Source organism: Heterodontus francisci, chromosome 10 (assembly GCF_036365525.1).
Source record: "Heterodontus francisci isolate sHetFra1 chromosome 10, sHetFra1.hap1, whole genome shotgun sequence".
NCBI classification, from domain to species: Eukaryota; Metazoa; Chordata; class Chondrichthyes; order Heterodontiformes; family Heterodontidae; genus Heterodontus; species Heterodontus francisci.
In genome coordinates, this window is record NC_090380.1 from 56721403 (window position 1) to 56793491 (window position 72089).

Here is a 72089-nt window from a genome sequence, read left to right on the forward strand (position 1 = left end):
ATACTCATGGATTTGTATAAAACTTATGAATGCACTATTTTCACAGAAACCATTCCTCTAATAAAGTAGAGGATAAAAAATTTTATAAAGATGTGCTTAGCATTCGCGCATTAATAACAGGGTTGAAAGCTTATACATTTTTTGCCCAGTATGGTTTGAGTCGATCGTCTCTGTCGTGAAATGACTTTTTTGACATGTTATATTGACAGCCAGATGTTTACCGCTGGCCACATTCCCTCAGCAAGAGAGAATTGATGTGATCACTCTGCAGGGCTATTCACACAAAATAGTGCCTGATATTTTAGAAAAAAACAAAAGGAAAATATTGCGGATTCTGCAAGTCTGAAATAAGAAACAGAAAATGTTGGGTATGCTCAGCAGGTCAGGCACTATCTGTGCAGAGAGAAATAGAGTTAACATTTCAGGTCAATGACTTGGAAGAAGTTAGAGATGTGACAGTTTATAAGCAAGTACAGAGCAAGGACAGAAGGAGGGGATGAAGAGTAGTGGAGGAAAGAGGAAAAGGAAGGCCTGAGATGGGGTGGAAAGCGGGAGTGATTAAGTGGCAAGGAGATGATGCTGCAAGACAACAGGATGTGGTCATGGATCAGGTAAAGAAACAAATGATGGATTTGGAGGAGCTGTAACTGGCAACAGTAGAACCATTACCAGCATCTGCTCTGCAAAAAAATAGGGGCAGTGGTTATCATCTGAAGTTAGTGAAATTAGCGCTGAATCTGGAAGGTTATAAAATGCCTAATCAGAAGATGAAGAGCTGTTCCTTGAACTTATGTTGAGCTTTGTTGGTACAATGTAGTAGACCAAGAACAGACAGGTCAAAGTGCGACAGAGAGTTAAAATGGCAAGCGACCGGAAGCTTGCAGACCGAATGGAGAAAATGTGGCATCACCAAATGCGTCTTCCCCTCCTCTCCCCTGCCAGCATTCCGAAGGGATTGCTCCCTCCGTGACACCCTGGTCCACTCCTCCATTACCCCCAACACCTCGTCCCCTTCCCATGGCATCTTCCCATGCAATCGCAGGAGGTGTAATAACTGCCCATTTACCTCCTCTCTCCTTACTAGCCAAGGCCCCAGACGCTCCTTTCAGGTGAAGCAGCAATTTACTTGTACTTCTTTTAATGTACTTCACAATGTGGTCTTCTCTACATTGGGGAGACCAAACGCAGATTGGGTGAGCGCTTTGCAGAATACCTCCGCTCAGTCCGAAAGCATGACCCTGAACTTCCGGTTGCTTGCCATTTCAGCACACCCCACTGCTCTCATGCCCACATCTCTGTCCTGGGCTTGCTGCAGTGTTCCAGTGAACATCAATGCAAGCTCGAGGAACAGCATCTCATTTACCGATTAGGCACACTACAGCCTGCCGGACTGAACATTGAGTTCAATAATTTCAGAGCATGATGGGCCCCCCTTTTTATTTTCAGCTTTTTTTTTCTTTTTTTATTTGTTTATTTTATTTCATTTTGTTTCATTTATTTTTTTGCCATGTGCCTACCCACTGCTTTTTTTGTCATGTTTGTGCTTTGGGCCAGGTTGTTCTATTTTTCTGTCAATTAACACCATCTCTGCCCTAATGCTTTGTCTTTCAGCACACCATTAGCATATCATTTGTCTTTGCTCCATGACCTTATGGTCAGTTATTCTCTGTGAACTTGTCCTATCAACACCTTCTCTTTGGTTATCTCTTGCCCCACCCTCACTTTATTTGCTTAAAACCTATTACATTTCCAGCCTCTGCCAGTTTTGATGAAGGGTCACTGACCTGAAACGTTAACTCAGCTTCTCTCTCCACAGATGCTGCCAGACCTCCTGAGTATTTCCAGCATTTCTTGTTTTTATATCTTAAATATGTAGATTGGCCATCTGCCACTGCCGAGACGATAGCCAGTGCCGGTTTCATCCCGATGCCGGCATGACTGGCCGGAGATGGGAACGCATCAGCCCAGCGACCCGACACCCTAATTTCAAAATTTCCTCCCGGTCCTGCCTTAAATCCTGCTTCTGTGGCACCGGGAACCAAGAATGTAGAATTGCAGGAACTGGGACGGACACCGTCAAGGGCCCTGTCAAGTATGGCAGAGGGAATCCTTGGTTGAGGGAAAAGGAGTACATCAGAATCACTAGTGTAGAAGATGGCATTGTCAGAATAGATCCGATGGAGAGAGAGAAAGTGGGGGAATGGAATAGAATCCTTACAGGCAGCGGGTGGGAGGCAGTGTCGTCAATGCAACTGTGGGAGTCGATATGCTTACAGTAGATATTGGTTAGCAGCCTATTCCCAGAAATGGAGATAGAGAAGTCAAGGTAGGTGAGGGAATAGTCATAGATGAACAATATGAAAGGTGAGGGAGGGGAGGAAATTGGAAGCAAAGTTGATGAAATTTTCCAGTTTGTGCTGAGAGCAGGAAGCCACACCAACACAAGCATTGATGTATTGGTAAAAGAGGTGAGGGAGGGCTAACCTTTTAGGACTGTGTGAATGACTGTCATATAGGAATGGTAGCATAGTGGTTCTCTTACTAAACTAGTAACCAAAGGCCTTGACTAATGATCCAGACACAGGAGTTCAAATCCTACCGCAGCAGATGGAGAATTTAAATTCAGTTAGTTATATAATGTCTGGAATGGAAAAGCTAGTATCAGTAATAGTGACCATGAGGGAAGGAAATCTGCCACCCTTACCCAGTCTGGCTTGTATGTGACTCCAGCCCCTCAGTACTATTGTTGACTCTCATTTGCCCTCTGAAATGACCTAACAAGCCATTTAGATGTTAAGGCGACTCATCACCGATTAAGGATGGGCAATAAATGCTGGCCTTGCTAGTAATGCCCACATCGCATAAGTGAATAAACAAAACTATCAATTCAGTTCCCTGATAAAAGAAGGGGAAAAAGGTTGGTATAATATCAGTGCAAAGTCTATTTTTAGTTTACATTTTCATGCCCTTGTAATTAAACTTGGCATGTAGCTTATCTGTGTCGAGCATCTGCATTTTGTTTATCATGTATTACTGCAAAAACTACTGGAAAACATTTTCTCGTGTTGCATTATTAGAGTCATGCCAGATCACTATAAATATTAGATTTGTCTTCAGCTTGAATTTAACAATGTGAACAGTCTCTGAACTGGACAGACATAGATTATGGTGATGTGCTGTCAGTTTTTCTGTGTACCACTGGCTATGTTTTACATAATCTTACTCTGTCATTAGTATGAATAGTTTTATAGAGAACAAGGTATTTGTTTTAATTAGAGGGAAAAAAGAAATGCATGAAGTTCCACTACTGATGAGGCAGTGTTGTTTCAAGTTGTATAGTGTGGATTTGCTCTTCCTTGCATTTAATTAACCTTCTGTATATCCACTTGTAAAAAATTATTTTTTTAAAGAAGCAATTCACATTCACGTTGTACACTGTGAGCTGAACACATATCAATCCCATGTTCCTGATGTTTGTATATCCAGTGCAGAGAATGGGGCTGGGGGCTGGCAGCAAGTTGGGCAACCTTCTTAAGAGTCAACCTGGTGGGTATTCAGAGATCCAGGATGGGCGCAACCCACAGAAAGTGTTGCTCTGACTGCCTGCCGCTCTTCTGTGATCTTGTTCATGCCCAGGTAGCCCTGGAGAGGAAGCTTGCCGTGTCCATTGGTACACTTGGCACCTCTGTGTCCGATGGGCACCATGGGGTATAGCATATCTAATCGAGATGTGGAATAACATTATGATTTTGATTATAAGTTTCCTTTTGGTTTTGTTGGAGTTACACTTTATGCTGAAATTATTCTTTTAGTTGCCCATTCTTACAAGGGGACACTTGCAAATTTGTTTCCCTTATAATGATACTGGAGCAACCTTTATTTGATTAATTTTTAAAAAAACATAATGCTATTTAACACTCGAGCAATAGCCCTTTTTCTGTTGCTAGGTTTGCTTAGAAAGGGTGTGCATGCACATTTGGTAAAATAACTGTGTGAAGTATTATATAAGGCTCCCTCATGGAGGAAAGAGTCAGCGAATTTCAGCCTAGCTGGGTCCATTTAACAGCACACAAGTTGAAAGTTGCTTTATGGAAGCTGAATATTATCAGATTCTGACGGGAATGCAAGCACAGATGCTGAATGCAGCCATACTAATGAAACCAAGGTAGCATGGCATGTTGCTATGGAGCTTGTTATCACAGTTGACTCATGGGTCCACATTCTAATATGCGTAAATCGAGCAGTTTGCATATTGGCATTCCCCTTCAGTAAGCAGAAATGAGCGAAAGGTCTTGGTCTAGTGGCTTCGTATTTTCACAAAGGACCAAATAGATTTTTTTTATGAAGCTCTCACCTATGTCCTTAGTGTCATGGTTTTGTATCATTACTTTTCATTTAGCCAATCGGTAAAGAGGTTCTTTTCCCATCATGCATTTACTGCACTTGGTTTTACTGACTGCCGGGCATACATGCAAATGAAGGCTGCAGCTTGTGATTTAGTTTCTGTGAACCCAATTTCATTTTTTGATGGGGCCATGCCAATCCTACATGGAGGTTTATGAGTTTTCTTATGTGCAGTAGGCATTTGAGCAATGAAAAACATTTATACGAACACTGTTTAAAATCGGAGGCAAATTGACTCTTTCTACTCCAAGGCTTTTACCCTGAATAAACCTCCAACAGACAGTGCACCAATAAAAACTGAAAATGAAATAAAATGTTTGAATATTTTAGGTGGATTCATTACAAATCGCCTTACAAATTTATATTTGCTTAAGGCAGGGCAATTAGGATGTGTATTTGGGTTTTGTAATATGCTAGGAGGTTTAAAACATATCATTTAGAAAAGAAAATTAAGGACACAGAATAAATCTTTCCTGTTAGTAGAGTCTCCAGTGACGCAGTAATATATCAAAAGGGCTGGTATTGCAGCCGGCAGATGAGTGCTGTGTCACAGGCCTTGTAATTGGCCACAAATAGTACATTTCAAATCTTTAACACACTTCTGTGCAATTCCTTTTCCTGCTACACCAAAGGGGAGTTAACCAATCACAATGAATAGATTAGCACTTCTACTAAAATATTCGATGAATGAACTGCATATTGAATACAATAAGAATTCCTTCCCTAACATTCACAGTATAATCTCAAGATAACCCCAGTTATTTATCCCTCCCACTTGTCAGTGTTTTCTCTTGGCCAGTGATAGTCCTCGAGGTCAGCCAATCTGAAAGAAGTTATTAATACTGTAATATAATTAAACCAAAGGGATTTCACACTTTAAAGTGGTCTCTCCAACTGAAATTGAGAGTTTATTTTACTTATTCATTACCATTACCAATTTCCTTCTAAAAGCTGTGATTCTGCTGTGTTATAAAGTGAAAGTAGTAGTTTTGAGCAGTCAGCTGTTTTAAGACTACAAATGACAGAGACGCATTATTACACTTAACAAAAGTATTTATAACTGTGACTTTGCCAACTTTGGTTACAGTCCTTGGGCTTCTTTATGGTACTTGTCAGGCCTTGTTATACAGTAATCCAATTTATACCACAGAGCTAGAGCCAAGTCATGTATTACATACTGCAAAGACCCAATAATGTTGTTTACAGCGGTTATATAAAATATATTCCCTTGACATAGCCGAAGCATCGACTCAACAAGATATTTGGTTGATTGCTAATTATAATTACACAAGGACAATGCAATTTTGTGATGCCATAAAATGCCAAGAATAACGATAAGACATCAGATAAGAATGAATGCCATATTAAAAAATGATTGTCCAATTACCAAGGTTGCCCTCATAATAAAAAGGCCTTGATTTAGTGAATGAGATTTGTATGCATAGCATTTTACAGTCCTTATAATACTTGTACCTAACAAATAGCCATTATTTTTCATGACAACATATTAGTTTAAATGGTCAGTGATAACAAGAATAACTTATCAAACAAAATGTTATATTACATCTGTAAATAATGACACTTAAACAGATATATGGCCCACTTCTAACTTCATAGTATACGATAGTGATCAATTGATAATACTTAGAGGCAGATGTTTTGTTGAATTTTCACTCCTGGAGCCTGGGATTGAATCTAGCACAGGCTGATAAGATGAAAAATTTTCCATCACTGTTGGTTGTAAGGGTCCTACATGAAATTAATTTAGGATAGTCTCGGGTCAGGTTCTTGTGGATGTGAGAATATAGCACAAAACTGTCCACAATTTAACAATAAATTGGCACTCTCACTCATAGCTTATTTATATTACCACAGAGTGCTTCCAATTAAAGTGGCTCTTCACTTTAACCTACTTCTCTAGATGCTAAACTTGCCTTATTTATACTTCAGAGCATATCAGTAACAATGTGTATATTACAAAATCTCATACATTTGGGGTCATAAAAGGCCATACACCCATGGCCAGTCATAAATTGGCAAGCCAACCTTAGCATTGCTGGCAGCCAATGTTCATGTTTGCTGGCGGCCGCACACAGCAGTTGGAGGTACCAGGCAAAATCCCTAACCGAACTGAGATTTGGTACTCTGACAACATTTCTGTTGTCTGTGATTCAGTGGTTATCTTACAAATGGATATACCGTAGGGGGCATCTAGGGCTATGGCCACCCAGAAAATTCAGTTTTCTTTTTACATTTTATTTGGTGCAATATCCAGCATTTTGGAGTAGGTTTTTTTAATGCACTTAAATATATACTGAGATTTCTACTATATACAACAGAACGTCCTTAAGCTGCATACTTAATGCAAACTGAAACAGTGTGGCATATGTCAAAGTAATCTATCAACAAAATAATGGCCAGAATTTTACGGTAGGTGGACGGGAGCTGGCCACCAACTGAAAAGTCGGTGGCGAACCCGCTTCCGCCTCGCCTGGGAATCCAACCCGGGAGCGGTGGCCACTGCTAGGACTGCAGCCCAGCATGAAGACAAGATGCCTGGGAGTGGAGAGGGAAGGTAAGTTTTGGTTGCCTCACCGGGGTTAATAATTTCGAGGTAAGGGTGGTCACTTGGGGGGGAAAGGGCGACGTGTTGGGTCTTGGGGGTGGTTGGGTTAGTGGGGGAGGCCCCCCATCGGACACAGCCACCCTGGGATGCTTGGAAGCCACCTGCCTTCGTTAGGCGGCTACTCCTGGCTCTAGGACACCCACTTGCCACACGTAAAATCCGCAGGGAGGCGGGCGATAGCCCTTAAGTGGCCGTTAAATGGCCACATAAAGGCCTTGATTGGCCTGGGGTGGGTGGACCGTTTCTCGCTGCCGCCACCTGGCGTAAAGTGGCGGTGGAGGTGGGAGCGGGTTGGGAAGGTCTCCTGGTGCCTCCAGCTCCATTTTACACCACCCCCTGCCACCATCCCGCTCGTCGGGTGCCGTAAAATTCCGGCCAATGTATGTGTTTCTTCTCTAATTTTTTGTGATACCACTATACTTTTTTCAGCCTAGAAATTACTATTGAGCTATTTGGATGATATTTTTCAGTACAGTGCAACACTGAGATGCTGCTACATCTTTGGAGATGCTAGTGTCTGATAAAATTGAAACTGAAACCTCTTTTGCCTAGTTGCCCTGTTCTGACGAAGGGTCATTGACCTGAAAAGTTGTGCAGAGTTTTCAGACCCTGGTGGGGGAGGGCATGGAGGCAGGCAGATGTAGAACTTTGCGCTGTCAGCTGGCGCACCAGTCCCCGGGCTCTATTCCTGCTGCTGGGCCATTTTCCTGGAGGCGTGATGGGGCGGGGGGAGGGGGGACAGCAGGGCTACCCACCTACAAGCACCGGGTAGCTGATTCAACTAGTTAAAGGCCAACTTATGCTTATTGTCAGAAGCTGACTGGAATGTTCAAGTCGGTCTCCAGGTGCCTGGAGGCGTCAGGGAACAGGGAAGCTGCCTGGAGGCAGACACCCAGTGGCAGACTGAGAGACCAGTGCTCCAGGCAGGCTTAGAGGCTGGCTTCAGCTGCAGCCAGAGGCTGTCCTATGGAAGCCCCCCCCCCCCCCAACTCCCTTCTCCACTATGGTGGCCTGGCTGCTGAGGGGAATTTTTTATTTTTACTTTTAAAAAGGTGGAGAGAGGGGCCTCAAAATGGCAGTGCCCTCTATGTGTTACCTTGAAAGGCATCCTGCTACTCCTTTACTTCTAGAGGGCTTCCTATTAGCCTCCAGCTTTGAGAGCCTGCCCACCGCCCTTAATTGAATGGCAAACCCGCCCTGTGGCGACTAATTGGCCGATTCAGGGAAAATCATAAATGAATGTCCATTCCCCACACACTGTGGGCTTCTCATTCCCATTTGAGCCTGATGGCGGAGTCTTAATGGCTACGGTGAAAATCCTGCTCATTAACTCTGTTTTTCTCTCTACAGATGGTGTCAGACCTATTGAGTATTTCCAGAATTTTCTGTTTTTATTTCAGATTTCCAGCATCCGTAGCACTTTGCTGTTATACATTATTTGCCTAGTTAGATGCCGTGGCATAATTTGAAGAGCAAAGAGTTTTGGCAATTATTTTCCCTCAACTAAAAGCAGATTCCTCTCTTTGCTGTTTGTGGGATCTTGTTGCATGCATTGATTTGTCATAGCCCTTCTGAGTAATTAATTGTATGTGAAGAATTTTGGGCCATTTTGCAGAGATATGAGAAGATGCTACATAACTGCGTCTGTCTTTCTTCCAAGGAATTTGAGTTATTTATTCGGCATGACCAGCCTCTGTTAGCTTGGAATTATTGATTTTTTTCTTGCTAACTGTGCTCAAATTACTTCCTCTGTAACAGAATCCAGCCACCGATGCCAATTTATACATCTGACCTCACAAACTACTATTTTTTCATCATTTTCTATGTTTAGTGAGCTGAGAAAATGTGGCTAGTTCCAATTAGATTAACCTTAATTTTCTTAATTACTCTTGAATCAATTCCATGTAATGTTGATGCCTTATGAATAGGCAAATATTCAGTTTTAATTATTTTGTTAGAGTCATAGCGTCATAGAGTTTTACAGCACAGAAACAGGCTTTTCGGCGCAATGAGCCTATGCTGACCATCAAGCACCTGTCCTAAACTAATCCCATTTCCCCATGCTTGGCCCGTAGCCTGGTATGTTATGGCGTTTCAAGTGCTCATCTAAATATTTCTTAAATGTTGTGAGTGTTCCTGCTTCTACCATTCCTTCAGGCAGTGTGTTCCAGATTCCAACCACCCTCTGGGTGAAAAAATTTCTCCTCAACTCCCCTCTAAACCTCCTGCCCCTTACCTTAAATCTTTGCCCCCTAGTTACTGACCTCTCCGCTAAGAGAAAAAGTTTCTTCCTATCTATCCTATCAATGCCCCTCATAATTTTGTATACCTCAATCAGGTCCCCTCTCAGCCTTCTCCGCTCCAAGGAAAACAACCCCAGTCTATCTAGTCAGTCTTCATGACACTCAGATGCCTGCACTCATCAAATTACTGGAAAAACAATCCTACCAAAATACTCTGACACCAACTTGCCCTACTGAAAACATTGCATTTTCATTGTATTGTTTGCCTTTCCTATTGTCACACCTCTATCATACCAAAAGGACCAAAATTATTGTTTTACCTTCCACACTGTAAGTCAAAAACATCACTTTTTTTCATCCAATATCCCTTTTCCAACTTTTTCACAGTCTAATTGGATAGCACTTTTGAAGAGCTGGGCTGAATGACCTCCTTCTATGTCATAAGATTCTATGATGACCTTTTCAGCAGAGTTTACTTCAGTTTGTACATGTTCTATCCTTTTTATTTCCTCATTATCATGAAATCTTTCAGCTTCAGACTACCAACAGATCTGGGGCAATTCCTGGATTTCTCGGCTCAAAATCTTTTTTTAATTTTTCAGCTCTCACAGCGCAACACTGATACAAATGATTATATTTTATTACAGTAATAAACCTGCTCAAATTTCACTCGCTTATCTCTCCCTTTTAAGCACAATTCTTTCATTGACAATATCAATTAAAAAGAGCTTAACAAAAGCAGTAATTACTGAATTTGAGGACCAAAACGAAATGCGCCATTAAAAATCCATTGTGACAAACCCGAAGCTGAACTGAGCTAGCATAATTGGTTTAGTGCAAAGCAGGATGTCCCACGATTTTGTGGGCATTTGGCCCAAATTAGATTTTTCATCCCAAAAGAACATAGGGGGTAATTTTAATTTACTGCTGGAGCTCAAAACTGGCATTACGGGTTGGGGTCTGTTTTCAAAATCGCATCATTTTCTAGATCAAGCACTCACCCAGCAATGCTATCTTTACACTTGGGCCGAAAATTGAGAATTACACCCCTCCCCACCTCCCCCCCCCACCACCATTAAACTCACCTCTTCACAATATCAAACTGATTCTTAAATGATTCCAGAGATTTGTACTTCCTTTCTCTTCCCCAAAAATCCATTCTATGTTTTGATCACTTTACGTGAAGAACATAAGATGGCTTGAGATGGCTTGGCCATGTGAGCCGCATGGAAGATGGCAGGATCACCAAGAACACATTGTACAGCGAGCTCATCACTGGTTTCTGACCCACCGGCCGTCCATGTCTCCGCTTTAAAGACATCTGCAAACGCGACATGAAGTCCTGTGACATTGATCACAAGTCGTGGGAGTCAGTTGCCAGTGATCGCCAGAGCTGGCGGGCAGCCATAAAGGCAGGGCTAAAGTGTGGCGAGTCAAAGAGACTTAGCTGTTGGCAGGAAAAAAGTCAGAAGCGCAAGGAGAAAGCCAACTGTGTAACAGCCCCGACAACCAGTTTTATCTGCAGCACCTGTGGAAGAGTCTGTCACTCTAGAATTGGCCTTTATAGCCACTTCAGGCGCTGCTTCACAAACCACTGACCACCTCCAGGCGCTTACCCATTGTCTCTCGAGACAAGGAGGCCAAAGAAGATGTGAAGAACAACATCCTGGCATCATTCCTGTATTTGACTTTTATAGTTTGAACCTACATCCTCGTGTTCTTCTATCATATTTAATTTGAAGTTGTGTTCCTGAGTTATCTTTTCTACAAACACAAATTTACAAAATGTGCACATGATGAATAAGGCTCCAGGCCCAGGAGCACAATTTTATAAAATTAATGCTGACTTTTTTTTTAACCTTTATATAGAAAACATATACCACTATAAGACCACTTTTCACTCTCTTTTAGGCTGGAATGTCCATGTTTCTTCATTCTTATAATTCAATCCTTTAATGCTAGTGAGTTGTTGGATGCCTCTTCTCTACTCTATGGTGGTACCAGAAGACTGGAGAATTGCAAACGTTACACCCTTGTTCAAAAATGGGTGTAAAGATAAGCCCAGCAATTACAGGCTAGTCAGTTTATCTTCGGTGGTGGGAAAACTTCCAGAAAAAATAATTAGGGACAAAATAAATCGTCACATGGACAAATATGAGTTAATTAAGGAAAGCCAGCATGTATTTCTTAAGGGGAAATCATGTTTAACTAACTTGCTGGAGTTTTTTGAGGAGGTAACAGAGAGGGTTGATGAGGGCAATGCTGTTGATGTGGTGTACATGGATTTTCAAAAGGCATTTGATACAGTGCCACACAACAGAATGGTGAGCAAACTTGTCGCTCATGGAATAAAAGGGACGGTAGCAACATGGATACAAAATTGGCTGAGTGACAGGAATAAAAGAGTAGTGGTTAATGGATGTTTTTCGGGCTGGAGGAAGGTTTGTAGTGGAGCTCCCCAGGGATCAGTGTTGGGACCCTTGCTTTTCCTGATATATATTAATGACCTAGACCTTGGTGTACAGGGCACAATTTCAAAATTTACAAATGATATAAAACATGGAAGCATTGTGAACTGTGAAGAGGATAGTGTAGATCTCCAAAATTAAATAGACAAGTTGGTGGAATGGGCAGACAGGTGGCAAATGAAGTTCAATGCAGAGAAATGTGAAGTGATTAATTTTGGTAGGAAGAACATGGTGAGACAATATAAAATAAAGGGTACAATTCTAAAGTGGGTGCAGGAGCAGAGGGACCTGGGTGTATATGTGCATAAGTCATTGAAGGTGGCAGGACAGGTTGAGAGAGCGGTTAATAAAACATACAGTGTCCTGAGCTTTATTAATAGGGGCATAGAGTACAAGAGCAAGGAAGTTATGTTGAACTTGTATAAGAAACTAGTTTAGCCTCAGCTGGAGTATTACGTCCAGCTCTGGGTGCCACACTTTAGGAAAGACATGAGGGCATTGGAGAGAGTACGGAAAAGATTCACGAGAATGGTTCCAGGCATGAGGAATTTCAGTTATGAAAATAGATTGGAGAAGTTGGGACTGTTTTCCTTGGAGAAGAGAAGGTTGAGAGGTGATTTGATAGAGGTATTCAAAATCATGAGGAGTTTGGACAGAGTAGATGGAGAGAAACTGTTCCCACCTGTGAAAGGATTGAGAATGAGAGGACACAGATTTAAAGCATTTGTTAAGAGAAGCAGAAGTGACATGAGGAAAAACATTTTCACGCAGCGAGTTGTTAAGGTCTGGAATGCGCTGCCTGAGAACATAGTGGGGGCAGGTTCAATTGAAGCATTCAAAAGGGAATTAGACAGTTATATGAAAAAGAAGAATGTGCAGGGTTATGGGGAGAAGGCAGGAGAATGGAACTGAGGGAATTGCTCTTTTGGAGAGCCAGTGCAGACACGATGGGCCGAATTACCTCCTTCTGCACTGTAACAATTCTGTGATACTCCTTCCCAGGGCCTGAATGTTTCCTAGGTTTTTGGCAATTAGCTCACAAGACAGTTACAGATGAGGCTGGTCAATCAGTGCATCTTCGTTGATCCCTCCAGAAAGTCCCTGAAGTGCAGCAGTAAGATCATGACCATATAATCTGTTTTGGTGGTATTGGGTGAAGAATAAACATTGGCCTGGACACCAGGAGACTGTCCCTGTGCTTCTTTGAATAGTGCCATTTGAACTTTTACCTTCACCTGGAGGACAAACAGGACCTCAGTTCAACATCTCATCTGAAAGACAGCCCTTCAACAGTGCAGTTTTCCCTCAGTTCTGCACTGTCCTCAAGTCACTACAGTAAAGAACATGAAACTTACCTTTGCATGACAGCTTCCAGCATTTCCTATAAGAACTGCTTGTTTAGCTGAGCACCTGAACAAACTGACCGCAGCATGCAAGGCACATACTGCATGGATTTGAAGGCTAGTTTGGGAAAGAGGTCTGAAACAGGCTTCAGACCCCACAATTTGCGATGGGCCTGACAACAGTTTCAGGTGTGTACCTTGACTGCCTGTTGTGCAGCCCTAACATGGCAGGTGGTGTACTCCCAGTATGGAATGAGCATGCCACTCGCCATATTGGACATTTAGCTGCTCATTTTACACCTGAAAAACAAATGCAGCCTGATCCAATTCCTAGGCCATTTTCTGATTCACTCTCTCAAAATAGCACCCCTAGTGGTTTAAAATTACAGTGTGTCCTTGCTCACTGTCAGGTGGGAATGTTTTGTTTGTTTGTGCTGTTGATTGTGAAGGTGGCAAGAGGAAGTAAAGGTTTCATTTGTCAATAAATCTGGCAATGTGGCCAAGAAGACTGGAGAGGGTCAAATGCAAGCCTCCAGGAATCAGGATTGCATCTTTCCCTGGGATTAGGCTCTGAAATTAAAACCTGAGAAAACTGTCAGTTTCGCACGTATCTGCATGATGCTCTTCTTTCTGGAAGTTCTTGTCAGAACTCTGTGAAAATAGATGTTTGGGGAAGGGTCTATACTTACTGTTGAAAGGAAACAAACCATTTGCAGCATTCACTTAATCGGGGTTTAAGTATGAAAACAGTGTATATCATGGTTTTGTCACTTGAATGAACAGGTAGATTGCAGCTAATTTCAGTGTTACTGTAATCATATCAGTGCAGTCAAATCAGCATGAACAGCAATTTCAATTTATTAAATGAATGTACTGTACTAGGATTGAAATTGGTTTTCACATCACTGCACAATAGATATTTACTTCATAAAGTGATATACCACTATGCAATTAGAGATCATCACATCCAGGCATTTGATTCTGGCACCAACCTTTGCCTCCTCACAGGTGGACCATTTGCTGCAAGCTCTCCAGGGTGTTCAGGGTCTTATGCTTTCCATTACCGCTGGCAAGAGTGATTGCACTTGTGATACTGTGTTGGTGATATTATAAGTAAAGTTTTGCATGTGTGATCTGATCTGAGATTACCCGTGCACAGTCACTTGAATACAGAGAGGTTCATGTGCTTTTTTCAAAGCTATCTGTGCATTGCAGCAGATGAAGGGCTCACTCACTGTTCAGTGCTGTGCTCATTTCTCCTAAGATTCAGCTTTGCCATAAACTACAATCTGCCAACCAGAACTGGGTTGATTTTTTTCCCACTGTTCCACAGGCTGTGGGGCTGCAGCCTTGCTGCAGGGAGGAGATGGAAAATACACAATGAGAAGTGCATATTGATTTTTTTACTAAATGAATGAGAAAGACAATATTAACTCACCAGTGCTGCAGGCACAAGCAAGTTAAAACAAATCTTTCCCACAAAATCAATAGTTCACTTCATTTGTCATGCATTATTCTCTTTAGTATCTATGTGTGTTAATTCCAAAGGCAGCAAACACTTTGCAGTATGTTATTCTTGCAGTTGCTTAGCACAGCAATCAAGACAAGGTAACTGAACACTTGCTATGCTTTATTGCATTAAACTGAAAGTATGATGAACTCTCATTATCATGTTTGCTGAACAGATACATTCAGCTGAGTGAATCTATTGCTACTGGGTACTAGCAATGTAAAATTCACAGTACTGTGTAGAAGTGCATCGGCTGCCAATTCAGAATAATGCATTGGTATGCAAAATCATGCAGGTCCCTCTCATCAATTTCCTTCTCTCCCCTGTCACCTTGAGACTGAAGTGGTGAAGAGATTGGCATTAAAGCAAATAAATATCAACATTAAACTAACAACATTGTCCCTGCAAACTATATGCATAGTCAACACGATGACAAATTCAGCACTCTTAATTGGATGACTGTTGTATCTTCAAGCTTGATGGGGATCATTAATGCTTAACTGTAGGTCAACTAATGAGACGTTCTCACATACGGAGGATATCACCCAAATACCGCCTTGTTGTCAATTTTGATATACAGTTACATGTGGCTAGTTGAGGCAGTAGCCCCCTCTCCTGAAGATATTGACTTACCCTAGGTAAAGTTCCATGGACATACCTATGCCTCCAGTATCTCTCCCCAAGTCTCTTTCCATGTGAAGTTAGATGTCGAGTAGGCAATTTCCATTGAAGCCATTAGGCAAAATTTTGTTCAGGCAATGGGGGTCACAACGCTGGGCCAGGAAGGCGACAGGCACCCGCCTCGTGCGTTCAGGGAACCCTCGGCTATATTTAATGGTGTTCAGGCAATTAACTGACCAGCGCCGGGGTTCCTGTCCCTTTATGGACAAAGATCCAGCCTCCCAGAGCTCCTGGCCTCCGATCGGCCGGCAGCTGAGCAGTCCTAGTAGCACCACTAGGAATGGTGGCTCTGCTGGGACTGCAGGTCGGACTGGCACCATCAGCAGCTGTGGAGCCCTGGACTGGAGGTGAGTGGGACAGGCTCACCACGGCCAGTTAGGCAGGCCCTGGCAAGGCTCCTGGTACGGTGCCGGTCTTTGCCACCGGGAGCCTTCCATGGGCCACAGATTGCCCATGGAGGAGGATCCCCCCACCCTGCCAACCAACCCACAGGGAGGCCGCCTGGTTTTGCTGGGCGGCCTCCCAACATGGCGGAAGTCCCCCCACCACTGGATAAATGCCAGCAGCAGCAGGGTGAGGCCTTTAAGTGGCAATTAATTGACCACTCAAAGGCTTTTATTGGCCTCCGGGCAGGAAGGCTCTCCTCGGCCAACCCCGCCCCAGGTTTAATCGGGAAGTCGGGCAGGAGACGGGAACTCCACCCCCACCTTCCTTCCAAATTCAACGGCTCCCCCGCCTCCCAGTCTACTCCAGAAAGGGGATTAAAACTCCGTCCAGCGGAGGCGAACCTGATCCACTTGTCGCCCAATATCTATACAGATATTTTAAACTGTAGGGAGGGAAATAAATCAGCCAGAATTCTCATTGCTCATCATAATCCTGTGACCCATGATGGAAAAGTGTAAGATCTAAATTAGGTTTACTATGCATGTATGTGAATGTGTGGAGTGTGGTAAATAAGGTTAGTGAGCTGCAGGCGCAGATAGATACATGGGAATATGATGTTGTAACGATAACAGAAACCTGGCTCAAAAAAGGGCAGGACTGGATACTAAATATTCCTGGATATAAGGTGTTCAGGAAAGATAGGAAAGGAAGGAAAGGAGGTGGGGTCGCAGGACTGATTAAGTAAAACATTACAGTGCTGGTGAGAGAGGGTGTCCTGGAGGGTGAATGACAGAATCTATTTGGCTAGAGCTAAGAAATAATAGAGGTACCATTACACTACGGGATATATTCTATAGGTCACTGTCTAGTGGGAAAGATACAGAGGAACAAACTTGCAAGGAAATTACAGAGGGCAAGGACCAATTATCCAAATATAGATGGGATAGTACTAATGCAAAGGGCAGAGGGGGGGGAAGAGTTTATTTAGTGTATTCAGGAGAATTTTCTAGATCAGTTTCTGGCCCAACGAGGAAGGAGGCACTGCTAGATCTGGTTCTGGGAAATGAGGTGAGTCAAGTGGATCAAGTGTCAGTAGGGGAACATTTAGTGGACAGTGATCATGGTATCCTAAGGTTTAATTTATCTATGGAAAAGGACAAAGAGCAATTCAGATTAAAAATAATTAATTGGGGGAGGGCCAATTTCAGTGGGGTGAGAACAGACCTGACCCAGGTAAACTGGAATCAAAGATTGTCGGGGAAAACTGCAATGGAACAATGGGCCACCTTTACAAAGGAGATAGTTTGGATATAGTTGAGGTACATTCCAACGAGGGGGAAAGGTAGAACAAACAAATCCAGAACTCCCTAGATGGAAACAGTGATAGAAAGATTTTAAAAAAGGGTACATTTGACAGATGTCAGGTGAATAATACAATTGAGAACCAGGTTGAATATAGAAAGTTCAGAGGGGATGTGAAAAAAAGAAATAAGAGAAGCAAAGAGAAACCATGAGAAGAGACTGGTATTATGGATAGGTGGTAAGTGGTTTGTGTAGCTTCTGCTTTTCACCTCCCAACTAACCACAGATAGTGTTTTGTTAAAAATGGTGTGTCAGTCCCTGAATACTTTTAAATAAACAGACAAATGACAAGGTTTCTCCTAGGTTAAAAGAAAGATGACTATTTTTAAATCATTCCCGAAACTTTTGCAACCTCATCCGCACAAGCATTCACACACACATGCATGCACAAGAATAGATAGATCGTGAGAAAAGGGTATGATGCAACTAAAGTCCAAATTACAGTACAAGAGTCCGTTGCTTAAAGATCCTTCAGAGTTTCTTTCGGGAACAAATTTTATAACAGTGTTGCAGGCCTGAATGTTATTGGTCTTGGAGTTGCTGTAGTGTTGTAGTCCACTGTGGTTAAAACTCAGCCCAAACTTTGTGGTGTGAATCTGGTTTACTTTCACAGATGGAGAGTCTCAAAGTCACCTTGAAATTTCTCTGCTGCAGTGGTTGTTCAAGTTGTTATTAAGCAGGGTTCTTTTTCTTAGCTGAACTGTATCTCACGGCCTCTGGCTGGTTGATGTCCCCTCACTCCAGAGAGCTATCTTTTAAGGTAAAAATCCATCATACTTGAGTCTCTATCAGGTGACAAAGGGCCTTCTCACACAATGCTCCAGGATATGGAAACCATTGCTATCTGTTAGCATCTAGATGGGGACCATTTTGTTACAATGGTGCTACTTCACACCTATTCATCTTGGTTTGGGCTGCGGAGTCAGTCTGTCTACAGAACCTTTCTTAGTTCTTTCCTGTAGATAGGACTCATCAATATGTAATGAGCTCCTTTCAATTCTCCCCAGAGCTAATTCAGATAAAGTTAACGAGTTTCATCCTCAACAGCTGGATATGTTTATTGACAGTACAGGAGGGTCACCTGATCTCTGCTCCATTTTGTCCATGGTACAAATGTGCCCATTTTCTTGTGGTTCAGCTCAATATTTGACTTTTATTACATAATTCCTCCAGTTCATTATTTATTTCATCATTCTCCTTCCGAGCATGACACTGGCAGCTAACATAAAAGGGAATCCAAAAGTCTCCGATAAACATATAGATACTAAAAGGGTGGTAAAAGAAGGAGTGGTGCCGATTAGGGACCAAAAAGGGAATTTAAGTATGGAGGCAGGGGACATGGTTGAGATACTAAATGAGTACTTTGCATCTGTGTTTACCAATGAAGAAGATGTTGCCCAAGTCAAAGTGAAAGAGGAGATAGTTGAAACACTGGATGGGCTAAAAATTGATGAAGAGGAGATCTTGGATAGGCCGGCTGTGCTTAAAGTCGATAAATCACCAGATGAGATGCATCCCAGCATACTGAGGGAAGTAAGGGTGGAAATTGCAGAGGCAATAGCCATAATCTTCCAATCCTCCTGAGATACAGATGTGTTGCCAGAGAACTGGAAAATTGCAAATGCTACACCGTTGTTCAAAAACGTGTAAGGATAAGCCGAGCAACTAAAGGCCAATCAGTTTAATCTCGGTGGTGGGAAAGCTGTCAGAAATGATAATTCAGGACAAAATTAACAGTCACTTGGACATGAGGAAAATCTTTTTTTGATACAGTGAGTGGTTAGGATCTGGCACGTTCTGCCTGAGAGTGCAGTAGAGCAGATTCAATTGAGGCCTTTATAAGAGAATTGGATAATTAACTTAAATTTAAAAAATTGCAGGGTTATGGGCAAAAGGTGGGGGAGGGGGATGAGGTGCATTGTTCTTGCAGAGAGCTGGTATGGATACAACGAGCCACATTACCACCACCTGTGCTATAACTATTCTATGATTCTATGTGTAAGGATTGCAGGAAAACAGGATCCACTGGGTTGTGATGCTCTCAATAGACTAATAACCTATTTGCAATCTAGGCTAACACATAAAAGAAAAAAATAAATACTTTCATTTACTTAGAAATGTGACTTGAAGTAGGTGTCAGATGGCAGCCAGTGCCTGTGAAAATTGACCCCACTGCGAGAGGAAGGAAGAGAATTGGGACGAGGCCAAAAATAACAATGATACGCTGGCCATTCAATAATTAAAACGGACATTATAAAACAAGACCATTTAGAACTGAGGGTTGAAATTCTTTGTGTGTTGCTCTTAGGTTTATAACTTACTTGAAACGGTTTTTAATAACTTTGATAAAATAACACATAGAGGAAATGGATTGCAGACTGCTAAAAATAACACACAACAATTCGAGCCACTGATTTTGTGCCTACATTTATCTTTGCCAACAACAGGAAGAAAGTACAAACCTGTTGTATACAGTAATTGATTTAGGAATTTCATTTTTGGTTCTTTTATAAGTAAAACATTCACTTTTCATAAGCAATTTTAACTTAGTTCAAAAGTGTTCAGTAACTGTAAGGAAGCAATGAAAGAATAACACATGCATTCAATCAATCATAGCAGCTGTGCTTCCTTCCTGATAATGATCAATAGAAAGCAAATGGTTATTATTAGTTATTATTATGGACCTTGTGACTTAATGTTACATTGAATTATCCAGTCATAATAATATATTACAGTTTATAATTAAATGTGAAATATTTTAAATTGTTGTGCTTCTGGTATTTAAGGGATTATTGGCATTTTGGTCTGTAAGAAATATTCAACTTACTGATTCCTGAGTCTTCATGTCTTTTAACTACATACTGCCTATTGAATGATAAACTTCACCTTGTCAAGTTTAGTCTCATGCTGCAGAATGGAGTTCCCTTGATTGACAGAATTAATCCTGTTCTGGTAATGCAGTCAAATGGGAAGCATTATTCAAATGGTCTTTAGCTGCTTGATATAAAAGTCTTTTTTTGTGCTCATTGGATTTTTTGGCACATGTAATGTTCTGTAGAGGTCTCTAATTAAATAGACTTGGGATGACTTACAGTACAAGTTACTGTGTCTGGCAGGGAGCCAAATTTACAAACATTTGTCTGGAAAACTTCACAAACCAATTGACTTTTCCATTAACTTCTTACAAAATACAGATTTTCTTCTTGGAGTTACTCTCACCTCAGCAAGTAACCTCCTGTATAACTTGAATTTCTTTACACATCAATCTTTGTTTCAAGAAAAAAAATCTCTGGAAAGGAAAAACTAAACAAATAAAGGTACAAAACAAAACAGCAGTAGGCAGCATTACAGTCATGCTTAAATAAAGGTATACGTTTTTTGAACTCTTGTGCAATCCTCTATATACAATCAGCATCAAATTGCAAAACCAACAGCTTAATCAATTATTGAATTCTGTGACTAAACATCTTATTAAAGTTTCATTGAGTAACAGTGGGTCAGCTTTTAATGTGGGTCACCACTCTATTTGCTGAGTTTGTGACAAAGGGACTTCTTTTTCTTTTGGCCTCCTTGTCTCGAGAGACAATGGGTAAGCGCCTGGAGGTGGTCAGTGGTTTGTGAAGCAGTGCCTGGAGTGGCTTTCAAGGCCAATTCTAGAGTGACAGACTCTTCCACAGGTGCTGCAGATAAAATTGGTTGTCGGGGCTGTTACACAGTTGGCTCTCTCCTTGCAATTCTGTCTTTTTTCCTGCCAACTGCTAAGTCTCTTCGACTCACCACGCTTTAGCCCCACCTTTATGGTTGCCCGCCAGCTGTGGCGATTGCTGGCAACTGACTCCCACGAGTTGTGATCAATGTCACAGGACTTCATGTCGCGTTTGCAGACGTCTTTAAAGCGGAGACGTGGACTTGGACTTTTGTGTTCTGTGTCAGTGCGCCATTTTCCCACACTCTCTTGGCCAGTCTGGACATAGCAGTGGAAGCCTTTCCCATGCGCTTGTTTAATTCTGCATCCAGAGACAGGTTACTGGTGATAATTGAGCCTAGGTAGATGAACTCTTGAACCATTTCCAGACTGTGGTCGCTGATATTGATGGATGGGGAATTTCTCACGTCCTGTCCCATGATGTTAGTTTTCTTGAGGCTGATGGTTAGGCCAAATTCATTGCAGGTAGCTGCAAACCTGTTGATGAGTCTCTGCGGACACTCTTCAGTGTGAGATGTTAATGCAGCATCATCAGCAAAGAGGAGTTCCCTGATGAGGACTTTCCGTACTTTGGTCTTCGCTCTGAGACGGGCAAGGTTGAACAACCTGCCACCTGATCTTGTGTGGAGGAAAATTCCTTCTTCTGAAGACTTGAACGCATGTGGTAGCGGCAGGGAGAAGAAGATCCCAAACAGTGCAGGTGCGAGAACACAGCCCAGTTTCACGCCACTCAGGATAGGAAAGGGGTCTGATGAGGCGCCACTATGCTGAATTGTGCCTTTCATATTGTCATGGAATGAGGTGATGATACTTAGTAGCTTTGGTGGACATCCGATCTTTTCTAGTAGTCTGAAGAGACCATGTCTACTGACGAGGTCAAAGACTTTGGTGAGATCAATGAAAGCAACGTAGAGGGGCATCTGTTGTTCACGGCATTTCTCCTGTAGCTGGCGAAGGGAGAACAGAATGTCAGTGGTGGATCTCTTTGCTCAAAAGCCACCCTGTGCCTCAGGATAGACACGCTCAGCCAGCTTCTGGAACCTGTTTAAAGCGACACGAGCGAAGACTTTCCCCACTATGCTGAGCAGGGAGATTCCACGGTAGTTGTTGCAGTCACCCTTGTTCTTATAGAGGGTGATGATATTGGCATCGCGCATGTCCTGTGGTACTGCCCCCTTGTCCCAGCACAGGCAAAGCAGTTCATGCAGAGCTGAAAGTATAGCAGGCTTGGCACTCTTGATGATTTCAGGGGTAATGCCGTCCTTCCCAGGGGCTTTTCCGCTGGCTAGAGAATCAATGGCATCACTGAGTTCCGATTTTGTTGGCTGTATGTCCAGCTCATCCATGACTGGCAGAGAGAGGGCTGCATTGAGGGTGGTCTCAGTGACAACATTTTCCCTGGAGTACAGTTCTAGGTAGTGCTACACCCAGCGGTCCATTTGCTTGCGTTGGTCAGTGTTTGTGTCCCCTGATTTAGATTTGAGGGGGCAATTTTCTTGATGGTTGGCCCAAAAGCTCTCTTAATGCCATCATACATTCCTCTGATATTTCATATGCCAGAGGCCAGCTGAATATGATTGCATAGGTGTTGCCAGTAGTCATTTGCGCAGCGCCTGGCTGTTCTTTGTGCAGGGACTACAATTTGCATTATGACATTGTTGCATGTTGGCAAAATGTGCTCGTGGGATTTGTGTGGATTGCTGACACTTGACCTTTTGCAAAGCACCTTTAATCACGGTGGAATAGAAGCTATTAACATTTACCAAACCGAGAAAGAGGTAGTTGAGCTGGGGTAGTGCACCGACAAATTATATTGAAGAATAGCACACTTTAAAAAAAGTGTCTAAGGAGTGCGCCATAAATTTTGTTCTAAAACCTGCATGGGAAATGATTGTGCTGGAGCAGATTTTGCATCTGTTGCAGTGCAAGGATGCAGTGCATTTTTTTTTTTGGATTATTTTCTTACAGATTTATAACTTTTTTATATGTATGCTAGCTCATTTCTTCTGGACTTTTTCACAGATGGGGGGAGTTTCAGTTCGAACAGGGAGCTTGATGGGTGTGAGAGCTTGGCCTGCAGGAAAAATGATTTTAAAAAAGAGAAGAAATTAAAATATAATTTAAAAATAGAAGGCCTAAAAGTTAAAATGGAACAAAAGGAATGGCTTTTGTGAGGGTCTGATTGGTCCACTTTGTGAGTTGGCTAATGTGACTATTATTGGTTTATGATGTTACATGTGTTATGAAAGTGCTTCTATTTTTTAATATTTTTTGAGGATTCGTATTTTAGAATCATGGACATTGGTTTATTTGGGAAAACTGAAAAGACTCCATGGATGTTATTTACATGGGTCACTGTTTGAAAACAGCCTTTACTGGAAGTCACATGCCTTAAGCTCAATAAACAAAAGAAAGCTTGGTGACTTGGGGAAGATGTTTACAAGAGAAGTGGCACGTCAAGATTTATGTTGGTCAGGAGGTCGCTTTTGGGTTATTGTTTTGACTTTCTGGTTGGGTTGTGGACTGTTTGTGTTAGTTGGAGATTAACCTGCCAAGAGAGAAGCACCCAACTTGCCTCCTTCCTCTTGTCTCTTTGAGATCGTGTGAATTCAGAGTGGGATATCTGATGCTGCATTTTTCCTGGAAAGCCTACCAGACTACTTCTCGACATCTCCAGAATGAACTGCTCCAGAAAAGATCTAAGTGACTCTCTCTGTATACCCGGACACTAGACCTAAAGGGACAACTGACATCCTTCCATATCTTCTCTTTTATTCTTCAAGAATTATCAAGTATTTGGCCAAAGTATTTTTTTGGGGTTTTTTTGTAAGAGAGCTCTGCAGAGAAAATCTCTTTATTTTTCAGTTAACTGGTGTCTGTGTGTGTGAGGGCCTGAGGTAAAAAGGGAACTTTCATATTTCAATCTGTATGTTAATGCTTTGCTTTGTTACTGGATAAGTCTTGTTTTAGAATAAACGGATAATTCTGTTTATTAAAGAAACCTGATTGGTGTATTTTATTCAGGGATAAAGAGTATATAATTGACTGTAGCAGTAACTGGGTAAACATTTAAATATATGTTGTGACCTGTGGAGAAGTGGAACTAGAAAAGACAGTGCACTCCTACCACCTCAGTCGTAACACATTAGCGTTGATCAATCAGCAGTGACCGCAGGTCTGGTACAATATTACAAAAAGGGTGCTATGCAATCATACTGACGTAAAGGGCTCGATTTTACCTTCGGCGGACGGGAATTCGCCACCGACATAAAGGTCGGTGTCGAACCCACTTCCGCCTAGCCCTGGGATCCGTCCCGCATTTTATGGGTCCCCAGGCTTTAATAGTCCCGAGGCGGGACTTCCACCAGCTTGAGGGAGGGGGTCCCGCCTCAGTGAGCTGGCAGCTCTTAGTCCCAGCAGCGCCATCACGAGCAGTGGACACTGCTGGGACTGCAGCCCAGCCAACCTGATGGAGCCAGGAGTCCAGGTAAGTTGGGCTTGCCTCACCAGGGGGATCGGTCCTTCCTGGTGAGGCTGGTGGTCATTTGGGGGGGGGGGGTGAGGAGCATCTTGGGTCCCAGGGGTAGATTGGGAGGCAGGGCGTGGAAAGACCAGCAGCTATCACTGGGCGGCCTTTCACGTCCCCAGCATGCCCGCTTGCCACAGGTAAAATACCCGTAGATACTTAAGTGGCCACTTAAGGGCCTTAATTGGCCTCAGGTGGATGGGCCTTCCCCCTCGCTCCCCCACACCCCCCCACCCCCCCACCTGACGCCATAAACTTGACCGGAGACAGGAGCAGCGTAGATAGGCCTCCGGGAGCCTCCCGCTCAATTTTACGCCGCCCCCATGCCACCAATTGACCCGCTGGGGCGGCGTAAAATTCAGCCCAGGGACTCAAGATTTTACTGAATCTCTGTGACCTTGCTTACAGTTAGTAGAAGGAACTAAATGTGCTGGCATTATCTTTGTTATAACATGATGAGAGCACCATCCCTGAAGCAAGAAAGAATAACAGGTGCTACCATTAGAATGTTGCCAATTTATTTCAATATGCTGATGGCATAACAACTGTACCAACACAGAAAGATTTTAATATATTGTAATATATAAGTTTTAGTCATCATATTTTGCTCCATTTACAATTCAACAAATTGTTTGCTAAGTATGATTTTCTTTTAACAAGGATAAAAGATCAGGGAGGCCATTTTTGTTCTCCAGTTCATCTTTCTATTGACACCTAAAAGTCCAGTTTTAAGTCCAGTTTTTGCCTCCACTTCCTAACCTAAAAGACCATGCTGAGTATTAATTGCCATTCCAGCAGAAGAGGTGCTACTGACGTCATGGATGTAAGCAAGCGTAAGCAGTTGATGGCACAATCAATTCATCTGAAACGGAAGTTATGCATTTTATCAAAGAATTGTGTGTACACAAGCAGGGTAGTCGCAGTACATAATTGTTCTCTCAGAGATGGATTTCTTTTGGCTTGTCTTTTCACACAGTTTCAATATCTGCTGGTGCTGCCAATTGAAACATGAGTTTACTGTTTGTATTAGGTTTCAGACTGTGGTTTAGATTTAGTGTTTGAGTTAAGATTACATTCAAAATAAGACTATTAAGTTACTTTTAGATTGAGCGTTGGAGTTGGTTCTGCAATTTCTCAGATTTACAATTAATTAGAGTTGGATCTCGGTTTAAAGTTAATCTTAGATTCAGCACTAGGTTAGAGTTATGTTTAGGTTGGCTTCACTTGCAGCAAACAATTTATTGAGGCAAAGGGTTTATTTTGAAAGGGATGAGTTGGGGGGAGACTGCATACTGGGATGATTGGCCTGGGAAGGTCTGAAGCTTAGTAGATATAGCCATGCCCCTTTCTCCCTCGCATCCTCTTAAACATGATACTAGATGGATCAGCCAGCATCACAAGCTCTTTTCCATCAATTTAATGTGACATCAAGGTGTTCAGGCAATTAATTTTAAATCAGTGTTGTGATTGATAAAACTGGACCTTGATGTGTTTGTTTACTTGCCACTGAAATTGATTTTTTTCACAAATTAAGGCAGTATATTTCAACATTATACTTAACTACACTGTAGACACCATGAATTATTCATTCAAAATTTACATTTGGCGCAGATAAGATGCTTTAAACTATTAAATTAAGCCCAAAGTGATTTCATGCAAACATTATAATCTCAACAAAAGGTATGTTAATTTTGGCTGAAATAAGAAAGACTTGGAAAGATTTAACAAATACATGGGACTAAATTTTACCAGCCCTCTTACGTCGTGGGTCGTGGTGGGGGGGCCGAGAATATTCTAGTGGAAGAGGCCCGCCACGACCCCCGACACCATATATGTCCTGCCCCATTTTACTGGCGGCAGCGGGACCTCAGTGCGGTCCCCCACCCCCGCCGCTCGGCAGCGGAACCCCAATTTAAACATGTTGAGCACTACCTACCTTGCCTGATTGTGAATCTCGCTGCTCATCGCTCCTCAGTTCTTGATTTTTCGCTGAGCGGGCAGCTGCCATGTGCCATTCCGTTCACAAATGAGAAAAGCCAGCAGGACGGCAGAAGAGGGAGCAATCGCAGACAGTACAGGTAAGTCTCTGTAAACCGGGGTCTCAACTCTGCATACTGGAAGGGAGGGAGGAATGGGATTAGAGGTGTCTCAACTCTGCATAGTTGAAGAAAGGTGGGAGGGGGTTGTAATTATAGGGGTCTCAACTTTGCATAGTTGAAGGGAGGTGGGATGGGGGATGGTATTACTGGGGGCACAGCTCTGCATAGTTGAAGGGAGGTGGGAGGGGGTTAAGATTACTGGGGGCACAGCTCTGCATAGTCGAAGGGAGGTGGGAGGGGGTTAAGATTACTGGGGGCACAGCTCTGCAGGAATGAAGGGAGGTGCTGCATACCCTCCCTCTGTAAATGGTGTCCACTCTGCGCCATTGTTTGTTTGTGTGTGTGAAGGAGCAATGGCACGCCAGTCACCCTGTGTTTGGGGAGGGTGCCAGAAATGGTAGGAGTGTAAAGGTTATCTACCTGGTGAGGGCAATTGATGCAGCTGGTAGAATCTTTGTGTGGTCATGCTGTACCACTCTTAGTGTGAGCTAAGATGGGCAATGCCATGTCACGCCACACTGCTGATCCATGAAATCACCTGATGTACCTGTCAACAACAATGCCTGACCTGTTAGGAACCTCCAAATAAGTGAAGGATACAACTTTATTTGTCATATGGAGATGAGTATAGTTCATCCCAGATTGTGTGATCCACTTCTCCTGAGGATCTGTGTGCACGATGACTGGAGGGCCCAGCTGGCTGAGGGAATGATTGTTCATCCTCTTCCAGCATTGGACTCTTTGATGCCAGATGGCCCCATGGCTACTTACCTCCTCTACCATCTCCAGCCAGGCTGCCTTGGTCAGGCAGGAGGGCCTCTTCTTACCATCACTGAGGAAAAGGACCTCCCATCTGCTCGCACAGCCTGGAGGAGAGTGATCAGGGAGGCATCGCTGAACCGTGGGGCCACCCTGGAGCGCCCCTCTGCCATCTTCGGTCTTTGCTCAGGTCCTTTAATTGCAAAGGTGATTCTACAGTGTAACTGCTCTAACTTCTGGCTGCAAGGTTTTTCTTGCACATGTATGAAAGCTAATACAGGACGAGTGAGGAAATCTCTGCTGTTGTCCTGGTTTTTCATCTGTGACAGATCGACACATTTTCATGTCCACTTTGCTTCTGCAGCAGCTGATCATAATTATTGATGTAATATTTCTGGTTTGCAATGCATCTAGAATATAAACATATTTTACTGGTTCTTTAAGAAGTCCTTTTAATTCCAGTTACATGTCTTTTCACATAACAGTTGGCAGAGAAATGAACACAGATTCCAAATGCATATTAATCTGCGGCTTTTCACAAGCCCAGAGGATGTAGATATTCTCAAATTATGCTTTTATTTCTGTGTATTTGCCTTTTATGATACAATTCAGCTTCACGTCCTGGAATGTGCAAAATTAAAATTATTCACCCAGGTGCAGCATGCCTACAAGAAGGGATGTTACGCTTGAGGGGACGAAGAGGATCTCAACTGGAAATGACACTGGGACAAAACAGAGTAAGTATCTGGCAGAAAAGCTGAAAGTGCTGGGGAAACTCAGAAGGTCTGGCAGCATCTATGGAGAGAGAAGCAGAGTTAACTTTCAGGTCTGTGAACTTGGTCACTCTTCAATAGTGTGTTAAGTATTTATTTGGCAGCTGTCAGGAAGCAGGTGCTGGGGCGCTTTAAATAAGGCCCCAGCACCTGCTACACAGCTGAGCCAATGTCCATCACAGTGTCGGGTGTCCCACCTCTCCCCACGTAGTATGGGGGGTGCGGTGCATTGCTGTGATGCGAATGAGTCCCTGCGTGTAATATAGCAGGGGCTCAGCGATGCGCGGACCGCTAACTTCAAAGCGTGCCGTCATGATTTGCAGCACGCTCATAAAATTCAGGCCAGAGTTGCACATGCTGATTTGTTGTTGGGGTTTAGGGAATTTGTGATTTGCCTGTTTGTATCCTAGTGTAATTTCTCAGATTATTTCTTGACTCTCAATATTGACAAAGTCAATTTGTGCAAGGTCACCCTTGGCACATTTGCAACTAACTACATAATAGCAACCATGTTTGAAGATAGTTCCAAAGAGTTACTTTGGCAATCATACAGTCCTGTATGATATAAAGCAAGTAACCCCAAGATTTATTTTGTCAGTTTAGCATTTGTCTTCTCAACAATATTTATATTTTTGTAACGTAATTTTTTTTTATTCTCCTCATTTCCTCTCCTACAGTTTCTTGTGATGAGGTATCTGCTGTATTTGGTGTCTTTCTTTAAGATATGATTGTGGTCTAGTGCCTGAATCATTAGTTTTATTTCCCTCTCTGGGACAGATTCCTCCCTCTGCTTGTCTTTTCTTGAGCAATACTTAATGTATGGAACTTGTGATGCAGTGATTCACAGGCTTAAATTCATGTCTTACCACTCCATGGTACAACATGTTGAAACTCCACCATGTTGTACAACTATGTTTCTCAACTCCTAAAACCTCTTCTCACCAATCATAATCTTGGAGTATAAAATAGGTGTTGCGACCAAAACTGACTCTAATCCCAAACGGAATGTCACTTTTTTCCTCCAAGGAATCTCGCTGTGTTTTGCTTCGGTTTTAGTTCAGATACTGAGTCAGGAGTCAGGCTGCATTCATACCATAGCTGCAGCAAAATCTCTTGACAGTAAAACTGAAAATTTATTTAAACTATACCGAGAATCCAATGGAGAACAATTTGATGGAGACAGCAACTAAACAGAATAGAATCCTGTTCTAATATTCCCTTTCTTGACAACTCTGAGTTGGTTGGACCAGTGCAACATTATGTAAGTCACTGTAGTTGCCACTAAGACCAGGAATTAATAGCAATATTCAGAACACAAAGCAAAACAAATTAAAAATATATTACACTTATTTTGTTTTTTCCTCCACCAAAATTAGTAACAAAATCTGCAATAAAACATGGCATAACATCACAGTAATAAATTTTATGCAGTGAGTTGTTATGATCAGGAATGCACTGCCTGAAGGGGTGCTGGAAGTAGATTCAATAATAACCTTCAAAAGAGAATTGGATAAATACTTGGAGGGGAAAAAAATTACAGGGCTATGGGGAAAGAACAGGGAAGTGGTACTAATTGAATAGCTCTACCAAATGAGCTGGCAGAGGCATGATGGGCCAAATGGCCTCCTGCTCTGTATCATTCTGTGATACTATGATAGTATGAGTATATGTCCGGAATTAATATCTGGAGGACGCTGAAGCTTTGAATGAAATGTCTTTGCAAATAAAATATTTTTGGTGTATTAAAGGTTAGTGACATTTTCATAACTGCACAATGATATGTTTTGTTTTTGATGATGAAGATGGCTGTAAAGCACATGGTTTTGATCCAAAGCACAAAATATCAAAAAAGTATTGATACGATGTACCTGTGAAACAGGCTGGAATGTTCAGGGACATGGGATCCATACGGTAGGAAGGGCAGCAAAAACATTTTAGGCTGAATTTTACAGCCACCGCCCCCCCACCCCCGATGGCGGGGTCATGGTGGGGGGGGAGGTGCTGGAAAATGCCTCCGGCAGAGCCTACGGAAAGGCTCAGCCCCATATTGCCGGCGGCGGCGAGGCCTCGTGGCGGCCCACCACTGCTTGGCGACAGGAGCAGAATTTAGATATTTAAAACAATGCAAATAAATGAATTATTCACTTACCCGCTCCCGACATCTGTCCCGCTCCGATATTGGTGCTGGTTGCCGGCACTCCTGCGCCTTCGGATCTCCATCCGGAGATCCGATGTGGGACACTGGTGGGGAGGGGGGAGCAGTTAAGTATTTAATTGCGGAAGGGGAGGAGCAGGGTCAAACTAATATGATTGGCGTAGGGGATGGTGGAAAGGGTTAAAGATAAAAGTTGATGAAGTCTTGGGGGGGGGAAAGGAGAGGGCATGTAATTACTCGTATGCTTATGGTGGAGGGGTGGAGAGGGTTGGGATCACTTTTTTTTAGATGAATAGTCCTTTCAAAAATTAAATTGTACTGTAGGGCTCGAAGCCCTCAAAAAATGTGTCGGCGCCTGTGCAGTGGAGCCTGATGCCATTGCTGGGGATGGATTGTCCATCTCCTCCACGTCATCGGAGGCAGTCCGCCCCAGACATTTAAATGAGTCATCACGATGAATATCGCAGTGGCTCCACATGGGCAGACTGCCATTTTAGCCCTTTGCCTACAAAACAATCATTACACTTCAAAATAAATTTTGTGTGACTCATAATGAGATGTTTCAGTTTGTTGAGAAGTTGTATAAATGCTGCTCTTATTTATTTTGATTATCACTCATTAATCTTCCTACATTGCTCAAAGTGACTGGCACATGATGGTATGTAGAAAGGCAGGTTATCAAGCTTGGGAAAAACAGCAGAAATGACTGGCTTTTGTAACTTTAATTCTTTTAACATTTTGGTAGCTGCAGTGTGATGGATGCATGCTGGACACCAGACTTTTAACGAGATTACTGGTTGAATAGATAAAAACCGAAAATTATAAATGTTGGCAATTTGAAATACAAACAGAAAATGCTGTAAATAGCAGGTACATCAACATCTGTAAAGAAAAAAAGACAGAACAGTATTTCAGGGCTCGATCAATAACTTCACATTCTGTGCCTCTTTTGGCCATTCGTATCTTGCTGAAAATTGGTAGATGCAAATTTCAACATATTCACAGGTTGTTACTGGATTACTGCATTTCATCTTTTAAAATCACAATGCTGTTCGGAGGTAAGATTTCTAGATCTACACATGGATGCACATTTACAAGAAAAGGTACAACATCTGTTGGCCTCAAAATGATTGGGACTTTTTTGTAAATTTGTCTTGGACTGCAGAAATAATCTGGAAATGTTCTATTGCTGGACTCGAGAGTTGTTACAGAACTGTTGGGAGTGTCAGTTAATGCTGATTTGATGTTATTTTTAGATGATTTTTATGAGTATAGCCTCTCAGCCTCTTCATATACTTCAGAATATCTGAGTTAATACATTGCAGTTCCATGGCATGTCAATGAGAAGCTGATAAATCATATAATAAATGCTAGAAATTTATAACATTTGGACAAGTAAGTTGGGAAAGCGAATGATGTTGTTTAGAATGTGTGCAATGGTGATGCAGCAAATTGTTGAAAAATCTGCTGTGGGCAAAATGTTTCTACTTGTGTAATGATGAGAGGAGCATCTGAAACCCAAGCACTAGATCAGAGGAAGGTGCATTCAAGCACAGTGAAGGATAATATTTTCACTCCCCACCAACCAAATTACCAGAGGACCAACAGTGCAGCTCCACAGAGAGCAAAGTTCATTCGTGTAATGGGCTGGCTGCCAAAGTTCTGAGCCTGATTAGTATGCTTCAGAATTAAATATTTTCCATTTCATGAAATCCAATCCAAAACTTCAAGGTCCCTCAGGTCCAACCTCAGAAGAACAATCCCAACTGTACATTTCCCACAACATACATTTTTTCCCACTTAAAAGTTTAGCACCTGTTATGATTGAAGTTTGAGCAGTTTTTTTGTACTATGAGCTGATGCTTAGTATGGCCTGAAGCTGCTAATACATATTCTATTAAGACTCTAGCAGCCATCAGAAAGAGGGGTTTGAGATAACCCGAAAGGTAAAGCTGCAATGGGTTGAGTGTTTTGATGGATAACCGGCAGGAAGCTCACTATTGCTCTGAGCTAGTAAGCTGAGTAATTTAGCTGGTCATGATTCTCTGTGAATTTGGGGGTTCTGAAATGCTGGCTGCTACCAATCTGAGCCTAAGCTCTTTCAGCTTGGGTAAATGGGGTGTGTCCCTATAGAGACTCAACATCAGGAAAACAGAAACTCTACCTGTGTGCATTCCCAGTAGCTTGCTTTGGAGATTCTTACCCATGGTAATTCCACCTGGCTTCCCCCCCCCCAAAAAAATTCCAGCCTCCTCAAATTCAGAAAATAATGGATATTATAAAAATTATTTTTTACAGAGGTTATACTGGAATCATTGCCCAATCTGGAACTTACTTTTTTTGCATAGCCCCTGTCAATGTTTTCCCCACAGCTAAGTCCATTGTATTTATTGACACATCATGCCTCATGACAATCACCAAAGCAGCAGACCATGTAATTACTTCTGGCAGTTGGCACAGGAGTCAGTATTGTGTGATCCCCAATACAATAGCAGCCTTATAATAAAAGCAAAATACTGCAGATGCTGGAAATCTGAAATAAAAATAAGAAATACTGGAAATACTCAGCAGGTCTGGCAGCATTTGTGGAGAGAGAAGCAGAGTTAATGTTTCAGGTCAATGACCCTTCATCAGAACCGGCAAATGTTAGAAATGTAATAGGTTTTAAGCAAATAAAGTGGCGGTGGGACAAGAAATAACAAAAGGCAAGGTGTTTATAGGACAGGGTCACAGAGAATAACTGACCAGAAAGTCATGAAGCAAAGGCAAATGGTATGTTAATGGTTTGTTGAAAGATAAAGCATTAGTGCAGAGAGGGTGTTAATGGACAGAAAAATGAACAACCTGGCTCAAAGCACAAACATGCAAAAAACAGTGGGCAGGCACATGATAAGAAAAATGAATGATGAAACAAACTAAAATAAAATTTAAAAAAATAACTGAAAATAAAAAATGTGTGAGTGAGTGGGCGGTGGCGGGGTGGTGCCTGTCATGCTCTGAAATTATTGAACTCAATGTTCAGACCGGTAGGTTGGAGCGTGCCTAATCGGTTAATGAGTTGTTGTTCCCCAAGCTTGCATTGATGTTTACTGGAACACTGCAGCAAGCCCATGACAGATATGCAGGCATGAGAGCGGGGGGGGGTGTTGAAATGGCAAGCAACCAGAAGCTTGGGGTCATGCTTTCGGACTGGGTGGAGGTGTTCCGCAAAGCGGTCACCCAATCTGCGTTTGGTCTCCCAATGTAGAGGAGACCACACTGTGAGCAGCAAATGCAGTATACCAAATTGAAAGAAGTACAAGAAAATCACTGCTTCAGCTGAAAGGAGTGTTTGGGGCCTTGGATAGTGAGTAGAGAGGAGGTCAAAGTGCAGGTACTAAACCTCCTGTGATTGCATGGGAAGGTGCCGTGGAAAGGGGACGAGGTGTTGGGGGTAATGGAGGAGTGGACCAGGCTGTCGCAGAGGGAAGATCCCTTCGGAATGCTGACAGGGGAGGGGAAGATGTGTTTGGTAGTGGCATCATGCTGGAGGTGGCGGAAATGGCGGAGGATGATGCTTTGGAAGTGGAGGCTGGTGGGGTGGAAAGTGAGGACTAGGGGAACCCTGTCGCGGTACTGGAAGGGAGGGAAGGGGGTGAGGGTAGAGGTGCAGGAAATGGGCTGGAGACGGTTGAGGGCCATGCCAACCACAGTGGGGGAGAATCCTCGGTTGAGGAAAAAGGAAGACATATCAGAAGCGCTGTCATGGAAGGTTGCATCAGAGCAGATGCATCGGAGACAGAAAAACTGGGAGAATGGAATGGAATCCTGACAGGAGGCAGGGTGTGAAGAGGTGTAATCGAGGTAGCTGTGGGAGTCAGTGGACTTATAATGAATATTAGTAGACAGCCTATCCCAGAGATGAAGACAGAGAAGTCAAGGAAGGGGAGGGAAGTGTTGGAGATGGACCATGTAAAGGTGAAAGAAGGTTGGAAATTGGAAGCAAAGTTGATAAAGTTTTCTAGTTCGGGGCGGGAGCAGGAATGGGCATCAATACAGTCATCAATGTACTGGAAAAAGAGTTGAGGGAGGGGGACTGAGTAAGACTGGAACAAGGAATGTTCTACATATCCCACAAAAAGATAAGCATAACTCGGACCCATGCGGATACCCATAGCAACCCCTTTTACTTGAAGGATGTGAGTGGAGTTGAAGGAGAAGTTGTTCAATGTGAGAACGTTCAGCCAGGCGGAGGAGGGTGGTGGTGGTGGATGGGGACTGGTTGGGCCTCTGTTCAAGGAAGAAGCGGAGAGTCCTCAAACCATCCTGGTGGGGGGATGGAGGTGTAGAGAGATTGGATGTCCATAGTGAAGAGGAGGCGGTTATGGCCAGGAAACTGGAAATTGTCAAAATGATGTAGGGCGTCAGAAGAGTCACGAATGTAGGTGGGAAGAGACTGGCCCAGGGGAGGAAAGATAGAGTCAAGATAGGAAGAAATAAGTTCAGTGGGGCAGGAACAGGCTGAGACAATGGGTCTGCCAGGACAGTCCTGTTTGTGGATTTTAGGAAGGAGGTAGAAGCGGGCTGTCCGGGGTTGCGCGACAGAGGTTGGAAGCTGTAGAGGGAAGATCTTCAGAGGAGATGAAGTCAGTGACAGTCCTGTGGACAGTAGCAGTCTTCTTGTGTTGAGTTTGCACAGGGTATCCCAATATAGCCATGTTAAGTGTACTATTTAACCTCTTCAGATTTACTTATGTGGAACACATCCAAATCACTACCAGTTTGGAACTTGAGTCTTCATCTGTTTCATTTAAGTCGGTATTTCTAATTTCCCAGTTGACAATGTATCTTTAATGTACTATTTTTTCTTTAATCTTCATATCTTAAAATGCTAGTGAGGCCTGATTTCAAGTAACATTGTTCATAACTCAGGATTTGCCATATTTGATAAGGGTGTCAATCATTTATAGTGTATTGTGCTGCAAGTCTGCATGCTTCTTGCAAAAATTTAAAACACACAGATTATACTGCACTTGGTAAAGAGGAGTCAAGGTGCATTTTTAGTGCTGCGTCGAAGCAAATTTGTATAAAGAGACTGTTGTGCACTGTAATTGTCATCAGTAAAACTTGTTGGAAGATTCTTGGCAACCATTGAGGAATAGAATCTCATGAATGAATCATTACATTTCTGTTTTGTCTCTTGATCAATTCTTGTGAATATGATTGTGTTTAAATAGACAATCTTCCAGAACTGGGATTTTCTGCTCAGGTTTTGTTGAATTTAATACTTTTTTTAAAAGATACAATTAATTTTTAATATATTTTACCATGTTATTAATTCAAAAGCACTGACCTTTAATATTCGCTCATAAATAATGAGCACATGAGTGAGGTGGAAGCAGGCTGTCTATGCCCATAGAACTCCACCCTTGCATGAATTGGCACCTGCAGCAGCATGGGAAACATCAGAAGTACAAATTGGAAAACAGAGAAAACTTTTCACAGAAAAAAGTTTAGCATTTCAGTTCTTTGTCAAATTGGTACAGCATGTTAAGAGACAAGAGCTACACCCAAGAATAGATTTCTGCAAAAATAAGGACAAGTTATGAATCACGTGTTCAATGACTGTTGCAAAGGAATAGTATGGTTCTGCCAGAGCTGGGTTCCTTACATTGGCAGGTGTGATCAACCCTCTATTTCAAACTTCATAGCTGGTCGGCAGTGTAAAATAACATGTGAGATCATGGTACACTCATTACTGTTATTGTAAGCAGCATGCTTCCCTGGTCGTACTTCTGAGATTTCACGACCTTTGCCCTTTAAAAATATAATTGCATCAAAGAGCGTAAAATAGATAGGTTATTGTTTCTAATAGCTTTATTGACCTTCTCCTACTAAATGGCATTTTTAATGGCTGATAATTTTCTGGTGAGTAACATGATCCACCCACAAATTTGCCTTTAGTTACTCATTATTCTTTTCAAGGCTTTCTATAATTTGGCAGCATATCCGGTCAGCACAAAACAGCAGTCTGTTCATGCAAAAAGCATTATTTTAAATACCCATCATGTACGTATAAAATGTATAAATATTCTAGCAGATGCATTTTAAAAAATTGGTGCCCTTTTAAATTCTTCCATAAGCTGTTGAATAACAATCACATATATCTGAAATGCTATTGGAAGTGTTGGAAGTCGTGTTTTTAAGGAGAGACATGCATGAAAAAGACTGGCAGCCCACCTCCACCTACAGGTGACATCTAGAATTTCTGCTGTCTTTCCAAAGGCAGCATGAAGGCAACATCCATTGATTAAAAGTTTTCAGTAGTGACATTGCCACCATATTGAAGAAAGGGCGCCTGTATCTGATGGTCTCTGGAGGTTTCAGTGATATGTTTAGATGTACGTTTTGGCTGTTGTTATTTAGCTGAAGCCTTTTCAATTTGTCTATTCATTAGTTTTAGGTCCATGTCATGCACACAATAAGTGTGATTATACAAATTATGAACAAAATCTGAAGAGTTATAAAAACTGACTTTGTCTCTTAAAAATGGACCTTTCTTTTAAAAAAGTGAACAGTGCTCCAGAATGGCCACCGAAGAAAAAAGGGCTTGGCCTTTTGCATATTCAAACTGTCTGACAGGGACAAAGAAAAATCTTCAAAGCTAAGAGGTGTCAATTGCACCCATCCTACACCTATCCTAAAACATTCCAGAATTGAATGTCTTCTTCTGAAACAAAAATGGTATGAAGTAGCCCCGTCGTGAGCCATTGTGTGATCACCATGGGGGAGAGATGAAAGTATCTCCTACCTGGAGGTGAGTAGTCACACAGGGTTGAATTTTACAGACACCCTGACATCAGGGGTTTTGGCCGGGGGGCTGGAAAATGCTTCCAGCAGACGCCGGCCATGGGCTTTGACTCTGGCAAGGCTCAGCTCGATATTGCCGGCAGTGACTGGACACCCATTAACATATTTAAATCTATTAAAATTAATGAATTTATCAGACCTTCCTGCTGCGATATTGGTACCGGTGGCCAGCACTCCCGTGCCTTCGGATCCTCGCCCGGGGAACCGAAGTGGAACACTGGTAGGGAGGGGAGAACAGATAAGTTTCTCAGTGTGAGAGGATGGGGGAGCGGGGTCAAACTAATATCATTGGTTCAGGGGATGGTGGGAAGGGTTAGAGTTGAAAGTTGATGTACTTGGTGGGGGACAGTCAGGTGGATAAGGCAAGTGTTTTGAGGGGGGAGATTATTTGAATGATTATTGGGGGGCTGGGAGAGGGGCTAATTAAAGTTTTTCAAATATTTTGTGACCTCTTTCTTTAAATATTTAAATTGAATGGAAGGGCTTGAAGCCCTTTAAAAATGGCATCAGCGCATGCTCAAAGGCTGCTGACGGCATTGCCGGGGACGGACAGCCCGCCCCTCCACGACATTGGAGTGGGCAGTCCGCCCCAGCCATTTAAATGAGCCACCGCGCTGAATAGCGCAGCGTCTCCATGGTGTGTCATCCTTTACCTTAAAATGCAGCCGAGAAAGAGACACCAAAGAAAGAAAAAAAGCAGCATCCAGAAGCCAGTTTCCAGCAAATCAGAAGGCACGTGCCCAGCTGTAGAGATCTGCATCTACACTATACAGCAGTGAACTCGAAGTGATTGACTGACTTCAACTGAACATTCAACCAAAAGCGAAATCTACAATCATCTCAGGCCTGAAACAACAAGAACTCAATTTCCAAGGGAATTCAACAGTTTTATCGTGACCTTCCCCCACTTTTAATCACTTACCTCTTTTTCCTGTCTATCTGTCTCTTCTTGTGCATGTCTGTGTGTATTAGTGTGAATATGCACGAGCAAATGTATGAGTGGATATGGTTGTGACAATTTCGGGATAAGGCATTTTGATCAATAAACAATTGATTTTCTGTTTTTAAACTGATAAGAAAACCTGTCGCTGTCTGTTTATTTGACAAATAAAACACAAAGGGGTTAAACCCTAATAACAAAACTCACTTGTTGCAGTCAGGTGGGAGATGAACAGTGGGAAACATCCAAACCTCATTACATGGCCGTAACAGTCCAATTCTGACATTCAAATTTAATCAACCAGCAATCGTGATTTGTTTGAGTTCCTTCAACACAAGACCTTTCAACAACAAAATAAATTATAATGAAACCAAGAATAGAATGGCACTCCAGAGGCATGATGTGTCAGTGATGTACCACAGATTTCTGGTTTGTCCCTGCTGTTCTTCATGTGGAATGTATCTGATCTCAGTCAACCTGCCAGATGATTCCTCAAATGGTTGGAGGATTCAATGAACATAGACCAATCTCAAATGCTATAGGAGAGCTGGTTTATTCTGTTGCTGGCAGAAGTCTGGAAAAATGTACTTTTCCACCTGTTTGGGGGCTGCAGGGAAGTTGAAAATACCTGTCAACATATGCAGAGGGAAAAATATGTGGATAAGTTAAAGAGTATACATTTTAGAGCAAGTTCACTCTCTTTTTTCCTGATTTGTCTTTCCTTAGATGTTCTTCACCATACTGTGTCCTCCTGCTGCCAAAATAGGACAAGTCTGTTTGCGACTTCCCGAGAGCCACTTCTGTATGTCATGTTTGACAACCAGGAGATGCTATAGGAATGGGATGAGCTTCAGGATGTCAGATTTCCTCTCCCCTTAACCCCCCAGGGAAACTCTTCGCTTCTTCTTATTTTTAAGTAATGAAATACAAAACCAAAATAGAAATAAACCAGAAGAGATGTCAAGTGACCTTAGATTCATGAGCCAAATATTCCACCAGCTGTCAACCCTGGTTGACACTCATTATAACTAACAAAAAAGCCAGAGAAAACACAGCAAAAATCCAGAAAAATCTATGTGTTTCAGCATGGTGCAAAGGGGAGAAACAATTTTTAACTTCCAATGAAGCCCTAAAAACTAATCTGTCTTTCGAGGCCGTCCTTCACCTTGTTTGCGATGCCTGGGCATAGTCCCAACAGTGGCCACCACTCCTGCTGGGACTAATAGCTGCCAGCCCGCTGATTGGCCGGCAGCTCCATTAGGCGGGACTTCCTGCCTCAAGGAGGTGGAAGCCCCGCCCAAGACCAATTAAAGGCCTGGGGAGTGAAATATCCCAGTCTGGCTCCCCAGGCCCGGCAGAGGTGGGCTCACCACCGACTTTTCAGCCGGTGGACGGGGCCTCGCACCCAACAAAAAATTCCGGCTTGTATCTATAAGACAAGTCAGTTGCTAGTTTCAGATTCTAAATAAGCACGTGAAGAAGTTGCTACATGATTTCTGAACGTTATTGAATACCCTGGGACCTGCACTCAATGAGAGATGCTGTCTATTCAACTGGCAAAGCTTTACATGTCTCATGAACATCACCCTCCTCCTCAACTCAGATGGAATTTAATGCTGACAAGTGTGAGGTGATACGTTTTGGATGAAGGAATAAGGAATAAGGTGAGGCAATATCGACTTAATGGGCTGGATTTTGTTCCCAGTCCGATGTCGAGGTCCGTGGCGGGGGGACCCGGAGAATTGGAGCGGCAGTGGCCACCAATTGCTTGACCCGATCTTCCCGGGGGCGGGAAGGCTGATGTTGGCCTTCCTGGTGACCTTCCCGCCCAGGGGTCAATTGAGACCGCTAAGTGGCCTATTAACATCCAATTAAGGGCCTCTTCCTGCCACCGCTGGGATCTTACCAGCAGCAGTGGGGGGGGGGCCTCTGCCGTGCGGGGCGGATGCCTTGGAAACCATGCCCTCCCTGTGGGCTTAAGTGGAGGGTCCTTCCTTCGTGGGCAATTCGTGGCCCATGGAGGACCCCCCCCAGGAACCACTGTACCTCCTGGGACGCCCCTCCTCCTGGATCGAACACCCACTACCCCACCTTGCCTGGGCCTTCTGGACCAGCCCCGTCAACCCCGCCTCACCTACCTTGGGTCCAAGGTTCCAACGCTGGACCTGGTCCGAGCCCTCCGCAGTACCGGCACCGCTCCCAGTGGCGCTGCCGATACTGTTGAGCTTCCAGCTCTGCGATTGTCCAGCAGCTCTTGTGTGCATGATCCCCTTTCCTATTACTTGTTTATAAGGATGAGGATCCCGCTTCTTTCAAGTTTGATGGCCGAAGACTGGAGGTTTACTCCCGGGGCCTGAAAAAGTATAGAAGTGGGGTTCCCCCCATCTTTTCAGCCCAGTACCGGGATCCGCACCTCCTTCACAAAATCCAACCCAATGGTAGAGTTATAAGGAATGCGCAGGAACAGAGGGACCTGGGAATTCATGTGCCTCAATCTTTGAAAGTGGCAGGACATATTGAGAGAATAGTGAGCAATGCACATGGGATCTTGAGCTTCATAAATAGAGACATTGAATGCAAAAAAAGGGAAGTTATGCTGAACCTTTATAAAGGTCTGGTTAGGGCCCAACTCAAGTATTGCATCCAGTTCGGGTCAACACACAGGAGGATGTGAGGGTCCTTGAGAGGGTGCTGAGGAGATTTACCAGAATTATTCCAGGGATGGGGGATTTTAGATACAAGGTTATGGTGGAAAACCTGGGGTTTTGTCTTAGAGCAAAGGAGATAGAAGAGAAATTTAATAGAGGTGTGCAAGGTTATGATAGGCATAGATAAGTTAGACTAGGAAAAACTGTTCCCATTCACTAATGGTACAAGGGCTAGAGGACACAGATTGAAGGTTTTGCACAAAAGATGCAGGGGAAATGTGAGGGAGAACTGTTTTACGCAGTGGATGTTCATGACATAGAACATGCTGTCCACAAGGGTGGTGGAAGCAGATACAATCAATGATTCCAAAAGGAAATTGGATGGGCACTTGAAGGAAATAAACTTTCAGGGCTATGGGGATCGAGCAGGGGAGTGGGACTGACTGGATTGCTCTGTGAAGAGCTGGCATGGACTCGTTGGGCCAAATGGCCTCATTCTGTGCCGTATATGACTCTAACACTGCCCCAGTGTGGCTGCAGCTGATAATTTAGGCCAGATGTAAATTTACAAATAAAGCTTCAAGTGATGATATAAATGTCGACAGCGGCCAAATTAAACATACACACAAGACAAATTGATCAACCTTTTTCTTGCAAGCTACAATTTACTTGTATTTTTGCTGCTGTTGATAATGGAAGTAAATGTATTCACAGAAATATCCTGAGGCATCCACAGTCATGATGATCGTACTGCACTAGTGAAATGGAGCAAGGGAAGGCTGCTCAATCTAATGTGGAAATGGGAAATGTTGCACCTCTGAGGCTCCCAAAACCATTTGGTTGTTGTTGAGACTGAAACTATTACAATCCTGAGGTATTTTTCTTACAGTCCCTCTCATTATTTTCAATGATTTGTCCATGGCTGGCAGATGATCCATGCTGTATTTAAAAAATTATTATAGGACATGATAAATGTCTGACCCTTTCAAGGACCACCAATAGTTCAGTGGGTAACTGCCCTCTTAGTGAAGTATTGAGCCATATAAACTTGGACACATAAGAAAATAAATAGAAACAGGTGTAGACCATGTAGCCCCTCGAGCCTGCTCCACCATTCAATAAGATCATGGCTGATCTTTTCGCTCAACACCAGTTCCCTGCTTGATCCCCATATCCCTTGATTCCCCTAGATTCCAAGTCCCAGGAAAGTCTTAGATTTGATCTCCAGTTGTACTAAGTTAATTGATCTTGGCTGAGATATCATCACTGCATAAATAAGGGAAAAATCAGCAAGAATTTCTATTCTTGATTGGATTTCGAACAATTACAGCTGGAATGTGCATGAATGATTGTTGAAAAAACCCAACTGGTTCACTAATATCCTTTAGAGAAGAGAACTTGCTGTCCTTGATCAGTCTTGCCTATATGTGACTCCAGCCCCACACCAATGTGGTTGACTCTTAAATGCCCTCTGAAGTGGTCCAGCAAGCCACTCAATTGTAGCAAACTGTTATGTGATTGGTTCAAGAAACAAGCTCACCACTTTCTCAGGCAATAAATGCCAATTTTGCCGGTGATGCCCACATCCCAAAGTGAATAATAAAAAAAAAGCCCTCAATGCCCTAGCCTAAGGATGAGAAAAATCATTCACCGTTCTCATTGTTATTCAATGACCTGCTCTGGAAAACTGTCATATGGGGGTAGAATATCATTCAGCTAGGATGCTTACCAACAATCACTATGCTTACCCAGGAGGAATGGCTACTTGGTTGAGGAACCACAGGGCAGCTGACATCATGAGTCATTGCCTTGAGAAGGGAATTAGAGAAGGAGGAAGCAATAAATATATGATTGATTGGTCCCAACTGTTGGCGTACAATCTAATCCTGCCATTTTTTATCTGCTATCAGCTTCTGCAAGAGGATGACAAAACTGGGAAGTGGAATGGGCATTGGAATCACTAGTTTGTTGTTGTGGTGGATCTTGTCTTCTGTGGGTACAGATCCAGTGACAGAATACCTCATGCCTGTAGTTGCACTGGTACAGATAGTTCCAACATCGCAACTACAGAACAAGGACATCTGCATAATTTGTTGGCAATTCTAAACCGTTATGATTACAACATGAAATGGAGTAATGAGCAAAGACTGAAAGAAAATGTTCCAAGTGCCATGTTTGTATCACCTAACCTAAAAACGTAAGGTGTATATGTTAAAATATTTCATACAATTACATAGATTTTATTTTAATTGTGAGCAAAATCATCCTCAAAAATAGCTGAGTCACTGGCCTGCCTCATTCCCATTGGTAATGGTGCAAATGTAAAAGTAAATAAGCAACATCTGAAAATATTTCATACCCATGGTATTAGATCAATGGAAATTATGTCAGCTTTTTGATAGGATAGCTCTGTATATTACTCAGCCTGTTATAGTGAACAGTTGATATACAATCAAGTATAGACAGACAGTAAATCCATGTAGTGTTATGACTCCACTTCCACCAGTTGATTGTACCAGATCCACATTTTGATCCAATTATATGCTTCTTCCCACTTTCCTACCATTGGGAAAGTGTTTGTGCCAGAGAATGAAACTACTTTAGCAGTGCCCACTGATAATGGGAAAAAGATGTGCTGAAATGGACAGGCTTGCGAGCAAGCAATCTATCACTAATCCACTGTACAAGCTTGTTTTGTCCCAAATACAGCAGTAATATCTGCTCTGCAATGGTTTCCACATCAGTCATGGTCAGAGCTGAGGGAGCATGCCAAGCTTTTATCTTTTGATCAATCTTTGTGCTTGACTTCATTTTTTAAAAAATTGATATCACTTGACTTCCCTTGGGAAAGCCTGTTCAGTAACTACTATAACATTTCGACATCCTTCCCCCCCGTGCCATTGAATGAAAAGAGAAGCTGTCATAATGTCAAGAGATGCTCTTTGTAGATGTGAATTGTTAAAGTGCTCATGATAGGCGACGGCATTGTCACCATTTAACTTAGCCCTTTGTCACAATCCACTGGAAGATAGTGATTAAAGGAGGGAGGTTGAATTACTGAACCCAGAGTTAGCATTTCCATAAAAGTAGTGTTTCAATACCAAAAAGGCCAAAAAGAACCTAGTGGGGAGGCTGAATGAGCTGGCACTATATAAATTAATTACTGGATTTTTTTATTTCCTATTCGTAATCATGATCCCTGTTTGATCGATTTTACATGTTCCTCTCTCATTGTTGATTTTATCTGTAGGCCCTGCAAGCTGAAGCGAGCTTCAGATTGCTGTTCTGTGTAACACCTTTTATAATGTGCCCCAATCACTTTATTCCAATGGAATACAATGGAAATACATGCAATCAAGTATTTGTTTTCACTTACTGTTAAAATGTAGGATGTCAGCAGTTTCTCTTTTGTTTTAAGTGAGAGGAAAATGTATGACAATGGATGAACCTTGACAAGAGAGAACATTTTTCAGGTTATAACTTTGTAAGTTTTAATTACTGTTATAGATCTTAAGATGCTTACATGTGGAACCTGACTTGTCTGCAGATGATGCTACTGAGGGGCAGAATGTAGATGAAGAATAGCCTAAATCCTTTGTCCCTCCTATGTTAGAAGCAGCCCAATACTCAGTAAAATAAAGGTTGAAAAAAGACAGCAGAAAGTTGCTTGAATAATGGGACTGTGAGGCTATGTACCTTTAATTTGGGTGAAAAAGTAGATTATGAAGCAGGGAGCTTGGTACTCAAGATTCCTATTTCATTAAGATTAACAAAGGTAAATATACCTTTAAATGCTTGGCTTGGAAAAGGGATTTTGACACCCTTTGTACTTTACAGTATTTACTTTTGACACATTTTTGCCTGAGCTGCTGATTCTTACCTTGTCTTGGATATTTTGATTCTGCTATGCTTTTCAGTGGGAATGGAGGATCAAGTATTATTCATGCTGACTGACATATCAGTCAATTGCATGAATCACGCCTGGGCAGTACATAAACTATAAAGCACAGAAACAGGCCATTTGACGCAACTGGTCAATGCTGGTGTTTATGCTTTCGATTAGATTAGATTTTTTTAGATTAGAGATACAGCACTGAAACAGGCCCTTCGGCCCACCGAGTCTGTGCTGAACATCAACCACCCATTTATACTAATCCTACACTAATCCCATATTCCTACCAAACATCCCCGCCTGTCCCTATATTTCCCTACCACCTACCTATACTAGTGACAATTTTTTATAATGGCCAATTTACCGATCAACCTGCAAGTCTTTTGGCTTGTGGGAGGAAACCGGAGCACCCGGAGAAAACCCACGCAGACACAGGGAGAACTTGCAAACTCAACACAGGCAGTACCCGGAATCGAACCCGGGTCGCTGGAGCTGTGAGGCTGCGGTGCTAACCACTGCGCCACTGTGCCGCCCTCCCACCATATTTCATCTAACCTTTTGCACATATCCACAAATAGTAGATTATGAAGCAGGGAGCTTGGTACTCAAGATTCCTATTTCATGAAGATTAACAAAGGTAAATATACCTTTAAATACTTGGCTTGGAAAAAGGATTTTGACACCCTTTGTACTTTACAATATTTCTTCTTTTTTTTTATTTTGGGCCTCCTTATCTCGAGAGACAATGGATACGCGCCTGGAGGTGGTCAGTGGTTTGTGAAGCAGCGCCTGGAGTGGCTATAAAGGCCAATTCTGGAGTGACAGGCTCTTCCACAGGTGCTGCAGAGAAATTTGTTTGTTGGGGCTGTTGCACAGTTGGCTCTCCCCTTGCGCCTCTGTCTTTTTTCCTGCCAACTACTAAGTCTCTTCGACTCGCCACAATTTAGCCCTGTCTTTATGGCTGCCCGCCAGCTCTGGGTATTTACTTTGACACATTTTCACCTGTCTTTCTTTCTATTTCTAATTTCTATTTCTTTTGTTTCTTTTCTTCTATTTCTTTCCTCCTCATGTACTTATCTAACTTCCCTTTTAATGTGTCTATGCTAATCACCTCAAATACTCCATGTGGTAGCAAGTTTCACATTCTAGCCATTCTATGAATAAAGAAATTTCTCCTGAAGTACTTATTGTATTTATTAATGACTATCTTTCATTACATTGTAAACACATTATCTGATACAGCTTTGCTAGCCAGAAATGAGCATAGATGTAACAATTGAGGACAGTGGTGACCTTGCCAACTTACATTGCAAGATGACTGCAGATATCTTTGCTGCACATGACAAAACTCTGCCCCCTGACTGAGGACAAGCTGTGACAGCTATCCTGCATTATTGACCGGTAAATCTGCCAAGGTTTTCTGATTTGGTCCAGTTCCTCACAGATCTTCCTGGCATATCTTTTATTTTGTACCATCTCAACTATGAAATACTATGGCCAGGATTTTGTGAGATGGGTCAGAGGCAGGAGGGCAGGGAGTATCGTGACGGGTGGGGGCGGGGGGCAGAGGGGCGGAGGGTCCGTTGCCTCCCTGTTGTCCAGTGATCTTCTCAGGGGCAGGATAGGCCAACGACAGTCTTCCCGGCCGGAGGCCAGTTGAGGACATTAAGTGGCCTATTAATGGCCAATTAACGGCCTCTTCCTGCCACCGCTGGGATTTTACCAGTGGTGGGGGGGGAGACGCCTTGTAAAACCTTGGGAGGAGGGTCCCTCCTTCATGGGCAATTTGTGGCCCACTGAGGACCTTCACCGGGAACAACTTTACCCCCCAGGATTCCCCCCCCTTCACTGCAAGACCACACCCCACCACACACTACCCTACCCCACCCTACTCTCACTAGTGTCTTCCGGACTGGGCCCGGCAACCCTACCTCACCCATCTCAGTTCCAGGGTTCCATTGCTGGGCCTGGGTCTGAGACCTCTGCAGTACTGGCAGTGGCCACTGCTCCCAGTGATGCTGCAGATACTGCTATGCTGCTGGCCCTCTGATTGGCCAGCAGCTCTTGGAGGCTGGATCCCCAAGCCTTTGAAGTCTTTAAAGGGATAGGGATCCTGTCTCCTTAAACTTTTATTCAAAAAGACCAGAGGATCACTCGGGGGTGCGGGGTGGGGGGGGGGGTGCAGGGGCACGAAAAGGCAGAGGCTAGGATCCCCCCGCCTTTTCGGCCTGGCACCAGGAGCTCTGCCTCCAGCACTAATCCAGCCCCTTATCTGAGATGCTTTTAAAAAAAACTTACTTTAAGGAGTCCAATAAATGCCCCCTCCAAACATTTTCTGAAAAATAAATCTCAATACAAACTTCAAAAAATTTGCAATAAGAGTTTTAATAGCAAACTCTCTTTAAAGTTAAATGTAAATTTAAAACATATGAAATCAGTTGAACCATAGGAGTTTCGCTTTCTCTTATTACAAATGGGTGCAAAGGAAAACCATCAACTCCACCACAAATACAACTGAATTGGGCTGGGTGTTCATTTTAATAGGCTTGCATCAACTCCGGGGCCTAAGTAAAGCTCTCACAATAAATGGGCGACAACATTGCAGCCCACTAAAAATAGAACCGTGTTGAATTTCAGGCCTGAAAGAAATTGATGTGGGGATAGGCTGTAGCAGTTTGAACATCAAGGACGGAATTTTTTGTTGGGCGGGAGGCCCGTCCAGCGGCTGAAAAGCCTGTGGTGAGCCCACCCCCGCCGGGCCTGGGCAACCAGACTGGGATTTTACGCTCCCCAGGCCTGTAATTGGTCTTGGGCAGGACTTCCACCTCCTTGAGGCAGGAAGTCCCGCCTCGTAGAGCTGCTGGCCAATCAGTGGGCTGACAGCTCTTAGTCCCAGCAGTGCCACCGGAGCAGTGGCCACTGCTGGGACTACACCCAGCCATCGCATACAAGATGAAGGATGGCCCCGGAACTAAGGTAAGTTTTTAGGGCCTCGCCGGGGACAATGGGTCAGGCCCTGGTGGGGCAGGGGGGGGGTGAAGTGGTGTGCATTGGGGGCGATTGGGGCTTAAGGGGCGGCGCTCCATGGGGCACAGGGTGCTTGATGAGGAGGGCCCCCAGCCACCCGCAAGAAGGCCACCTGGTTTCACCAGGTGGGGTTTTTGAGGCTTCTGCCATCCGGCTGCCAAGGGTACAATACCCACGGCGGTGGGAGGAGGCCCTTGAGTGTTAGTTAATTGGCCACTTAAGGGCCTTGATTGGCCTGGGGCAGGAGGGCGGACAGTTTCTTGCCGCCGCCATCCCTGGTAAAATTGCAACGGAGGCGGGAGGGGATCCGGAACGGCATCCCCTGCCTCCCTCTCAATTTTAGGCCCACCACCAGCCCACTCGATCCATCACCCTCATATATTTAACTTCCTGATGTGGAATTTTCTTTAAAACACACGACTTCGCTGGATGACTGTTATAGACATGCATCATAATATCCAGCATTACTGAGACAATGGTCAGAATTTTACACCTCCCAAACATAGATGAGGCTGCTAGATTCTCCATCCGTTTTAGGACAGGTTTGTGGAATGGGCTAAGTTTCAGTCCCATTTCACTTGTAAGCATAAAAAGACTGTACAAGAGCAAAGATCCATTGATGCTCATGAAGCTGGATTCTTGATTTAGCCTCCAGACATCATAACTGTGACCAATTGCCTTTCTGCATCACTAGCTGTTGGACAGGGATGACACTGGAGACTGGCTGCATGAAGTTTTACTTGTGTGGCAGGAGCCTTATATTGTATATTGGTGTCCATCATGTAAAAGGCTGACAAAAGCAAGTACACTGATTGGGCTGCTAATTGACAGTGATTAATATACCAATTAATTTATTAAGCATACATTTTAATGCCTGATTATATTTGTCTCCTATTCAAGTAACTGAGTAAACAATATAATGATTGGCAAACGGAGTTGCAAATATATTGTCTTAATGAATTTAATTAATTATTTTCATACTTTATTGTTAGTTTTAATGCATGGCTTATAATTTTTCCATTCAACATTAGTGGAGAATAAATATAAAGTGTTTTACACTGAAAATTGTCATGTTTAATCAGTATGAACACACTCCGTTACAACAGCAGCCCAAATTTTGTTCACATTGTAAGATCTTAACTTGAAAAAGTTCCAGCCTGCAATTCCCATTCATAGCCAAGGTCTATTCTGAAGTGTCTTCTACTTGTTAGTCAGCTGTGTGACTGTGATTGATAATGAAATTTGTTCTTCAGCTGAAGTTCATAGCCCCAGTCATGCCTACATACTTTGAGAATGACTTTTTTCAAGTATGACTTGCTTTAGAGTCGAGGTGGTAGTGACATCCAATCCCCATTTAGTGGTACAATTTTCTTTAATAAATATGATTCCACGACCAGCTTTAAAAAAATTCCTGATTTTTCTTAAAAATGAATTTCATGTGGAAAATTGCTCCTGACATTCTGCTGGAGACATCGCATTTAATGTGGAGGGGCTGTGTAGATTCTGGCTGGATGTTTCTGACCACCTGCATCCTATTCCCATTAGACATGATGTTCTCAAAAGAGTAACAGTTGAATTGGAGCCAGGTAGAGTCAGATGGGTTAGACATGACCCCTAAGAATTTTTTTTTTAATAAGTAGCCTTCAGAAACATAACTGTAAAAGTATATACAGCACATTACTCTCCAAAAAAAATTGAAAAATAAAACTGCTGAAGCTCATACATTGGCCAAAGAAACTCCTTCTGTTGCATGCTTTAGGGATTTTGTTCATGAAGGAGATTTTTTTGGATATATTCTTTGCAAATCACAGGCTTAACTTGAAGAAACATGTCAAACAGCTTCAAACACATTAAGTTTTATTCATTATATTCATTCCCCCGCATAGTAGTTGACAGGGTCCTCAACCGTGTCCGACCTATTTCCCGCAATTCTGCCCTCACCTCTTCCCCTCCCTTCCAGAACTGCGACAGGGTTCCCCTTGTCTTCAGTTTCCACCCCACCACCCTCCACATCCAAAGGATCATCCTTCGCCATTTCCGCCACCTCCAGAATGATGCCACCACCAAACGCATCTTCCCTTCCCCTCCCATGTCAGCATTCTGAAGGGATCATTCTCTCTGCGACACCCTGGTCCACTCCTCCATCACCCTCGACACCTCGTCCCCTTCCCATGCAATCACAAGATGTGTAATACCTTGCCTTTTACCTCCTCTCTCCTCACCATCCAAGGCCCCAAATGCTCCTTCCAGGCAAAGCAGAGATTTTCTTGTACTTCTTTCAATCTAGTATACTGTATTTGCTGCTCACAATGCAGTCGCCTCTACATTGGAGAGACCAAACGCAGATTGGGTGACCGCTTTGCGGAACATCTCCGCTCAGTCCGAAAGCATGATCCTGAGCTTCCAGTTGCTTGCCATTTCAACACACCCTCCTGCTCTCATGTCCATATTTTTGTCCTTGGCCTGCTGCAGTGTTCCTGTAAACATCAGTGCAAGCTTAAGGAGCAGCACCTGATCTTTCGATTAGGCACTCTACAGCTTCGTGGACTCAACCTTGAGTTCAGCAATTCAGAGCATGACTGGCCTTTTTTAATATTTTTCTTTATTATTTTATTTTTTAACCAGTTGCCTGTTTTTTCATGTGGACAGAGCTTCTCATGACTCTGCCATTAACACTCACTCTGGCCTAATGGTTTGTCTTTCACCACAAGCATTAATACACTCTTTGCCTTTGTCTCATGACAGCATTGTTACTTAATCTCTCCTATCCTCTGCCCTATCACACATCTTTCCTTTTGTTCTGTTCCCCACCAACCACACTCACCCCTTCACTTGCTTAAAGCCTAATTCTTTTCTAACCTTTGGCAGTTCTGAAGAAAGATCAAAGACCAGAAATGTTAACTCTGCTTCTGTCTCCACAGATGCTGCCAGATCTGCTGAGTATTTCCAGCATTTCTTGTTTTTATTTCCGATTTCCAGCATCTGCAGTATTTTGCTTTTATTATAAGGCTGCTATTGTATTGGGGATCACACGATACTGACTCTTGTGCCAACTGCCAGAAGTAATTACATGGTCTGCTGCTTTGGTGATTGAACAGTCAATAAATACAATGGACATAGCTGTGGGGAAAACATTGACAGGAACTATCACTTTCTGTTTTTATTTCAGATCTCCAGCATCAGCAGTATTTTGCTTTTATTTTAGTGTTGAGTTCCTCTGATGTGCAGAGACTGTTATGTAAACAAACACAACAGCCATTTTGTCCAATATTAATAACAATGAGGCAAATGATTAGTTAATCTGTTTTTTATGTAGTTGGTCAAGGGACAATGCTGCCCAGGATATTTGGCGAATTTATTGTTTATTTTTACAGTGGTGCCAATGGATCTTTAACATCTATCTGGGCAGATGGATGCAGCTCATTTAAAGTTTCATCCGAGGGACAATACCTCTATTTATTCTCTGAGTTTCCACTGTCCGTCTCAGTACCTCGCCCAAGTAACCATTATTCATCTTTGAGTTTTACTTGTGAGTGTTGGCAGGCTTAGAGCATGGCTATCCGACCCAAACCCAACGGGACCCGACGAGATGTGTCGTGTTTAGGTTGTTTCGGGTCGCTGTTCCGGGTCTGGCATTTGGGCTCGGGTCGGGTCAGGCCGCGTTGGACACAGTGACAGCCAGGATGTCAAGGCAGGAAACACTCCGCACTAGTCTGCAGTGAGCGATTCATCAAAGATAGAGCACAACCTCTTCAATAAAGTTGATTACATTCCGATGGTCGGGTCGTGCGTGGGAAAAAAATGAAAGGACACGGGCCGGGTCTGGCTCGGGTCAGGTTTCATTTGCAGTTATAGATGTTTTCATAAGATTAGGAATGGTGGTAAAAGAGGTGGGGGGGTGGCATTGTTAGTTAGAAATAGTGTAACAACTGCTGAAAGAATTTTCGAGGAGGATCTGCCGACTGAGGCACTGTGGGTTGAGGTCAGGAACAGGAAAGGAGCAGTCACCTTGATGGGAGTTTTCTATAGGCCCCCCAATAGCAGCAGGGAGGTGGAAGAGCAGATTGGGAAACAGATTTTGGAAAGGAGCAGAAGTCACAGGGTAGTAATTATGGGGGATTTCAACTTCCCAAATATTGATTGGCAACTCTTTAGATCGAATAGTTTGGATGGGGTAGTGTTTGTGCAGTATGTCCAGGAAGCTTTTCTGACTCAGTATGTAGACTGCCCGACCAGAGGGGAGGCAATATTGGATTTGGTACTAGGTAATGAACCAGGGCAAGTGATAGAGCTGTTGGTGGGCGAGCACTTTGGAGATAGTGATCACAATTCTGTAGCATTCACTGTGGTAATGGAGAGGGATAGGTATGTGCAACAGGGCAAGGTTTACAATTGGGGGAAGGGTAGATATGATGCTGTCAGGCAGGAACTGAGGAGCATAAGTTGGGAGCATATGCTGGCAGGGAAGGGCACGGTCGAAATGTGGAACTTTTTCAAGGAGCAGATAGTAGGGGCCATTGATAAGCATGTCCCTGTCAGACAGGGAAGGGATGGTCATGTGAGGGAACCGTGGTTGACAAGAGAGGTTGAGAGTCTTGTTAGGAAGAAGAAGGATGCGTATATAAAGTTGAGGAAAAAGGGCACAGGCATAGCTCTGGAGGGATACAAGATGGCCAGGAAGGATCTGAAGAAAGGGATTAGGAGAGCTAAGAGAGGGCATGAAAAATGCTTGGCGGGTAGGATAAAAGAAAACCCCAAGGCCTTTTACGCGTATGTCAGAAATATGAGGATGACTAGGGGGACCGTAGGTCCGGTCAAGGACAATAGCGGGAGACTGTGTGTTGAGCCGGAAGAGATAAGTGAGGTTTTGAATGAGTACTTCTCTTCGGTATTTACGAATGAGAAGGGGTGTATTACTGAAGAGGACGGTGGGAAGCAGACTGGTAAGCTCGAGGAAGTGCTCGTTAGGAGGGAAGATGTGTTGGGGTTTTTGAATAACTTGAAGATAGACAAGTCTCCCGGGCCTGACGGGGTATATCCAAGGATGTTATGGGAAGCAAGGGATGAAATTGCAGAGCCGCTGGCAATGATCTTTTCATCTTCTCTGCTGACGGGGGTGGTACCAGGTGATTGGAGGGTGGCAAATGTTGTGCCCCTGTTCAAGAAAGGGAATAGGAACAACCCTGGGAATTACAGGCCAGTTAGTCTTACTTCAGTGGTAGGCAAGTTGATGGAAAAGGTGCTGAGGGATAGGATTTCTGAGCATCTGGAAAGACACTGCTTGATTCGGGACAGTCAGCACGGTTTTGTGAGGGGTAGGTCTTGCCTCACAAGCCTGATTGAATTCTTTGAGCAGGTGACCAAGCAAGTGGATGAGGGTAAACCAGTGGATGTGGTGTACATGGATTTTAGTAAGGCATTTGATAAGGTCCCCCATGGTAGACTTATGGAGAAAGTCAGGAGGCATGGGATAGTGGGGAATGTGGCCAGTTGGATTAAGAATTGGCTAACTGATAGAAGGCAGAGAGTGGTCTTAGATGGTAAATACTCAGCCTGGAGCCCAGTTACCAGTGGCGTGCCGCAGGGATCAGTTCTGGGTCCTCTCCTGTTTGTGATTTTTATTAACGACTTGGATGAGGAAGTCGAAGGGTGGGTCAGTAAATTTGCAGATGATACAAAGGTTGGTGGAGTTGTGGATACCGAGGAGGGCTATTGTCGTCTGCAAAGGGACTTGGATAGGTTGCAGTGCTGGGCTGAAAAGTGGCAGATGGAGTTTAACCCTGAAAAGTGTGAGGTCGTCCATTTTGGAAGGACAAACATGAATGCAAAATACTGGGTTAACGGTAGGGTTCTTGGGCATGTGGAGGAGCAGAGAGACCTTGGGGTCTATGTGCATAGATCATTGAAAGTTGCAACTCAAGTGGATAGGGCTGTGAAGAAGGCATATGGGGTGTTAGCGTTCATTAGCAGAGGGATTGAATTTAAGAGCCGTGAGGTGATGATGCAGCTGTACAGGACCTTGGTAAGGCCTCATTTGGAGTACTGTGTGCAGTTCTGGTCGCCTCATTTTAGGAAGGATGTGGAAGCCTTGGAGAGGGTGCAGAGGAGATTTACCAGGATGTTGCCTGGAATGGAGAATAAGTCTTACGAGGAAAGGCTGAACATTCTAGGCCTCTTCTCATTAGAAAGGAGAAGGATGAGGGGTGACATGATAGAGGTTTATAAGATGATCAGGGGAATAGATAGGGTAGACAGTCAGAAACTTTTTCCCCGGGTGGAGCAAAGCGTTACAAGGGGTCATAAATTTAAGGTGAAGGGTGGGAGATATAAGGGGGATGTCAGGGGAAGGTTCTTTACCCAGAGAGTGGTCGAGGCATGGAATGCCTTGCCCGGGGAAGTTGTTGAGTCAGAAACTTTAGGGACTTTCAAAAGGCTTTTGGATAGGTATATGGATAAAGGAGAATGATGGGGTATAGATTAAATTGTCCTTGACAGAGGACAAAGGATCGGCACAACATTGTGGGCCGAAGGGCCTGTTCTGTGCTGTATGTTCTATGTTCTATGTTCTATGTTCCTTTAAGTAGACTATTTAAACACAGGGGCATTGCAGCCTGGTCCTGATCCAATTAAATGTCTACACATGCCCACTTCTAGCAGAGTTTACTGGATAGTCAGTAGCATTAGGAATCTTGGCTCGCCGAAGGGTGCTGAGGCCTGTTGGGCTTCTACTGCACCTAAATCAGTCTTTGAGCCATTGGGTGAACTGGAAGAGTCGCAGTTGGAAATTTGCAAGTTTTTTCAAAGTAATTGTTTTATTGCTGCTTGTGAGAGAGATTCAGAAACTTATCATGGCTTTAGCACAAGGCAATGCCAGATGTGTGCAGCTGATTCAGGACTAAAAATCTCACACCTAAAATTAGTCCAGTCTTGACAGCCCTGTAATAAAAATTCTTCCATATTTTGAACTTTTTTTTGATATCTGCATCAGATTATTGATGCCAACATTTCATTAATAGTAATTTTACAACAAACAATACCAAGTGAATGAATGCAGCTGGTTCAAAATGAGATTTTAACAAGTGCTACAGAGTGCACATAAACCATCATATTTTTGCTCAATGATCACAGAATATGAACAATGTAGCAATTTGGATAAGCTCAATTAATCAGTTTTAACAAGGGCACCAGGCAGCATACTGGGTTACAGCACTGCTTTTTTCACCTCAGGTTCAAATCTAGATGAGGCAGATGGATAAGGGAGTCTTGCTTTTCAAAGACTTTAAAGGTCACCAGTGAAATGAATCCGAATGATTGTGAGCTTGCCCCGTCACATCACAGCAGTGTCCTGAATCATGCACCAAATGACACAGATTCAACTTCCTCAGAATAGTTATAAGGGTCAAGAAGCTACAGCCTGGAAATTACTGTTGCTGATGCTATCGTACAAATGTGTAATGTGCCATACAAAAATACACTATTTTAAGCATAACGTTAATGTACAACAGGTTAACACTCCTATTAAAACAGTGGAGAAAAAGAATTTGATAGAAGAGTATTATGAGCTTAAATAATAATATTGAGAATGGTATGTTTTTTTTTCTCCAAAGGAGCAAGCAGTGCCTTCTGGAACTTTACAAACACCTTCAGCTTTCCTGGTATCAAGAGAAGTGGTACAAATATAGTCAGATTGCAACATTCAGTTCATTGTCTCACAATTAACACGAAATAATTCTACAATGACATTGCCCTGATGGATCAGTTCTTTTTTAAAAAAGAAAAACTTGCATTTATATGGCAACTCTGACTTTCATGACCTCTCAAAGTACTTTACAGCCAATGAAGTACTTTTGAAGTGTAGTCACTGCTACAATGTCAGAAACATGGTAACCAATTAGCATATAGTAAGTTCCCACAACAGCAATGCGATTATGACCAGATAATCTGTTTTTGTGATGTTGATTGAGGGATAAATATTGTCCAGGTATAACTCCCTTGCTGTTCTTTTAAATAGTGCCATGGGATCTTTTATACCCACCTGAGAGGGCAGACAAGGCCCCAGTTTAACATCTCATCTGAAAGAAGTCACCTCCGACAGTGCAGTACTCCCTCAGCACTGCACTGGAGTGACAGCCTAGATTTTTGCATTCAGGTGCTGGAGTGGGACTTGAACCCACAAATGTCGGACGCAGAGGCGAGATTGCTACCGACTGAGCCACAGCTGACACTTTTGACCAATGATTGCACTGTATAGAATTGAATATAAAGATCAGCTAAATTCCAGATTCAATCCCTGGGTTTTCCTGACTCAGCTGATCTCAGCCAAGGTGGCAGGTAGCTACATTTGTCCTTAGCTGAAATGCTGAGAGGAAGAGTATGGTTAGAAAAGGAACTAAGTGAAGGCTTAACCTTGGCCACTGCTATAAGGTCATTGAATCTATTCCTGCAGTATGTGGCAGTTTTTGGGGTGATGCAGGTTTCACTGACTGCCCCATGCTTGGTCCCTCAAGACCATCTGCACCACACACTTACTGAGTGCAGTAATGGAGAGCAGTTAGTAGCTGCAAGAAATATACCCCCAGCATAAGACAGAGGTTCTGGGAGAATAGAGGAAAAGCTTAGAACGAGAAAAAGATAATTATGCAACAATGTAGAAGTTTGAGGCTGCCCTTGAGAAATACCATGCTGAAAGATTTGTGTAGTGCCTATTTAAATTTCACTTCAGTTAAATAGTTTCTATAAGCCAGTCTCACTTTGAATAAATGAAGATTTCAAAACAAAAGTTCTTTCGCAAAAGCTCAAAAGATGTGAATGTGATCATGAAGACTAGTTAATATAGCAAAAAAATCTCTGAATATTCAGATGAGGAAAAATGACATTGATAATTGGATTTGAATATTCATTATTTCTCGGCATGTTGTCCATCAAAGAGATAATTTCTCTTTGTAGCTTTGATTTGACTTATCGTGGAATTTGTAAACAGCGAGGCTGTTGAACAGCATGTGTCTTTTACTAGTGAAGCTGTGACTGGAATTTTACATTGGACGGGAGGTCCTGCCACCAGCCAACAAATCGGGATCGAGCCTGCCTCCACTGGGCCTGGGAGCCACACTATGATTTTATGTGGCCCAGGTCCTTAATTGGCCCCAGACGGGACTTTCACCCCTCTGAGGCAGGAAGCCCCACCTCCAAGAGCTGCCAGCCAGTCAGCAGGCCGGCAGCTCTCAGTCTCAGCAGCTTTACCGGGAGCAGTGGCCATTGCTGGACTGCAGTCAAGGAGTGGAGCAAGAGGGATACGAGCACCGGAAAAAAGGTAAGTTTGTGGGGCCTAGCTGGGGCAATCAGCTGGACCCGAGCGAGGCAAAGGGGTCAGTTGAGAGGGGGGTAAATGTATTTCAGTGGGGGCAGTTGGGCCATGGGGGGCCCTCCATAGGGCACAGGGTGCCCGATTAGGAGGAACCACCCCCAACCTGCAAGGAGACCACCAGGTTTTACTCGGCAGCCTCCTGGGGAGCCTGAGCTCGCCCACCACTGGTAAGGAGGCCCTTAAGTAGCAGATAATTGGCCACTTTAGGGCCGTAATTGGCCTGGGGCGGGTGAGCCGTTGCTTGCCACTGCCGCTTCCTCGTAAAATTGCAGTGGGGGCAGGAAGGCAACGGGAATGGCATGCCTCCCCCTCAGATTTACAAACCCCTGCCTCCAACCTGCTCCCGCGGGGGGTGCCGAAAATTCTGGCCTGTGTCATGACCCAGTAACTGCACATTACTTATTGTTCATCACCAAGTCAGCTTTGCAATCAGATCTTGGCTGTGCTGTAGACCCAATGTTGCATTGACTTTAAATTGAGACATTTTCTTGGTTATATTTAAAGCATTACAATCTTATTTTTGTCTTTTTGGACTCCTGTATGTGTTAAATGTTCTGAACATTCAGATATTCATTCTCTATGTTTTCAATTTATAAATAAGTATCTCAAATATTTCTGTTTCAAAACCGTCAAATATTTGGTTGCCAGAGTGACATCATGAATGCAGCACATTTCATGCTGTCCCTGGTTGGTACAAAGGATTGTGCTTGAAATGCCCCAAGCTGTGAGCTCCCAATCTCACCGATGAAATTAGAGGGAACCAGTAAGTCAAGACCAAGCATTTGTCCACAATGTGTGAAGACAAATTTGATGGCAGCTACTCCAACATGCCTCCTAGTGGCAGGTTCATGAATAGCATTAGAACGAGCCTGGGAGCAGGTCATCAATCAACCCTGTCAGTTATAGTGTTGCAATGCATTCGGAGACTGAAAAGCAGGAGAAAATACACTGACAATGATAAAAGTCTGATAAAGAAATGTGTTTCAGACCAGTGATAGGAATAGTAGAGGGGAATATGCAACAAGACCTGGGTGTTCTCGTACACCAGTCGCTGAAGGTAAGCATGCAGGTTCAATAGGCGGTAAAAAAGACAAATGGTATGTTGGTCTTCATAGCGAGAGGATTTGAGTACAGGAGCAGGGATGTCTTGCTGCAATTATACAGGGCCTTGGTGAGGTCACACCTGGAATATTGTGTGCAGTTTTGGTCTCCTTATCTGAGGAAGGATGTTCTTGCTGTAGAGGGAGTGCAGCGAAGGTTTACCAGACTGATTCCTGGGATGGCGGGACTGACGCATGAAGAGAGATTGAGTCGGTTAGGATTATATTCTCTGGAGTTCGAAAGAGTGAGGGGGGATCTCATAGAAACCTATAAAATTCTAACAGGACTTGACAGGGTAGATGCATGAAGGACATTCCCCATGGTGGGGGAGTCCAGAACCAGGGGTCATAGTTTAAGGATATGGGGTAAACCATTTAGGACTGAGATGAGGAGAAATTTCTTCACCCAGAGAGTGGTGAACCTGTGTAATTCGCTACCACAGAAAGCAGTTGAGGCCAGAACATTGTATGTTTTCAAGAAGGAATTAGATATAGCTCTTGGGTTTAAAGGGATCAAAGGATATGGGGCAAAAGCGGGAACAGGTTACTGAGTTGGATGATCAGCCATGAATGGCGGAGCAGGCTCGAAGGGCCGAATGGCCTACTCCTGCTCCTATTTTCTATGTTTCTATGTTTAGTACCAGAAGTATTGCCGCGACTGAATTAGAATTGAACAATAGATTTCTCTTCATACAATTGGATGGGAATATTTTTTATATGAGCTGTTAAATTATATAGCCAGGACAAAGACAATGTTGCAGGACATCTGCTTTATAAGGAACTACAAGACTAAAGCCAATTTTTAAAACAAAATTAAGTGGGATGTATAGTGAATGATAGATCTCTATAAGTGAGTTACAGACAGTAATTCAATCAATATGGTTGAAGCTACATGAATCCCAAGATTGGATTCTTGTTCATAATTGATTGACAGCCATCCAGTATTATTCACAATGCTCAGATATTGGTAGGTTTTTGATATTTTTTAATAAATGACATTGAGGATAGCCAATTCTTTAGATCTATTGTGTACCGTGAAGGGAAACTTTAGTGTCAACTAGAATGGTGCACACTTAGCTCAACATCACTGTGTGTGTGTGTGAGTGAGTGTGGAGAACATGCGAGAATTAATGTGTATTTAATATATATGTACCCCAGGGTTTTCCTCCCCTCTGTTAGGAGGTGGTAAATGAAGGCCAAGAGATGTAGCACACATCGAGTATTCAGTGGCTTTGTCATAACAATATCCATATATTGCCATAAATACACATTGATGCAAAATTGGTAAACTATTTACAGAATCCAGCCATTGATACATTTCCAAAGTGCACTAATGCAGGAGCTATAATACCACCTCATATTGTTTGTCTTTGTACTAATTTTAGTCTTTCTTCAGCCTGGTGGGAAGTTGAATTTTAAGAGTGTCCAGGAAAACCATTGAACTCTTGGGAACTCTGTATGACTTCTTATGTATTTATTAATGATCCCATTAACATTCTTTGAACTATCAAAAATTAGCTGCTCCTTTGTTTTAAAAAAACTCAGTACAAGATGCAGTCAGCATTGTAAATCTGATTGATGACCTGGTTCCACTTTTGCACTCTATAGTTATTGATCTGAGACCAGTAACTGTGTATAACTGATGTTTGGAATAGTGTATATACTTGTTACAGGAAAGGTTTCTATTTCTCTGCACTATTCCATCAGGCTTTAGTATTCAGAGTAGTTTGCATTTTAGATACAGAGGATCTAAAATTAATGTTACCTGTATGTTAATCTTGTTAACCTGGTAAATAAATGAAAGTTACTGCCCTGAGGTTTGACAAATACGAGCATAAAATTATCAGGATTAAGTCTGCAAGGGAAATGTGTTGGGATACTTACCCAGCTATTATAACAGCATGAAAAAAGGACACACACAAATTGAATGCTATGAGAATGTATTACGCAGTGACTCGGTGACATAATGGGTACATTTACATTCTCAGTAATGTCATGCCTACAATAACATTTGCAACATTTTTCACCATCTTGTTTGCATGAATGAGTTGATAATGTACATTTGTGAATTTGGAACCAAAAAAATGGGTGAAGTCTGGGCCTCCAATCTCAGACTCAGTGTGAGTTTTTCGATCCATAATATGAATACTAATTGTTCCTTTACTTATTAGTCTATCCAATATAAACAGTACTCTCTGATCCTTACAAAGCCCAAAGCTGTTGCTGTGATTTAAAGCTGCATTTTACCAAATAGGTATTTTTGTACCAAAGCAATATTGAATTGTATACTTCAGATAAAAATAGAAAAGTAGTATTACAAATAACAAAAGTGCTTATGCCATGATTTAGCCTAATGTAAATTAATGTCTTTAAATATCACTTGATACTTTGTAAAGGTTCTATTTTCATTCAGTTGCCATCAGTTGTTGGTTACTTTTTCCATTTAATTCCTTTCCTGGAGGAGATGCTGTGCATGTACGTGCAGTTCCAGAGGCACAAACAGCCTCCTGCAAATGACTGCATGTGAGTCAAGTTATCAAATGTCAGCAGCAATTCAACAGTGGAAAACACCCAGCATCCATTTACACTCATTAAGATGAGTCACTAGATACCAGTTAAGAATGGGACTACTGACTGATCCTTCCCTTTTTTGGCCAAGGATTTCGTGAGCAACTGTGTCCTTAACTATGCACCAGCGAAGATCAACCTACTCACTCAGCCAACCATTACTTATATTTGTATAGTGCTTTTAGCGTAATAATGTAATAAAACATCCCAAGGCACTTCACACGAGTGTTATAAAACAAAATGTGCCACTCATCTACATAAGATGATATTAGGCAGATGACCAAAGGCTTCATCAAAGGTGTCAGTTTTAAGGAGAGTCTTAAAAGAGGAAAGAGGTGGTTTGTTGAAGCAATTTGGGGAGGGAATTTCAAGACTTAAGGCCTAGGCAGTTGAAAGTGCAGCCACCAGTGGTGGCGTATTTACACCAGGTGAGGCTATGTGCCTTCCGTGGTACTCACTGCTTAGATATGCATCTAAAGAAAGGAACTGTAGCTCACCAAAGAGTCAACACATTGGAGAGGGGTGAACATTGAATAGAGATATACAACAAAAGAAGAAACAGTAACAAATTTCAATGTTCAGTATCCTGTGAGCAACATGGGGGGAATTTTATGCAATTCTCCAAGGGCGGGATGTCCGGCGACAGAGTCCTTGATCTTGTGGAAGGCCCGCGACTGTCCACTGAAGTGCCTGATTGGCACTAGATTCGGTGGGCGAGAAGAGACAAAACGGGGTTCATGGCATCGCTTTTTCCAGACGTCAAGACCCCCGTCGCCAGCATAAAATCCTGGCCAATACCTACACCCAGTAAAGAGCATCTGCTTGGCCAAAGGTATCTACGGAAAGGGTCGAAATGATAAAAAGTTCAATACTGCCATTTTAACCTACCCCAGTTTTGACTTTCAATCTCCTTCTACCAATTTGATTGACTCTGATCATTAAGTTTCCTCCACTCTAATTTGGTGCCCTTGAAATTAGAAACCAATTGGATCATTGCAATATAATACTGTCTCTGAATTCAAATAAAAAAGTTTACATGCTGAAATAAAAATAAATTATACAGTGCCCGTAATTAGGTTCTTGCTACTATTCCACATGATACAGACACATGCAGTTTTAAAGTGCTGCTCAGAACGAGGGGTTACCTTGTAACCTGCTGTCCTTTGGAATGGTAAGGGCAGAAGATATTTTGTGGATGTAAATGCGTTTTATGCCATTTTTGTTTGAAAACCAGTGCAAGACATTGCTTTTAAACAAGCCAGTAATCCAATTTGGTGCTTGGCTCTTAACAGTTAGTCACAGCCTTTTGTAACATGTGTATCAGCTCCAGTGAGGTTTCTGCAGATAAAGAGAAGACTTAAAATGTTTGTGGCATGTAGTATCTTTGAACATCGGTAGCTAAATTTAAACATTACAGTAGTTACTGAATCTAAGATGATTTCATCGCAGAACATTGCGGGCTGGATTTTGTTCTCCCCCAAGCGTCAGGTTCCGTGGCGGGGGGGGGCCTGAAGATAGCTCCGGATGAGGCCCGCTACGGACCTCGACGCGGGGAGGGCCCAGCCCGATCCTCCCAGTGGCGGAGAGACTCCGTGCTGGCCCCCCCGCTGGGCAACAGAATCACAATTTAAATATTCAAATGAATAAATTTTTAAAATTTAAATAGACTTACCTGCGATCTTGAGGGCCCGCCGCGATCTTCGGTGCGTCAGTCAGCACTCCCGTGCTTTCAGGTTCCCTTCCAGGGTAACAAGGTGCCAAAATGGTGGGGAGGGGGGAGGAGAATGTGGGGGGTGGGGAACGGGGTCAAATATACATAATGGGTGTAAGGGATGGTGGGAAAGGTTGAACCTTAAACTTTGTACAGTTTGAGGGGGGAAGGTCAGATGTAAAAGGTAAGTGTTTTTGGGAGGGGCAAGGGCAAATAGTTATCATAATTGTTATTGGGGGGGAAGTGGGAAAGGGGCGTTAGAAGTTTATTGATTTAATTTTTGGGGTCAGGACTTAAAAAATATAAATTGTGCGCCCTTTAAAAATGGCGGCAGCGCCTGCGCACAGGCAGCTGACGCCATTGTCGGAGACGGACAGCCCACCCCTCCACGAGATTTGTGGGGGGGGTGCGGAGGCGGACTGCCCAGGCTATTTAAATGAGCCACTGTGCTTAAGATCGGTGGCGGGCTCTTAAACTCCAGGCCTGCATATGGGCCAAGCAGCAAAATCTGGACAATTTTGTCTACCAACCTAATCAGTTCTGCATCCTAAGGGAGTGCTTCAGCATCATCAGTCTTAAATAGAAACCTTGGTTTGTTTATGGGGCAAAATGTTAACCTGATATGAAGGGGTAGGTTTTCAGCTTGCTGCCCAAAGAAACCATTGCATTCAATTCCATTGAAATTATGAAAATGGAAATGAAAAACAAGTGGTTTTTATAACAGATCACTGATCCACAATGTCAGTTTTACATCGAGCTGCAAGTTGAAAATCTACTCCAAAGTGTCATGCTTGCATCCATCTTAGATTTAAACAATTGACTTTTTTAATGCTTTCTTAGCTGTGCATAAACAAGACACTAAAATGTCACAGTTGTGTCCATTTTAAATAAGAATATTTCTTAATTCATTTGCGCTCTCATTGTTACAATAGAAAAGGATGGAATTTTTTTCACGTCCACAGGGAAATTGACAGCAGTTTAAATAAAGAGTGCATAAGCAGAATACAGAATTGACACAGACTTCGAGTTTTACAAAATATATATTATTACTGTTGAGATAAAATCGAACATTATGGCCAGTGATATAACAAACATCACAGTAGAGAAAATGAGAACTACTTTGATCAAACCAAAGAGAAGGATTAAAAGACTTACCATAAATATTCAGATGTGGTATATCTCTGTACTGTAGAATTTCACAATCTTATCAAGAAACAGGAATCTCACTGTCTTCTTTGCATGCTAATTCTGTGCTTAATATGGATCCTTGCATGACAATCTTGTTATTTTCTACATTGATCTTAAATATGGCATTTCAGTATAATCATTGCAAAAAAAACATTGTTCTCAAAGCAGATAGCCAGTACCACTAGCTCCAACTATATCCAGTGAGTTGAGGATGTGATTGAATCGGGGTAGGGAGGGAGAAGTAGAGAAGAATTGGTGCTTCACTCTGTAAATAAATGTTAGAGTCAGTAAAGATTGACTGCACTTCTATCCTTCACCAACTGGCTTTCCGGAATATAACATGGTAGCATAGAATGGTTGCCTAAAGGTGAAGTTTGGAAACTAAGGGGGGGGAAAAAACAGACAGATGACTACAATCCTAGTAGCCATTGTAAGAAGTGGCAGAAAGCAAGTGTAAGCTGTTGGGAAATGATTACCCTCCAATATTCTTGGAGTCTGAACCATATGCCCAATGGAAGAATTAAGTGGATATGTGGACACAAATTACATCCCTAAAAAAGAGGAAACAAGGTATAGCCTTGGCATTGTTGCCTCCCACTAGAAGTAAAATCAGAAATAAAGTATTTTGTGAACTGGATGCCGATAGTCGGATACTGATGAAGGTTTAGATCTTCTATTAGAGTTTTTGGATGAGGTTTATCAGAAAGGTCTATGCCTATGAAGCATGGTCAGAATTCGATAGATTTCAGAAAACTGATGGTTATTCAATGGAGGAATATATTATGGACTTTAACAAACTGTATTAAACAATTGAGGAAATTCAATTCAGAGATCCCTGGTTCAGTGCTAGAATTTAAATTGCTGGATTATGCCAAGGTGTTGCATATGGACAGGCTCCTGGTTCTAACTGGTGTTCAAAGAACAAACAAAGAACAAAGAACAGTACAGCACAGGAACAGGCCATTCGGCCCTCCAAGCCTGCGCCGATCTTGATGCCTGCCGAAACTAATACCTTCTGCACTTCCGGGGTCCGTATCCCTCTATTCCCATCCTATTCATGTATTTGTCAAGATGCCTCTTAAACGTCTCGATGGTACCTGCTTCCACCACCTCCCCCGGCAACACGTTGCAGGCACTCACCACCCTCTGTGTAAAGAACTTGCCTCGCACATCCCCTCTAAACTTTGCCCCTCTCACCTTAAACCTATGTCCCCTAGTAACTAACTCTTCCACCCTGGGAAAAAGCTTCTGACTGTCCACTCTGCCCATGCCGCTTATAACTTTGTAAACCTCTGTCATGTCGCCCCTCCACTTCCGTCGTTCCAGTGAAAACAATCCCAAGTTTATCCAACCTCTCCTCATAGCTAATGCCCTCCAGACCAGGCAACATCCTGGTAAACCTCTTCTGTACCGTCTCCAAACCCTCCACGTCCTTCTGGTAGTGTGACGACCAGAATTGCACGCAATATTCTAAGTGTGGCCTAACTAAAGTTCTGTACAGCTGCAGCATGACTTGCCAATTTTTATATTCTATGTCCCGACCGATGAAAGCAAGCATGCCGTATGCCTTCTTGACTACCTTATCCACCTGCGTTGCCACTTTCAATGACCTGTGGACCTGTATGCCCAGATCTCTCTGCCTGTCAATACTCCTAAGGGTTCTGCCATTTACTGTATACTTCCCACCTGCATTAGACCTTCCAAAATGCACTACCTCACATTTGTCCGGATTAAACTCCATCTGCCATTTCTCCACCCAAGTCTCCAACCGATCTATATCCTGCTGTATCCTCTGACAATCCTCATCATTTTCCGCAACTTCACCAACCTTTGTGTCGTCCGCAAACTTACTAATCAGACCAGCTACATTTTCCTCCAAATCATTTATATATGCTACAAACAGCAAAGGTCCCAGCACTGATTCCTGCGGAACACCACTAGTCACATCCCTCCATTCAGAAAAGCACCCTTCCACTGCTACCCTCTGTCTTCTATGACCGAGCCAGTTCTGTATCCATCTTGCCAGCTCCCCTCTGATCCCATGTGACTTCACCTTTTGTATCAGTCTGCCATGAGGGACCTTGACAAAGGCTTTACTGAAGTCCATATAGATAACATCCACTGCCCTTCCTTCATCAACCATCTTCGTCACTTCCTCATAAAACTCAATCAAATTAGTGAGACACGACCTCCCCTTCACAAAACCATGCTGCCTCTCGCTAAAAAGTCCATTTGTTTCCAAATGGGAGTAAATCCTGTCCCGAATAATCCTCTCTAATAATTTCCCTACCACTGCCGTAAGGCTCACCGGCCTATAATTTCCTGTATTATCCTTGCTATCCTTCTTAAACAAAGGAACAACATTGGCTATTCTCCAGTCCTCTGGGACCTCATCTGTAACCAATGAGGATGCAAAGATTTCTGTCAAGGCCCCAGCAATTTCTTCCCTTGCCTCCCTCAGTATTCTGGGGTAGATCCCATCAGGCCCTGGGGACTTACCTACCTTAATGCTTTGCAAGACACCCAACACCTCCTCCTTTTTGATAATGAGATGACTGAGACTATCACAGGAACATGTTGGTCCTGGATTCTAATCAGCTGACGTTTGATAGACTCCCACATGTCAGATGTTGATTTACCCTCCAACAGCTGCCCCCAATCTAAATTCTTCAGTTCCTGCCTAATATTGTTAGAATTAGCCTTCCCCCAATTTAGCACCTGCACCCGAGGACTACCCTTATCCTTATCCACAAGTACCTTAAAACGTATGGAATTATGGTCACTGCTCCCGAAATGCTCCCCCACTGAAACTTCGACCACCTGGCCGGGCTCATTCCCCAATACCAGGTCCAGAATGGCCCCATCCCTAGTTGGACTATCTACATACTGTTTCAAGAAGCCCTCCATGCGGTCTGTGAGGAGCTGCAACTGGGTACACTTCCTGCAGATGTAGTCGCCCGGAACGCTGGAAGCGTCACGGACTTCCCACATCTCACAGGTGAAGACTGGTGGAGGTAGGGTCATTGAATGTTTTTAAGGCAGAGGTAGACAGATTCTTGATAAACAAGGGATTCAAAGAGTATCGGGGTAGGCATGAAAGTGGAGTTGAGTCCACAAACAGATCAGCTGTGATCTTATAGAATGACGGAGTAGGCTCAAGGGGCTGAATAGCCTACTCCTGCTCCTAGTTCGTATGTGTGTATGTATGTATTGGTCAAAGATGAAGGGAAATGTTATGATGTTCCACACTGGCCTTGTTCACCAGAAGAGCACCCACATGATTTGCTATCCAATAAAACTAATTGCTGGAAAATCAATGGGGATGCACATTGGACCTAAAGGTGTGCCACACTCAAAAGTAAGATGGACTGGCCAATCAGAATTAACATATTGGTAGCCTTATCTCTGTCCTGCACACTCCGAAAATGCAGTTCCCCTATGGCAGCATGGAATTACTCCTGCAGTAAGACTAATAATTTTAATAGAATGCCTTCGCTAGTGCTATGATCACTGTCTCGCAGCTCTCTTCTTTAAAAACAATTCTCTAGCAACAGAAAACAACAGCAAATAAGAAGGCTTGCATATACCAACATAATGGAAAAGTGCGACAGCCATCATAGAATCATATAGCACAAAAAGAGGCCAGGTGGAGGCAAGGGAAGAAATTGCTGGGGCCTTGACAGAAATCTTTGCATCCTCATTGGCTACAGGTGAGGTCCCAGAGGACTGGAGAATAGCCAATGTTGTTCCTTTGTTTAAGAAGGGTGGAAAGGATAATCCAGGAAATTATAGGCCGGTGAGCCTTACGTCAGTGATAGGGAAACTATTGGAGAGGATTCTTCAGGATAGGATTTACTCCCATTTGGAAACAAACGAACTTATTAGCGAGAGACAGCATCGTTTTGTGAAGGGGAGGTCGTGTCTTCCTAATTTGATTGAGTTTTTTGAGGAAGTGACGAAGATGATTGATGAGGGAAGGGCAGTGGATGTTGTCTATATGGACTTTAGTAAAGCCTTTGACATGGTCCCGCATGGCAGACTGGTGCAAAAGGTGAAGTCACATGGGATCAGAGGTGAGCTGGCAAGATGGATACAGAGCTGGCTTAGTCACAGAAGACAGAGGGTCACAGTGGATGGGTGTTTTTCTGAATGGAGGGATGTGACTAGTGGTGTTCCGCAGGGATCAGTGCTGGGACCTTTGCTGTTTGTAGTATATATAAATGATTTGGAGGAAAATGTAGTTGGTCTGATTAGTAAGTTTGCGGATGACACAAAGGTTGGTGGAGTTGCGGATAATGATGAGGATTGTCAGAGGATACAGCAGGATATAGATCGCTTGGAGACTTGGGCAGAGAAATGGCAGATGGAGTTTAATCCGGACAAATGTGGGGTAATGCATTTTGGAAGGTCTAATGCAAGTGGGAAGTATACAGTAAATGGCAGAACCCTTTGGAGTATTGACAGGCAGAGAGATCTTGGCGTACAGGTCCACAGGTCACTGAAAGTGGCAATGCAGGTGGATAAGGTAGTCAAGAAGGCATACGGCATGCTTGCTTTCATCGGTCGGGGCATAGAGTATAAAAATTGGCAAGTCATGTTGCAGCTGTACAGAACCTTAGTTAGGCCACACTTAGAATATTGCGTGCAATTCTGGTCGCCGCCCTACCAGAAGGACGTGGAGGGTTTGGAGATGGTACAGAAGAGGTTTACCAGGATGTTGCCTGGTCTGGAGGGCATTAGCTATGAGGAGAGGTTGGAAAAACTCGGATTGTTTTCACTGGAACGACGGAGGTGGAGGGGCGACATGATAGAGGTTTACAAAGTTATGAGCGGCATGGACAGAGTGGATAGTCAGAATCTTTTTCCCAGGGTGGAAGAGTCAGTTACTCGGGGACATAGGTTCAAAGTCCAAGGGGCAAAGTTTAGAGGGGATGTGCGAGGCAAGTTTTTTACACAGAGAGTGGTGAGTGCCTGGCACTTGCTGTCAGGGAAGGTGGTGGAAGCAGATGCGATAGCCACGTTTAAGAGACATCTTGACAAATACATGAATAGGATGGGAATCGAGGGATATGGGCCCTGGAAGTGCAGAAGGTGTTAGTTTCGGCAGGCATCAAGATCGGCGCAGGCTTGGAGGGCCAAATGGCCTGTTCCTGTGCTGTACTGTTCTTTGTTCTTTGTCTCCGGGAAGAGAGTTCCACAGACTCATGACCTTCTGAGAGGAAAAATTTCTCCTCATCTCTGTCTTAAATGGGAGACCCCTTATTTTTAAACTGTGCCCCCTAGTTTTTGTCTCTCCCACAAAGGGAAGCATCCTTTCAACATCCACCCTGTCAAATCCCCTCAGGATCTTATATGTTTCAATATGATCACCTCTCATCCTTCTAAACTCCAATGAATACAGACCCAACCTGTCCAAGCTTTTCTCATGAAATAATCCTCTCATCCCAGAAATCAGTCGAGTGAACTCTGAACTTTCTTAAGTAAGGAGACCAAAACTGTGCACCATACTCCAGATGTGGTCTCACCAATGCCCTGTACAACTGTAACAAAACATCTCTACTTTTATATTCCATTTCCCTTGCAATGAATGACAACATTGCATTTGCCTTCTTAATCACTTGCTGTACCTGTGTACTAACTTTTGTCTTTTGTGTACTAGGACACCCAGATCCTTCTGCATCTCAGAGTTCTGCAATCTCTCTCCAGTTAAATAGTATGTTGTTTTTCTATTTTTCCTGCCAAAGTGGACAAGTTCCCATTTTCCCACATTATCCTCCATCTGCCAAATCTTTGCCCACTCACGTAACCTATCTATATCCCTTTGCAGACTCTTTATGTCCTCTTCACAACCTGCTCTCTTACCTATCTTTGCGTCATCAGCAAATTTAGCAACCATACATTCTGTCCCTTCATCCAAGTCATTGATATAGATTATAATAGGTTGAGGCACCAGCACTGATCCCTGTGCACTCCACTAGTTACAGCCTGCCAACCTGAAAACAACCCATTTATGCCTACTCTCTGTTTCCTGTTAGCTAACCAATCCTCTATCCATGCTAATATGTTACCCCTATACCATGGACTCTTATTTTGTTTAGTAACCTATGATGTGGCACCTTGTCAAATACCTTCTGGAAATCCAAGTACACCACATCCACGTTACTCGTTACTTCCTCTAAGAACTCTAATAAATTAGTCAAGCACGATTTCCTTTTCACAAAACCATGTTGACTCTGCCTGATTGCATTGAGATTTTCTAAATGACCTGCTATAACCTCCTCAATAATAGTTTCTAGCATTTTCCCTATGACAGATGTTAAGCTAATTGGCCTGTAGTTTCTTGCTTTCGGGCTTCCTCCTTTCTTCAATAGTGTTGCATTCCCTATGTTCAATCTTGATGGAACCATCCGGAATCTAGGGAATTTTGCAAAGATTAAAACCAATGCATCTACTATCTCAGCATCATATGAAAAACAGGCACATGATTTAAAAAATAAATACAATAGTTTAAAATAAGAAAAATATTTTTAAAAAGGCCAATCATGCTCTGAAATTATAGAACTCAAGGTTGAGTCCGCGAGGCTGTAGTGTGCCTAATTGAAAGATGAGTTGTTGCTCCTCAAGCTTGCATTGATGTTCACTGGAACACTGCAGCAGGCCAAGGACAGAAATGCGGACATGAGAGCAGGAGGGTGTGTTGAAATGGCAAGCAACCGGAAGCTCGGGGTCGTGCTTTTGGACTGAGCGAAGGTGTTCCGGCATTCCTGGCTCCTGATGAGCGATTGTGCTCGCAGGTAGTGCTGGTCAGACTATTCTGAGTTTCCAGTCCTAATTTTCTGTTCATTCATTTAAATGGATAGAATATCATGATGGCTAATTCCCCAGCCGGTGATCCCTGCTTTTTGCTGGGTATACTTGAGCAGGAGTTCTCCTGTTGTGTTTGCTGTTGCAACTTGATACAACATAGAAAAAAAAAAATTGCCAAAGACTGGTCAGAGGAGAGTGAAGAATGTTGGATCCTATGTGGGGAAATAGGAGGGAAGATATATAGAGAAATAACATAGAAGCAACCTTTGGCTTTTCAACCTAGCTTTTACGATTTGATAAGAGATAGTTTTCATTCTAGATACCGTGCAATGTAAAACTTGTTCATATGTAGCAAGCCTGATTGTCCACATTACATGCCTTCCTTGTGTAATATATCAAACCTGATAAAGGTTTAACCTTTAAGTCTTCTGCTATTCGTAGAAAAGAATCATCTGAAACAGAAATTGGAATACTGATTACTTTAACCAGAGGCTAAACAGGTTGCTAGGTAACAGGGTCTAGCAGAAAAATCTTCAAGTATTGGTATACATTTATTGTTCATTTGTCAAAGGGCAGTTATATTTGATATGGCTTACCCATAATTATGAGAATTACTGTTAAGGTTCCGTATGATTGAAAGGATTTATCAAGTCTTGTATTTAAGGAAGAGAAAGAAGTGTCCAACTAAAGTGATGGAAGATTTAGTTGCCGATTAGAAGGACCAATACTGGCAGATAAGCATAATGCATCTGGCCAAGCAGTAATTGTATTTGTCATGTGGATGGATGTAAAATGAGGAAATTGTAGCACTGGAATGCCATTTCTCTGTATGGTGAGGCAATGGAGGTAATCACGTTGCTTTACCACGTACCTTTAATTTAACACAGGAAATACAGACAATACACAAGCCCAAATGATCAGAATAGTCTTGTGCAGCATTTTATTTTGCCTTGTATTGCTATGAAACCCAGGTTCCTCAGATCTAATTTTATGATGAGCTCCCACAAGTGTAATATTTTTGCTATTCGGTTTCCTCATTTTAAAAAATATGTTAATGGGATGTGGGCATCACTGGCAAGGCCAGTGTTTATTACCCAACCCTCATTGCCCTTGAGAAGGTGGTGGTGAGGTATCTTCTTGAACTGCTGCAGTTCGTGTAGTATAGGTACACCCACAGTGCTGTTTGGTAGGTAATTCCAGGATTTGACCCAGTGACGATGAAAGGATGTCGATATATTTCCAAGTCAGTGTGACTTGGAGGAGAAGTTGCAGGTGGTGTTCCCATGCACCTGCTGCCCTTGTTCTTCTATAGAGTAGAAGTCGTGGGTTTGGAAGGTGCTATTGAAGAAGCCTTGGCGAGTTGCTGTGTCATGTAGATGGTACACACTGCAGCCATGGTGCACTGGTGGTAGAGAAAGTGAATGTTTAAGGTGGTGAATGGGGTGCCAATCAAGCGGGCTGCTTTGTCCTGGATGATGTTGAGCTTCGTGAGTGTTGAGCTGCGCTTATCTAGGCAAGTGGAGTGTATTCCATCAAACTCCTGACTTGTGCCTTGTAAATGGTGGACAGGATTTCGGGAGTCAGGACACGGGTTACTCACCGCAGAATATCCAGCCTCTGACCTGCCCTTGTAGCTACAGTATTTATGTGGCTTGTCCAGTTAAGTTTCTGATCAATGATAACCCATAGGACGTTGACAGGAGAGCATTCAGTGATGGTAATGCCATTGAATGTCAAGGGGAGATGGTTATATTCTTTCTCATTAGCGATGGTCATTACCTGGTACTAGTGCGGTGCACATGTTATTTTGCCACTTACCAGACCAAGCCTGAATGTTGTCCAGGTCTTGTTACTTTTTTAAAAATTACATGGCATGTAAGCCTTGCTGCCAAGGCCAGCATTTGTTGTCTATCCCTAATTGCCCTTCAGAAGGTGGTGGTGTGTTGACTTCTT